The 64301-nt window shown below is 33.1% G+C and overlaps 6 protein-coding genes and 1 long non-coding RNA gene across 23 annotated transcripts; 3 read left to right on the forward strand and 4 right to left on the reverse strand.

Moving 5' to 3' along the window:
• Nucleotides 1–5931: 5931 nt before the first annotated feature.
• LOC103484339 (auxin response factor 6) lies at nucleotides 5932–12449 on the forward strand. 2 transcript variants are annotated; one of them, XM_008441364.3, is made up of 14 exons: nucleotides 5932–7195; nucleotides 7492–7604; nucleotides 8223–8321; nucleotides 8399–8455; nucleotides 8540–8695; nucleotides 8792–8876; nucleotides 8972–9062; nucleotides 9247–9411; nucleotides 9520–9642; nucleotides 9882–9957; nucleotides 10042–10189; nucleotides 10351–11549; nucleotides 11657–11847; nucleotides 11982–12449. In XM_008441364.3, exons 1-14 carry the CDS (start codon nucleotides 7153–7155, stop codon nucleotides 12181–12183), a joined length of 2748 nt encoding a protein of 915 aa, XP_008439586.2. In that variant the 5' UTR covers nucleotides 5932–7152; the 3' UTR covers nucleotides 12184–12449. The 2 variants fall into 2 exon arrangements, with proteins under 2 accessions (XP_008439586.2, XP_050944491.1); XM_051088534.1 differs by lacking the exon at nucleotides 5932–7195 and adding an exon at nucleotides 7367–7397.
• Nucleotides 12450–14088: 1639 nt separating this feature from the next.
• Nucleotides 14089–17584, reverse strand: LOC103484340 (uncharacterized). 2 transcript variants are annotated; one of them, XM_008441368.3, is made up of 6 exons: nucleotides 17150–17584; nucleotides 16533–16710; nucleotides 15641–16318; nucleotides 15059–15521; nucleotides 14827–14908; nucleotides 14089–14650 (listed from the first exon to the last, which is right to left on the reverse strand). In XM_008441368.3, the coding sequence occupies exons 1-6, from the start codon at nucleotides 17177–17179 to the stop codon at nucleotides 14447–14449; spliced, it is 1635 nt and encodes a 544-aa protein (XP_008439590.1). In that variant the 5' UTR covers nucleotides 17180–17584; the 3' UTR covers nucleotides 14089–14446. The 2 variants fall into 2 exon arrangements, with proteins under 2 accessions (XP_008439590.1, XP_008439591.1); XM_008441369.3 differs by having other exon boundaries at nucleotides 15059–15500; nucleotides 17150–17580.
• Nucleotides 17585–22739: 5155 nt separating this feature from the next.
• LOC103484341 (uncharacterized) lies at nucleotides 22740–29062 on the reverse strand. 12 transcript variants are annotated; one of them, XR_001761992.2, is made up of 8 exons: nucleotides 28749–29061; nucleotides 26567–28531; nucleotides 26074–26363; nucleotides 25746–25978; nucleotides 25536–25581; nucleotides 25394–25461; nucleotides 25073–25133; nucleotides 22740–23702 (listed from the first exon to the last, which is right to left on the reverse strand). It is a non-coding gene; the product is annotated as an uncharacterized LOC103484341 (long non-coding RNA). The 12 variants fall into 12 exon arrangements; XR_001761987.2 differs by having other exon boundaries at nucleotides 25536–25978; XR_536721.3 differs by having other exon boundaries at nucleotides 25073–25114; nucleotides 25394–25978; nucleotides 28749–29062.
• Nucleotides 29063–30009: 947 nt separating this feature from the next.
• LOC103484342 (pentatricopeptide repeat-containing protein At1g09900) lies at nucleotides 30010–33193 on the forward strand. Its single transcript, XM_008441370.2, has one exon. It carries the CDS (start codon nucleotides 30211–30213, stop codon nucleotides 32752–32754), a length of 2544 nt encoding a protein of 847 aa, XP_008439592.1. The 5' UTR covers nucleotides 30010–30210; the 3' UTR covers nucleotides 32755–33193.
• An 8827-nt stretch (nucleotides 33194–42020) lies between these two features.
• Nucleotides 42021–45371, forward strand: LOC103484343 (uncharacterized). 3 transcript variants are annotated; one of them, XM_008441371.3, is made up of 7 exons: nucleotides 42028–42598; nucleotides 43160–43677; nucleotides 43769–43836; nucleotides 44250–44303; nucleotides 44546–44635; nucleotides 44731–44907; nucleotides 45036–45371. In XM_008441371.3, the coding sequence occupies exons 1-7, from the start codon at nucleotides 42120–42122 to the stop codon at nucleotides 45075–45077; spliced, it is 1428 nt and encodes a 475-aa protein (XP_008439593.1). In that variant the 5' UTR covers nucleotides 42028–42119; the 3' UTR covers nucleotides 45078–45371. The 3 variants fall into 3 exon arrangements, 2 of the variants coding, with proteins under 2 accessions (XP_050944495.1, XP_008439593.1); XR_007823042.1 differs by lacking the exon at nucleotides 45036–45371 and having other exon boundaries at nucleotides 42021–42598; nucleotides 44521–44635; nucleotides 44731–44880; XM_051088538.1 differs by lacking the exon at nucleotides 44250–44303 and having other exon boundaries at nucleotides 42023–42598.
• A 601-nt stretch (nucleotides 45372–45972) lies between these two features.
• On the reverse strand, nucleotides 45973–54244 carry LOC103484344 (solanesyl diphosphate synthase 3, chloroplastic/mitochondrial). The gene is made up of 12 exons (XM_008441372.3): nucleotides 53825–54244; nucleotides 52679–52771; nucleotides 51658–51738; nucleotides 51447–51518; nucleotides 50362–50493; nucleotides 49753–49839; nucleotides 49452–49523; nucleotides 49260–49345; nucleotides 48565–48697; nucleotides 48098–48187; nucleotides 47342–47440; nucleotides 45973–46395 (listed from the first exon to the last, which is right to left on the reverse strand). Exons 1-12 carry the CDS (start codon nucleotides 53969–53971, stop codon nucleotides 46216–46218), a joined length of 1272 nt encoding a protein of 423 aa, XP_008439594.1. The 5' UTR covers nucleotides 53972–54244; the 3' UTR covers nucleotides 45973–46215.
• Nucleotides 54245–55628: 1384 nt separating this feature from the next.
• Nucleotides 55629–60930, reverse strand: LOC103484345 (CBL-interacting serine/threonine-protein kinase 23). 2 transcript variants are annotated; one of them, XM_008441376.3, is made up of 15 exons: nucleotides 60258–60930; nucleotides 58966–59028; nucleotides 58773–58844; nucleotides 58576–58683; nucleotides 58368–58442; nucleotides 58217–58270; nucleotides 58004–58129; nucleotides 57659–57748; nucleotides 57366–57485; nucleotides 57160–57294; nucleotides 56891–57007; nucleotides 56684–56740; nucleotides 56397–56471; nucleotides 56067–56142; nucleotides 55629–55848 (listed from the first exon to the last, which is right to left on the reverse strand). In XM_008441376.3, the coding sequence occupies exons 1-15, from the start codon at nucleotides 60435–60437 to the stop codon at nucleotides 55835–55837; spliced, it is 1362 nt and encodes a 453-aa protein (XP_008439598.1). In that variant the 5' UTR covers nucleotides 60438–60930; the 3' UTR covers nucleotides 55629–55834. The 2 variants fall into 2 exon arrangements, with proteins under 2 accessions (XP_008439598.1, XP_008439597.1); XM_008441375.3 differs by having other exon boundaries at nucleotides 58362–58442; nucleotides 60258–60929.
• Nucleotides 60931–64301: the final 3371 nt, after the last annotated feature.

Below are 64301 nucleotides of genomic sequence, written 5' to 3' on the forward strand. Positions count from 1 at the left end.
GTATAGCTGTATACTATGACTTTGCTTGCTCTTTTAGTTTTGAACAAAAAAACTTTTTCTAAAAAGGAAATTTGTTATTTTTAGCAAAATCTCTCATATATGGTAAAATAATATATTTTAAAATAGTGGAGGAATATGTTTCCTAACAAAATCTATATTTTAATATTTTGCTATTTTTAAAAATATTTCTATTCACACATTTTATATACAATATTTGTCTATATAATCAAGAGGTTTATTTATCGAGCTAAAAGTTTTTTATTTTCAAAATTAAATTGAGTATAGTTCAATAAATAAACAATATATACGATCTCATGATCGATTCTTTCACTTTACATATTAAAAAAAAATTATTTTTGAAAAAAATCATAAAATCAAACTAGAGATTTTGATCAATAACAACTAAAAGTGCTCCTTTTTGAAAAAAAAAATTGAAAACAAGTGACAAAAAAAAAAAAAAAAAAAAATCCAACCAAGCAATTAGACAAGACAGAAGCAGAATGACGTTCCAAATCACATGGTACTTAAAAGAAAATCGATGGTTAATCAAACTGATTATTGGAAAACGATGTGCAACAATTAAAACAATTAATTAAAGAAGTACGAAAAATATAATTAAATTCGTACGAACAGAAAAAAAAAAAAAAAAAAAGCAAAGCTGGGAGGGTTAGAGAGCTGTCCATTAGGTTTGATTCATGACCAAACAATCATGTTCATGTCCCCAATCCGTACCATGATTCAATAGTTGCCATGCCATGTTACATCCTTTTATTTTATTTTATTTTCAATTTCATAATTAATACTTCTATTGTTTTTAGCCGACAATTCCTACCCTTATTGGGATTAAATTAATCCTACTTTCTCTCCTATGTTTCCCACACATCAAACCTCCTCTTTCAACTCTTCATTTTCCTTTTAGTGTTGGCAAATTTAGTAAGAACATAATTTAATTTAATACTCTAAGAGAATAATATAGTTATCTATATGATCTTCGACCATGAGAAAAATTACAAAATCCCAAATTTTGTACACGTGTGATTAGTCATCATATACATCTTTCTCTCAAAAGTCTTACCCAAAAATATACGATTTACCCTTGAAAGTATTAGAAAGATTGACGTGATGAAGAAGAAAGCGATTGGTGAAGAGGGAAGAACGAGAATAGAAACGGAGATAGTTCATGTGAAAAAACGATTCAATGATTGCAACTTGATAAGTTAATGTAGTCTGGTGCTGGTTCAAAACCCTAAAGTGTAATATTTCAACCCTAGTTGTTAGTAAAAATAATGTAAAGAGGTAAAAGAAGGTGATGGGGATGGAGGGGGGGTGATTGATGTAGGAACGTGGGACAATAATTATTTGTGTCGTTGCTACACAATACATTAAATAACCAACCAATGAAAGAGGTTCCACAGTTTCACATCACGTCTCATCAGATATTTTCTTGGGTCCTATATTCTCTAATCAACGGCTCAGATTTATCCTCTCCTTCTCTCTTCACTTTATTATTCTTTTCACTCTGCAGTCAACTCATACCTAAACACTCTTCATCATAATAATCATCATATGATTCAATCCAACTATAAAATGAGATTTAATAATACTTCTAAAACTATGCATAACTTATTTATTTAGAGATATTTAACTACCCTAGAGATACTTATTTATTTACATTTTATTACACTTACGTAAACTATGTAAACAATAATATATAGATACAATTATGAGGTCCACTTTTTAGACTATTGTTGATGCATTATGTTTTTAGAGAGATATAAACATGAACGTAAGTTAGAGTGAAGAGTTTTTTAATTTGACGATCATTAGATTGAAAATCAAACCATCAACCTTTTAAATAGTAGTCGGTATCTTCCGAATTAACTATATTGCAAACAAATGAAAGCATAAAAGAAATTTACAACTTGTTTAAAATAGTTTAATTAACTTATTATTATATATTTTGGTTACTTTTATTTGTATGTTGTTAGTGTTATTATCGTTAGTCTCTAATCTTTTTTTCTTTTTTTTAACAAAACAAGGGTGAAAATTGATTCTCTTAATTTTATTTTGGGAAACAAAAAAGAAGTTTAGGATTAGGTTTTTAAATTATATATGTATATATAAAAAAAAGTTTTTGAATTGGATATGAAGTGGATATTCAAAAAGCTATCCAATTTTGAGTGTGTTCAATACTATTGTGCTCATTGTCAACAACATACTAGAGATCATTGGGATTTAAAAGAAATATTCCATAAGAAAAAATTAAAAGCAATATTGTACATAGAAATCATGACATTACATTATTATACGTATGTATTTTCTAAAGATATTTTTATACTTTGACTATGAACAATAAAAAAAACAGTATAATTAATTAATAAATTAACATACCAACAAGAACCTAACTCATTTGACATGATTGGAATGTACGTAAAGATCTAAAAATATATGATTCAAACCCTCTACTCGGTGTAAATTAATATCAATTAATCTTTATATTAATTTTAATTAGTTAGTTAAATACGGATATATTATTTACAAAAAAATTAATATTCATTATTCCCAATATTTCGAGATCCAAAAAAGGGACTAAATGATAAGTTTAGATCTCCATTTTATTCCAAAATAATAACAACAACGAAGTATTCTCATTTATTATGTAAAGTTGCATTGGTATTTGTGTTGAAAATGGAAAAAGGAAATTACCAATATCAAAAGAATTTGATAGTAACAAAATAACAATGATGGATTTAAGAAACAGAAGCCTTTTTGGCAGTAGAAAATTGGAAAGAAATAAAATGAAAATACAAAGGGTCATAAGACGATGAGATTGAGTGTCCCATCCCCCACTTTCTCCCTCTGCATTTCAAATTCCTTATTCGTCCCCCATGTCCTTCCATATGTGTAATTATTCACTTTCTTTTATTTTCTTTCTGACCCTAATTATTATAAACCATGATTATAAAATTGAAAATTGGCAACGGGGCGCAAGACGAGCTTAGAGATGCTCTCCCGATCTAGAACATTGCTATGACTTTTAATCTATGTTGTAATTTGGAAAGGAAGTTGTACTGCAAATTACTTCCATTCATGATAAGCCACATCAATGTCTTAAGTTATTGAAGTGAAACCTAGAACGTTTAATAAAGATACCAAATCATGGGAATATTAGAAATGTTCATATTCTCATCTTTGTTCATAGGTTAAAGTATTTGAATAGACAATTTTTCAATTGGTACATTCGAATTTTGTTTATATATTTGAGAAAAATATTATTGAAGGAAACAATAATGGTAAATACTTTTTGAAGGAAAATAGTTAAGTGGTTCCCTTTAAAGCAATTTAAGTGGCTTTTTATCTTTTTCCAAAAATTTTCATCCCACTTTTGACTATTAAATTAAAGCTTGGAAAAACGTTTTTAATTAGTCAAAAAGGAGTTTTTACCACTCTAAAATCTTAACCAAATATTGCCCAATAAAAACAAAACAAAACAACAAAGCACTTTTTAGTCCTCTATAAACATGTTGGTATTACATGCTCAAAACAAATGTTACGAGAATGTAAAAATTGAGACTTCAACCTAACCTAATTTTAAGGAGATTAAATGACTAATTTATTAATAGGTCAACTAATGATAATATTGATGTAATATTCGTTACACATATATAATAACAAATATAAAGTTGAGAGAGTCCGAGTTCCCGCATCTACACTGAAGTTCTAAAGCTTTTCTAATGAAATCTTCACGTTGAACCAACTTATATTAGAATTTCAAGGTGTTAATTAACGTTTCTTTTTTCAAATGATTTGTACTGTTTTGTAATGATCTTTATTTGTATAGGAATCTAAATTGACGAAGGAATACAGAAGTTGAAAGAAAACAAGTGGAGGAGAGGCAAAATTTTCCAACTATCTATATTTCGTGTTTGAATTAATGAATTTTCCAAATCTTTCATCAACAGATGGGGAGAAGAAAGTAAAAAGAAGACAAACCGTATTTTACATTTTTTTCAAATGGACCTTTATTTATTTTATTCAATAAATAAAATAGTAATTATTATTTTATTTAGTTCAAATTGAGAATATAAATTAATTTACTATCATGCTTTATCTTATCTATCATCATGCATATTTTAAAAGTTTTAAAAAATGAGTTGAGTTCATAATATATGAAAATCTATTTTCCTAAATGCTTTATCTTCTTTGTTATAATATACTTCAATAAAATAAGAATATTGTTGTGATGATTTGTATCCTTTATCATTATAATTATCATGATAGTAAAATATTAAAATTATTTAAATAATAATAATAATAAATAAATAAATAAATAAATAAATAAATAAATAAATAGGTTATAAAGAGTTTGAATGGATCGTAAAAATTTATCACTATATTTCTCTATTAAGTATAAATATTTATACTTAATAGAAAAATATAGTGATAAATTTTGTTTTCACAATAATTTGTCAATTTTTTCTTTTATATTTAAAAATCCTCTTTTTAGAATGTCCATTTTTAATATAAAATTTATATTTATAAAACATAGTTTGTATTACCAACAAATTAAACGTTTTAAAGTAAATGATGTAATTTTAACTTATTCATTATCATCTTCATGAATTTGTGTTTCTCTCTCTTCAATGATTTCATTTACCACTGTGTTTCTTATCATCTTAGACTTAGTATTACAAAAACACACAAGTATTTATATGTGTGTATATATATGTATTTACCACAGTAAAAAAAGAAAAGAAAAGAAAAGATAGATAAAAAGGGTGAAAGTAGACAAACAGATTTTACTTTTGGTTAAAACAAAACATACTATGTTGTGACCTATTTATTTTAATTATTATTGTTGTTATTATTAATTTTGTACTCCGAAGTTTTCATTAAATCTCACATAATTATACGATTTAATATTATGTTAGGCATAAAATTCATCAATTTCATATTTAATAAATCATTTTGTAATTTATCTAACCCCAATGTTTTATAATTAGAAAGAAGTTACCTGATTCGATAAAAATGTTCTGTAAAAAATAAATTACTTAACCAAATATTTACGTTTCATTTACAAATTAATATATAATAAAGAGTAAATATTTACGTTTCACGTACAAATTAATATATAATAAATTTTATATTTATTGATTTTATTTTGTGTAAATAGTTTGTCAATTTTTTTTATTTTTTTTGAAAATTTCTATTTAAAACTTTCCTGAATAATTTTAAATTACCATGAATAAAGTTTGATCAAACTATAAAATATTATTTACGAGGTTATCATAGAAATTAGAATTTACTTTTTAAAACCACAACTAAATTCTACATTTTTTCTATACTATGAGACTCATGATTATTTTATTTAACTAATTTTGTTAAAAATGAATTTTAATATCTTAAATTTAAGATTCATCGAAAATATATTAATTTATTTGTGATATTTAAAAGAATATTTTTAAACGATATTTTTAAATGTTACAAAAGGATTAAAATACTTAATGATCTCAAATTGTATAAGACGGTGAACACTATTTCAAAATTTTATATTTTATAATGTACATAGAGTGCTTATAAATTCTATAAAATTATTTTATATTTTATAGAGAAATTTTCATAAATATTTTATATTTATGGTTGCCTAACAGAATCAATTTTTTATTATGGATAGTATTTTTCATTGTGGGTACGTAGACTTTTTTTTCATTTTTAAAATTGTCAAATATTTTATCCTTTTTTATATTTTTGAAAAACCTCATAATTTATAAATATTTCTTTAGAGTGGTTTAAAAGTATAGGATTAAACGACTAAAATAACATTTTAATAGATAATATAATACATAAAGAAAATTTAACCTAACCTATATAAGGCTATATAATATATTATAATTTGGGGGTGAAAAGAATAGAAAGTGTGAAGAAAAAAAAAAGGGAACAACGAAGAAGATGGAAAAACAAGAGTTGATTTTTACAGGGGATTCTATAAAAATCAGAGATTTCTTTCTAGCACTCTCTCATACTCATATTCATAGAGCTCAATCTCTCTCTAGACTGTCCTTTACCTTTTTCCCTAATCTCTCACTCTCCTACACAAAAGACAGCTCCAAATAATATTGGGTTTCGTTTCGTTGATTGATTGTGTGTTTTACAGAGTACCCAACAACAGAACAACACACACAAAGAATTCGAAAGAGAGACACAGAGAAGCTAAAGCCATCCCAACCTTAAAGGGCTTTCTTTGTTCGATAAAAGCTTTCAGTGAAGTCACCCACCATTGGCAACTCCAACTCCACCATTACTATTCACTCTTCTCCTGCAATTTCAGCAGCTTTCCATTTCGTTTTGTCACAACAGCAAACAACCAATCTTGGCTCCACCATTCAGCCCTTTTGTTTCTTCATTGTATACCCAGTTCATTCAATTGAACTTGTGTACGAAAGGAAGGAAGGAGCCCCCATCATTATTTTCTTTTACCTGAAATCATTGTGTTTGTTTCCCCTGATGAGAATGGCCACCAAGCTCTAGCTTCTTCTACTGGGGTTCTACTGTGCTGAGATCTGTCTCTTTCTTTGCTTCTTGCTTTCGGGTTTTGGCGTTTTTGGGGGTTGAGATCTGATTTTTCCCCCTTTTGCATTTCTGGGCTTTGTTTGATTTAACTCTGTTCTTGTTGGGTTATTGAAGGAATTTGATTGAATCGTTGGAATTCTTATCACCTTAAGTTTAGAATTATAGTTTTTTTGTTGTTTAACAGTGGACTTTCGGCTCTTGGTACTGGGTTTTGTTTGTTGAGCTTCGAGGTTGCTGTGGCATGAAGTCTCCGATCGAAAAGTTGTGTATATGGGGGGTTTGGGTCGAGAAAATTAGATGCGGGTGAGGTTGAAATTGATCGTGTTCTTTAGCGAAACCGGCTTCGGCTGAGATTTTGGGCGGTGGGGGTTGGGTTGTGATATTCCCAGATGAGGTTCCACTGTTTGTAGTTTACTTTTTGAAGATTCAGATTGATTTGCTGGTCGATTTATGGTATTTCTGTAGTGATAAGAAAGGTTGTGCAAAAAAAGTTGTTCTGCAGTCGTTGTTGCGTTCTTGGAAGATACTTTGGTGCTTCAAATTTGTGGGTCAATTTCTTTTTGTTTGTTGGATCTCACTGAAATGAGGCTTTCAACTGCTGGTTTTAGTCCTCAGGCTCCGGAAGGTATAAGTTTCTTCTGCCTTATTTTATTTTATTTTATTTTATTTTTTCTTCTTCTTTCTTCTGAAGAATAAGACTACTTTCCATCAACGAGATGCTCATATTCCCTTTTCGTTTCCTGCTTGATTTCTACTCCTTCTCTCTCCTTCTGGTTTCTGGAAGGCTTATCTGGCTCAATTCCCCTGTCAAATGATCCACTCTCTCTGTTGGGTGTTATTTTCTTTGGGAAATTTCTTATGTTTGCTGTTATCTTTTGATGAAATGCTGGGACTCATTGAAACTTGTATCAAAATTTTCAGGGGAGAGGAGAGTTCTTAATTCGGAGCTTTGGCATGCATGTGCTGGCCCACTTGTTTCTCTACCTGCTGTTGGAAGTCGGGTTGTTTATTTTCCACAGGGTCACAGCGAGCAGGTGAGCCTATGAGGTTTATTCTTTTGCTCAAATTGAATTTAGAAACTCCCTCTTCTGATTTGGAATTTGTGTTTGCCTATTGTTGTAATAATATTCATGTTTGTGAGTTCTGAACTTCCCAGCTAAATTTTTATCCTTGTTCATCACTTGTTTTTTCCCCGGGTGAGAGGAGTTATTTCTTTTAATCCAAGAAGATAATCTTGAAGATCTTCAGTTGGTTTAAGCTGTTTATGCTTGTACTTGATGTTGTCTGCACTTGTTCTTGTGTTCTGGCGATTATAAGAGGAACAACTCAATTCATATTTCTTTTTCACGAAAATTTTCTTGTGTCTACCTTCCTTTGGAGTTCTATTTCATTCATATCAATCCCTTTCGGTTGTATCTTTTCGCCAGATCTTTTTACCTGGCCTGCCCAGTTTGCTCCATGTTGAGTTTTTTCAAATATCATTTGAGTGTGATGGAGAAATTAGATTCTATAAAGCTGACATTTCCATTTGTTCTTTTGTATCCTATTGTTGTCTTTAATATTTCCACTATTTAACAAATTGCTTTTACTAAAATTTATCAGTTTGTGAGGAATCAGCTGTTAACATAATAATATTCATTGATTTTGAGTAGGTTGCCATATCGACCAACAGAGAAGTTGATGCCCATATACCAAGTTATCCAAGCTTGCCGCCTCAGCTAATCTGCCAGCTACACAATGTTACAATGCATGTAAGGCTTGTTATTAACTTCTAGCATGGGTTTGTTCGAATTCCAAAGGTTCTAATTGAACGACTTGATGATTGCAGGCAGATATTGAGACAGATGAAGTGTATGCCCAAATGACCTTGCAACCACTCACTGCTGTATGTTACTTTCATTTGATTTGAATAATGTATTTATAGGTCTCCAGAAGAACTTTGCCTGAAAAGGTTTAACGTTTTCTATAGCAAGAGCAAAAGGAGCCTTATCTTCCAGCTGAGTTGGGTGCCCCCAGCAAACAACCAACCAATTATTTTTGTAAAACATTGACAGCAAGTGACACAAGTACACATGGAGGATTTTCTGTTCCTCGTCGTGCTGCTGAGAAAGTGTTTCCTCCATTGGTAATTCTATAAATGCCTTCTGAAACATTGATCATAAGTATTCATTCATGTAGTTAAAACTGTTGCAACTGAGAAATATCATGTTTCGACTTCTAGGACTTCTCTCAGCAGCCTCCTGCTCAGGAGTTAATTGCAAGGGATCTGCATGATAATGAATGGAAATTTAGGCATATCTTTCGTGGTTAGTTTTCCGGAGTTAATGTTTTAAAAAGTTCCTCTACTCTTTCACCTCAACTTCCAAGCAGCTATTATGGTCTAATTACATTTTATTTGCAGGCCAACCCAAAAGGCATCTTCTTACAACTGGATGGAGTGTGTTTGTAAGTGCTAAGAGGCTTGTTGCTGGCGATTCAGTTATCTTTATTTGGTTCGTTTTTATGCTCTTTCTTTTGTGTAGGTTCAATTGGTTAATAGTTCAAAATAGAACTTCGGCATTTGTGTGACTGAAGCTACATGACTGTGCAGAGCATGTGGGCCGGCTGTTCATTCATTTAGACTCCACATTTATTCGTTCGAATTTGTATCATATTTGCAATTTTGGGACTTTTCAGGAATGAAAAGAATCAATTACTGTTGGGGATCCGGCGAGCTAATCGACCACAAACAGTGATGCCCTCGTCGGTTCTGTCTAGTGACAGCATGCACTTGGGGCTTCTTGCTGCTGCAGCACATGCAGCTGCTACAAATAGTCGGTTCACAATATTTTATAACCCAAGGTTTGATTTAGCAAGGGTGGTGCATTGTCTATTTCTAGTTCTTGTGAGTGGTTTTTGATCCCTCTTAATTTTATTGTTGACTCGAAGTCACATTATTTTTTCATTCAGGGCTAGCCCATCAGAGTTCATCATACCTCTGGCCAAGTATGTTAAAGCTGTGTACCATACCCGTGTTTCTGTTGGTATGCGTTTTAGAATGCTATTTGAAACAGAAGAATCAAGCGTTCGTCGGTAGGTTTCCAAACATTTCAGCTGTTTGTGATTTGAGTTAACTGATCAGTATTAATAGCCTCTTGTGGGGTATGCTTTATTCCCTTCGTACACTACTTTCATGTGTAATTGTGCAGCATCAAATTGACTTCACTTCCCAAGTTTCCATTAATTATATGTGTGTGTGTTTTTGGGATCATTCATTGAGAAATTGAACTGTGGAGTCATGGACCTCTAAGAGTTGCGTGTATGTTTTCCAGTTACATGGGCACTATTACTGGCATCAGTGATTTAGATTCTACCCGGTGGCCAAATTCACACTGGCGCTCAGTCAAGGTTGGTTTACGTTACCATTTTACTTTTTAAGATGAATTTGGAGTTCAATTGTCTAAGCAATTACTTAACTTTTGTGTTGTGTAGGTTGGATGGGATGAATCTACAGCTGGGGAGAGACAGCCAAGGGTTTCCTTATGGGAGATCGAGCCACTTACAACCTTCCCAATGTATCCTTCTCCATTTCCTCTCAGGCTCAAGCGCCCCTGGCCAACTGGATTTCCCTCTTTCCATGGTATAATAGTATGGGACTAGCATAATAAATTTTTCTTCCCTTTTATGATTTTGAAGTTTGGTTTATATTTTTCTCTAGTCTTCTATATGCTGTATTTAGCTATTGAGAGAAGTATTCCTCAGTTGTGTCTAATTAACTTGGCTGTGTGCTTCCTGTCTCAGGTCTTAAAGAGGACGATCTGGGATTAAATTCTCAACTAATGTGGCTACGGGGAGATGGTCTAGATCGTGGAATTCAACCTCTGAACTTTCCCGGAATTGGAGTTGCACCATGGATGCAGCCGAGGCTTGATGCTTCTATGGTGGGTCTGCAGCCGGAGATATATCAAGCAATGGCTGCTGCTGCACTGCAGGAGATGAGAACCGTAGATCCTGCTAAGGCGCAAGCTGCTTCACTTCTTCAATTCCAACAAACTCAAAATCTTCCCAACAGGCCTGCTACTTTCATGCCACCTCAGATGTTGCAGCTGCCTCAGCCTCAGCCTCAGCCTCAGCCTCCACAGACCTTTCTTCAAGGTGATGAAAACCAACATCTCTCTCATTCTCAGGCCCAAAGCCAGCCTACTGCTGTTCTTCAGCAGGAGATAAAGCATCAAACATTCAACAACAACCCCCAGCAGCAGCAGCAGCAGCAGCAGCAGCAACAGCAACAACAACAGCAACAACCACAACAGCAAGTGTTTGATCACCATCAAATTCCCAGTCCCATATCTACAATGTCTCAGTTCAGTTCTGCATCCCAATCCCTGCAAACAATTCCTCCATTATGTCGGCAACAGAGTTTTTCTGATTCAAATCCCAACCATGTGACGAGTCCCATCATTTCACCCTTGCACAGCCTGTTAAGTGGTTCATTTTCACAGGATGAATCATCTCAGATACTTAACCTTCCTCGAACCAATCCCATGATACATTCATCTACATGGCCGTCAAAGCGAGCTGCAATCGATCCTCTTCTCACTTCAGGAAATTCTCAGTTTGTTCTTCCCCAAGGCGAAAATATAGGGACAACTCCGGCTAATATCTCTCAGAATGCTATTTCATTGCCGCCTTTTCCTGGGAGAGAGTGTTCATTAGATCAAGGGAATGTCGATCCACAGAGTAATCTTCTCTTCGGTGTCAATATAGAGCCTTCATCTCTTCTAATGCAGAATGGCATGCCAAATCTTAGGGGAATTTGTAGTGACAGTGACTCAACAGCTATACCTTTTTCTTCCAATTATGTGAATACTGCTGGTGCCAACTTCTCTGCCAATCCAACTGGGACAGGGACACCTTCCAATTGCATTGAGGATTCAGGTTTCTTGCAGTCTCCAGAAAACACTGGCCAAGTAAACCCACCAACCAGAACCTTTGTAAAGGTTGCCCTCTTTACCAAACTTGGTTTGATTCATTTCACTTTTGCCTTTTCTGTAGTTTGTGTTTTCCTTGCTCCTGTCTGATGGTTGTATTGTTGGTATTTGAATAGGTTTACAAGTCGGGGTCCTTCGGTAGATCACTGGATATTTCCAAATTCAGTAGCTACCATCAGCTACGCAGTGAGCTTGCTCACATGTTCGGCCTTGAAGGCAAGTTGGAGGACCCTTTGAGATCAGGCTGGCAGCTTGTATTCGTTGACCGGGAAAATGACGTCCTTCTTCTTGGGGACGATCCCTGGCCGTGAGTTGCTTACTTTTTAATTACATCCTTTTAGAATTCCCATTCCCTATATATTTGTTGATATGCTAGCTTTTCATTTTGTCGAAACTTTTAGTTTTTTCTTGATGAGCATGGCATCATCTTTTCTTTGACAGGGAGTTTGTCAACAGCGTGTGGTGTATCAAAATACTTTCACCACAGGAAGTGGAGGACATGGGCAAACGCGGCCTAGAGCTCTTGAACTCTGTCCCTATTCAGAGGCTCTCAAATGGCAGTTGTGATAACTACGCCAACAGACAGGAGTCATCCAGAAATTTGAGTTCTGGGATAACTTCTGTCGGGTCTCTCGAGTACTGAGGCATTTAACCGGTCAACATGCCTTCTCTGTACTATTATTAGCTCTCTCAGTTACTTTTTCTTGAGAATGTAAAAGCAATGTTAGTTTGTTAACTTGAGCTCAGATATGAGCCAAAAACTGTAATTAATTAAGTGGTTCCCTCTCTCCCTTCTGTTTTATCATACATACAGGTATTCAGGACAGCTTTGTATGACTGGAGATAGCTTTTGTTATTTGCTATATATTGCAGTTTTATAAATGAAAGTTCTATTAGAACCGGCTAAAACCTTCTTTTGTCTTGTTTGATTTGGTCCTTTACTTAGGTTTAAATTATATACATTTGTATTTAATAAGCTTCAAAACTATGAAAATGACCATAAAGTTCATTGAAAGCTCTCTGTTTATGCTTTGTCAATTGAACTTTTAATGATTTGGCTAGCTTTATTGGAATTGATTCCAAGGGTGATTTTTTTTTTTTTTGTTTTGAAAACGAAATTGTTCATATTGGCACAACTGGTTTGTGTGTACTAAAAGTGATGGCAAAAAGGTTCTTGAAAACAAACCATTTTAACTTTTAAAAAAGTAATGCATAAATGTTTTTCTAACCATCCACAAAACAAAGAAGCTTTAGTAATGAATACTTGGATGTAACCTAAACTGTATCCTGTTTCTGTCTTTGCTTTTTCTTCTATCACAAAAGAAAATAAATATTAAAAGAACATTTTAGAAACCATAATAATTTGTTGGTACAAAGAAAAAAAAAATATATTAAAGAATATCTTTTTTCTCAAGTATTTTTAGCCATGAGGATGAGAAATAGGAACTAAAATTTACTTGGTTGGGAGTCGTGTGATCATACAACTCCAAAAACTACTTTACTTACAACATGGTAATGGCTCATGGGCCCTTTTGATGTAGATAGGGATGTCTCCTCAATTTTTCTCTCCCCCCAACCAAATGATTCCTTCATTTCTCATTACATGGGAATTGGGAATAGAAGAGAAAAGGCATGAAGAGGGGAAAAAATCATTCAATTATTACTTGAAACAAAAAATCTTTTAGCATTTTCTTTGTCGAAAAGTTCGTCCATCCAAGTAACAAAATAGTTTCGTTTGTGTAGATATCTAGTTAAAGTTACTTATAATTTTTACTCGAAAGTAGATTCTACAACTAATTGAAAAGATTATGTATAAAGAAGTATGAGTGATCCATCTACTTTTATTGATAAGAAATACGAGAGAATTAAGAGTGCAGTAGATTTAGGGTTACTAATGGATTGAGTAAATTGTAAAAATATTAAAGAGAGAAAAAAGGTGTTGAAAAAGAAAAGAAAAAGAAAGATGGTAAAAAGTAGACATAGTACATGAAGGTACTAATTTGTAGGGATGAGAAAAGAGAAGATAGGGCATCAGAACCCCTACTAGGCACAACACAACATCCCAACCCACTCTTTGTTGTTGTGATATTATTATTATTATTATTATTATTATTATTATTATTATATTTTCCTACTTTTTTGCACAACTTTGGAACACTAACCACACCCAAATATCACTCTTCACAAGCCACATCTTCAACCTTCATCTGTTAAAAGTTTGGTGAAGGCAAGAAAAGAAAAAATGAAAGAGGAAGAAACCATATTTACAAAAGATATATATTATTGAATTGCTTAAAAGTTCGTAAATAATTTGATTGACATCTTATTAAAATGAATCGTTTGCTATATCGTTTTCAAATGTAGCAACGATATTTTGCCAAGCACTCAAACATTATTGGCATATTTCTTACATTTTGAGAAAGTTCCATAAACTTACATTTTGATGCTTCTTAACAAAAAGATGCATCAATTTGTGGAAAAAAAGAGTACAGATAAGTTTTTTAAAGATTAGTTATTTTAGGGTGAAACTACGTCCAAATCGAATCTGTATCACTTAAAATTGGCCATGATCTTGGGCACTTTCATTTAACAACAATCTTTGATCGATTCAATTTTCAGTGAAAATCATGCCAAATCCACAAAGGCAAACAATCAAGCTTTCTCACTGTATTAGTTACAAGAAAGGAAAATGGCTCTCTTCCTATTGATATTTTTCATCCAGAAAATGAAGTTACTGCTCTCTGTTTATTCAATATGGACACTCTCTGAGGTAAGGATTTAATTCATCAACTGCAAAATTCTCTACCGGAAACTGAGGCTGCTTGAAAGATCCAAGTTGAGCATCAACATTATATAGATGACTATCTTGAATAATTCATTGTTATTTTCTTCTCTTTTGGGTTCTATCACAGCCAACCACAACAAATGTAAGGGGAGGATGGCATTCGGCCTGTCTGCCGAATGTGTTCTGCCTGTGCTGCTGCTCTTTCTGCTTCTTGCTTCTTCCGGCACTCGGCTGCTGCCCGTTTTTCTTCTGATTTTTGCCTTGTCATGGCAATCTTCTTCATCATCTTCACTTCAGCTTGAGCTCTCATTTGCTCAACTTGGGCCTAATTTGTGTCAAAATATAGATCAGTACTAATATGGTTGCCATATTGACTTTCATTGTCATGATATGGGATCCCTTTTAAATGATAACAATCATTGATTTATAGACCTAGACCTTTAAGTGCAGCCTAAATAAAAAAGATAGGCAGTTGGCTCAATTTAAAGGAAATCTAATTACCTCTACTCTCCGCATTTCAGCCTCTAGCTTTGTTTTCTGCTGATTTTCCCATGCTTGGATTTTGATCTCTTCGCGCTTATATCTGAGCAATGTTAAAATTATCTTATCAAATTAGAATGAATAACTTGTCACTAGATCTCCTAGATCTCAAAACTTAATAACCATAAGCTGGACTAAGGGGTTTCTGGTAACCACATGAGTAATGAAGCATGTGAAACTGTAAGGGGCAAACCTTGCTGTATGCTTAGACTTTTCAACTTCCTCCCATGCAGCAGCACGTTTTTCAAACTCTGCTCGCTCGAGTGCTTCCTTGTCAGCATTTTCAGCATTATGTCTTTTCCTTTCTGGCTCATCCTTACTTGCCCAAGCAGCAATATTTGTCTTGCCAAGCTGCATACCAAGTGCTAGAATCTCTCTTCTTGTCTTGAGCTTCATTTCATCTGCTGATAGTTCCTTTTTGCCATTTTCTGTCATTTGTTGCAACCCGATCGGCGATTGCTCAATAGGAGTTGGAGCTGGTGCATCTCTTCGAGGCGTGGAGGGAATTGAAGACGTTGGGCTGCGAAGTGGAGACGCCCCAACAGGAGTAGCTGTTCTTGAAGGCTCTTGGCTAGGAACTGGGGTCATTTCTGTTCCCATATCTCTCATTGAAACTGCTCTAATTGCAGGGATGCCTGAATAATGAAACGTACAAACTTTTTTTTCGTGAAATTTAAACATTTAAACCTATACATAAGCAAAATAGTATTACAAAAGATCAAAACAAAGAACATAATTGAGATAAGAAAAAATTAAATTAGTGTTCGTTTTATACCTGTAGAATCTTCTTTACTAACTTTCGAGGATGGGTTGTGATCCACTTCTTTCAGGTCCTTAATTTGAGAACATGAATCAATCATCACATTGTCCGCACAGGAATAAACCCCAGCCGGCACAAAAGAGAACTTCTCAGGCCCCATCTGCATTCCAGATTGATAGAAATCAACATGCTTTGCCTCCACAGCTCTACCAGTTGACGAACGAAGCTCAGAGTTTGCAGATTCTGGAGCAACCCTCACCATATTTGTTGCCGCCATTCTATATCCATGGGTTGGTGGGACATTCTTCTTAGAATAGTTGGCAGCCTGTCCATTATTTTGACGACTCATTATCCATTTCTCTGCATCATTCCACTTGGATGGCATCGGTCTCAAGTGGGACCTTGAAATGGAACTGTGTACAGACCTCTCCCCCTTGTGAAACTCGAAACTAGATGAACTTGCATTACTGTCATAATCCAGATTTTCGTCTTCTACTGATTTTGAAGGGTGAACTGTGCTAGAATTACAACCATCACCTTTCAGACATTGTTGCATTCTATTTCGAACGGATTCAACGTGTTCCTTCGGGAGGAACTCTTTTGGCAGGCTAGAAGACCGACCGTTCGGCTTTGGTTCTGAGACTGACTGATTCAAAACCTTTTCAGAGGGATCTTCAAAGCAGGAAGAAGTCACTGCATGACATGTCAGGTCTCTACATCAGTAAAAAAATAGACACAACATATCTTTCACAGAAACAAATGACAAAGAAACAAGTTCAGTTCAAGTTTCACCTTAAGACATAATTTAATGAAATTCTAATTGGTGGCTACAACGATGCTGTAATTTACTCAACAGAGAATAGAAATGAGATGGAAAGGGGAAATAAAAGAGTGTGAGCAGACCGACCTTCGTCTTCAAAGTCACCACTTTCTGTGGCCAATAATAAACTATTTCTAACAAACTCAGAGTCCTCAAGCTTGGAGGGAGAAGTTCTTGAAGAGTTGCTGTTTGATCCATCCTTCTTTTTATGGTGATGAGGTCCCATAAGCTTCATCCTCAGTTTACTTGGAGAAATTATACCTGTCTGAAATAGAGAACAACACCCATAAAGCTCTTCCAATACACAAATAAAAAAAATAAAAAATAAAAAACTACTGAAAAAGAAAGATCACAGAACATTCTATTCTTTCTTAAGTGGTTGAACAGACCCATCGCTCACAGTAAAAATTGATTTCAATACCAAACAAATTAAGAGCAATCAGCAGATTCAATCAGCACAAAACAAACCTCAGATCACTACATGCTCATCTATCAACCTAAACAAGAGTTCTTTTTCTTCTTCCCATACATATTCAAATACAACCTAACAGAAGCCAGAGTAGTTTCAGTAATTAAGTAAAAAAACAGAGTCAAACTTCAGCACAATTAAAACCCAGAAGAACAAGAACAGTCCAGCTAAATTAGCAAAAACGAACTTGGGCATTTCCAGTTTCCTAGCTAAGATGGAAAATAAAAACACCCACCTGAACTTTGTGAATCCTCTCGTACTCCATTAGAGCTCTAACTCTCTCTCTCTCTCCGAAGATGGGACTCTGCAAAATAGCTGAAGAGAGAGAGAGGAGAAGAAATAAAGTGAATGGCCGGTGAAGAAAGAAGAAGAAAGAAGACCCACAAGTCAATGTCAGGGTATATGGAAAAACCGACAAAGAGTGTGGAACAAGAGGGCAGTTTTTTGTTTTCCTACAAGCTCAAGAACAAATCCAACAAAATACAGAAGAACCCATCTCCGATTTTCACCAGAACAGTCGCCGGACCCACCAAAATGAGGTGGCAAGATGAGAAGAAGGCACAGAGAGATTGGTCGGCTATCAAATTGCCATTGACAATGGAGGAAACGGAAGAAAAGAGAGGATGGGTTTTGAAATTAGTAGGTGGGGATTTGAGAAGAAGACAAAAAGGAGGGAAAATTATGGGAAATGATTAAAAGGAACGAAGCATTGAACAATGAACAGTGAAAATGATGGGAAAGGAGAAAGGGGAAATTTCAATTTTCCTCTGCATAGAAACTGTTGTGAAAGTGTAAAGTAATGATCTTCATTCATTCATCCATCAATCAATTTACCAAATAATATTATTAATAATCTCAAAAACTCAATTCTAATTTATGAAACAATTTTTTCTTCTTCCCATCAATTTCTTGGCTTTAAATCTCCATTACAATTCTGGTCGTAACATTTAAATTTTATAGCCTAACAAACAAAATTACACATAAAATCTTGGCACTAAAAAAACAAGTAAATTTGTTTAATCTAATAATTTATATATATATATATATATATATATATATATATATATATATATATATATATATATATAAAGAAAGGTAGTGAATTGGGGGTTGGATTGACCGTACAGCAGAAGAGATGAGAGAGTCAGAAGAGAAGAGAAGAGAAGAGAAGGGAAGGGGTACTTTAGGATGGGAATTTACCAACATTTCCTTTTTTCTTTTTCCCTTGAAACAAAATACATTGAAAAAGTTCCCTTTTTTAAGTTTAAATTCTAACTTTAAAAGAAAAAATCCAAACATATTTGTTGAGTATTGTATGTTTTTGTTTGTACCTTTTTAATTAAGAGTTTTAAATTATTATTTTTAATCAGATCTATTAAATTGGTATATATTTATATTTTTTTAAAAGTATAAAACTTATCAGAAAATTGAAAATTCATCAAAATAAAAAAGGAAAGAGGTTTGGAATTTCCAATAATAACATTGAGCTGAAAAAACCAGATAAGATAGGTTGTGGATAATATGGTAAAATTAAAAACGAGATAAGTTAGCGCTAATCTCGGCACTAATAATGGTTAATTAAACAACAACCGAATTCGGACAAAATGAGAGGGAAGGGGATTTGAAATGAGCGGCGAGGAAATGCCGATTATTAGAAAACGACGTTCTCTTTTTTAAGTGGGGAAAGTTTGGGTAAAGGATGATGAAGTCAGCAGTCAAAGATACTTTCTTTTTTTCTTTTTCTTTTTCTTTTTTTGTTTTTTTTTTTTGAAGGGGGAAAAAAGGCACATTCACCCATGCTCTTAAACCCTTTTCCTTTTTTTCCCCAAAAAGATTTTTTAATTTTATTTTATTGATAATGTGAAAGAATTAACGATGTCAGGAAAAAAATAATTTTTAAAATGAAAAAGAAAAGATGAGGTGTTGGGGTTCAGAATTTTATAATTTGAATCTACCCACTGCCATCCTGACTTTAGGGTTTAGGGTCTATACTCCTTTTAATTCTTTTTTCGAAGATGTAATTATACATTTCATAATATTTTAGAGATGTTTTTAGACAAGTTTCTTGTGATCGTTTATTTTTCCTTGTGGCTAAATCTATTCTTGTTCATCGTATTTAAGTTCAAAAAGTTGTTTGAAAAATCTTCCATGAAATAATAGTTGACCGCAATGGAATTTATTTTAGAGTATGATATTAGTATTGTTGAGCAATGTTGAATAATTTTTGTTTCAAAATGAATGGTTAAAAATGATAGTTTGAAGGATTTGTACTTTGTATAATTGAATGTAATTTTTTATCAAAAAATTTTGAATTTACTTCTTCAAGGTCAATATCTACGAATAAGATGATATTAATAATATTCTTGAAAAAAAATAGTAAATATGTTTTTGTAATTTAGAAAGGGCGGGGAAGCCTATAAACACTAAATGTTCTTGAAAAAGAAGCAATGACTAATAACTTCTAGTAAAAAGAAATTATTGGGGTAATATTCAAGTTCTAAAGCATTTCAATAAAAATGAAACGAAACTCATAGAAACAAATGCAATATTTTGACCTTTGTCTTATAAAAAAACAAGAAAACAAAATATATTTTCTCAACTCTACCAAAAATACGTTAAAGTTGGTATATCACATATAATATCAAATGATATTGTCCAACTTAGACATAAGTCCCACGGATGGAAATACAACATGACTAGGGTATTTTAGATTTTTCTTCTACTTAGCCCATGTAAAATTTTGTTTAATTCTATTAATTTTATCCTTTCAAATTTTGAATATGACAAATTAAAATTGAAAAAGTCGATCCAATAAATAAGGTTGACTAAATGCCTATCAGTATCAACTACCTAAATGCTTTAAAAAATTGTCATTTTTTGTTGGGAGTTTGTAAAGCTAATCCAAACATTTAAAAGAAAAATACGCACATAATTTTCACCTAATTTGATGAAATATAGTGAATATCTTAATTGTCGGTGTTAACCTATTTTTTCGAATGGTCAATATCACCTTCTAAAAAACGATATTTGTTTCTTTAGTATTAATTAGCACTAGCAGGGTAACAAGTCAACTTCATATGAATCTAAGTCAAATTTTTTGGCTAACAGAAAGATTTCGTGAATATAATATGAAAGATATAAATTCATTTTTCAAACAAACTTGCATTAAATTACATCAAATTCAACCCTAAATAAATGAAACATAAATCCAAAACAAATTAGGTGTTATGATACACTTCTCATACATCTAATTCATAATATCACATTCATAGTTATAAAAATATAAAAATAAAAAGGTACAAGCTGAAAGATAAGAGTCACGAGTAAATAATATTCCAATAGGTCATTTTCAAACTAATAATATTCAATTAGGGATTTTGGACGAAAAGAACTATTGTTTTTATTGGAAATGTTGCATTAATTATTTGTTGCTTCTCACATAGGGCTTGTCGCCTAAGTCCCTAAGATTTTAGGATAATTAATTTAGGGGTACCAACCCAAATTTTAGTTTTCCAAAATATTGGGAGAATCAAAATTCCTCTCTAGGGCTCTATCCCAAAATGGTCCATATTATCTCACAAAGTGGATTACCAAAAGGGCAGGTTGATGATTGCCATATTTAGGCGGGAAATCTTCAATTTTGTTCAACTAGAAAATTTTGAATTGACATATATCTTACATCAATTCAATTGATAGAAGATATGTATCAACTAGTACATATATGTACCTGGTTAATTCCTCACCTTTGTTAGTACTTCACGATAAGCTCTTATTCTTAAAACTATCATACCCACATTCTGAATTATGAATATCATCGAGCTTATGTGCCCAATAATGACACTTCAATCAACAGTTAAAAAAATAATAATTTCAGAATTTCAATATGCTTAAAATTTGCATTAAGATTCAATGTTCCTTTTATCTCCACTTAAAACTTTTACGTTACAAGAAAAAGAGAACAAGCAAACGAAAACAATTTCTTTTAGAGCAGAGATATTATTTATTTATTTTTTAAGGGTACACGTGGAGTTAAAAGGAATCCAAAGACCTTACATTAACCCTACTTTATGTCTAGCCATTATAAATAATAAAATGAAATTAAAAAAAAAAGGTTATATCAACCTGATAGTGATATTATGCTTAAGAAAGAAAAAAGGTTGCCTCAAAAACAGGAGCAAAAACAGGGGAATATCAATTAAAAATTTTACTACTGCGCTTATTAAAAAAATATTAAAAATCATTACACAATTTTTCTTAAATTAGTCTACAATATTTTGACATTATTTTTCAATTACCCAACTTTAATTAGTAAGGTTGAAATTGGTGTTGACAGCTTACAAGACTAATGCTTCTTTTCCCCCCTTTTTAAGGAATTCAAAGACATTGTAAACCTAGAGAACATGTTCTATTCAAGTGAAGTCGGTAAAGAAGAAGAATTAAGACATCTATGATTTAAAAAAAAAAAAGTAGACAGAAAATTTGAAATACTTTTTATGGGTAGGTAACTTCTTTTTCTCCCTCCTAAATTATGATAAATGATAAAGTATTAAAAATATAATAATATTTCAAATTCTATCGATGGTTGACATTGAAATATATCTATAGACTTCTATTAGTGGCTATCATGAATAAATTTAAAATGTTGCTATATTTCGTTAATATTTTAGCTCATCTATGTTTCTTTTTCTTTTAAATTCTAAATTCTACCCACTCACCAAGTATGCTATCATATGGTTTATCCAAACAATCTCGAGAAACCCTAATCAATATACTATAAACTCAAAGTCCAAGGTAAAGGTTGGGGTCTGGAATTTGATTAATAATATTTTTGAACAATAACAATAAAGAATAGCTCATATTTTGCGAGAGAATTTGATGGGTGAGGGGGTGAAAGTGTGAAGTCCAAAAACATTCTTTATGGAGAATCAAAGTGAAAAGAAGAGGAAGGGTTGGGTGTAGGTCACGTGCTGTGTTGGGTGGAGGATATGTCTTTTGGTGTGTGTTAGGGCATGAATTACACGTCCTTGTTGATTTTATTTGACCGTTTTGCATCTCTTTGAACAAATACAGACATGATTTGACTCCTTAGCTGCTTTCTTTGACCATACTCTCCCACGTTTTTAGACATTTCCGCCTCCTTTCTATTTTTCTATTATTTCTTTATTTGTTTCCAGGCCCACTTTCTTGTATTATTAATTCCTTATGGACCTGGGATTGTTCACTTAATTTAAATAATAAATACATCCATCCATTGTTCTAACCTTCTTTTCACATTCCCTCAGAAAGCAAAGCCTTGCACGTTCTAATCTCGTCCAATAATTTTTCAAATATTTAAAGTCTTTTTCCTAATTCAAGAACTGGTAGAGGGAAGATTTGAATTCATACACTTCTTCAGTTGAACTACATTCAACAAAGTGTAAGAATACGGATGACGCAATTTGAAACATACATTACCACCATTTTTTTAAAGAAAAAAATTGGACGATATGACAAATACATGTTTATTAGAATATACATTCTATAATTAAAAAATGTTTAAAGTAAATGAACTTGTGCATTTATATGCTTACAAACTTAGTATGGTATATTTCACACTCAAGTGTTTGGCCCATTAAGCAGGATTAATAAGTTTGGAGTTATTAAATTGGAGTTGGTATGGTTGTGTTTCGAGTACAAAGTTGTAAAATTGAGTTGCTTGATAATTGGAAAAGTAGGTTAAGAGGAAAAGATGAAGTTCCTTGTAAATGTGAAAAGTAGAAAAAGATGAAAAGACGAGGTACTCAATAAACGTACAAGCTTCAATAATATTTACTATTGAAGTTGAGTTGCTAAGAAGTTGGTGGGCCAAACGATCCCCTCAATTTATTATCATATATGTAACTTTTTAATCAGCAAGTGTTCTATGCATGTTTAACACATTTGTTGTACTAATAAGTGTATGATACATGTCCAACAAGTGTCGAAGGGTCCAAATGTCCAACACATGCTGATACAAACAAATTAGCCAAACTAAAGTGTCCACGGTTCTTAGCTTGAGGTTAAACAGACATAACCCATTTTACGTCTTCCTCTATAATTGATACTCTTTAACTCCACTTGTACCATGCCTGTGTAAAAGAATGTGCCTTGTTTGGGATTTGTGGTAGAAAAAGGGGGGATGGGTACGAAATGGAGAGGTGGGAAGGTCAAATAACCGGCTATCCAGAGATGTAATGAGGCCAAAATGCAGTAGTAAATCTATCTTCATCACCATTCTTGGGGTAGGCGAACCGGGAATAGGATATTCTTGTGATTAATGAAAAGATCTTAGATGATCAGTAAACGTCCAGGGCATCAAATTTCTCTTCAGATGGGGAGATGATGGATTAAGACAAATTAACCTATATTTATTTCCTTGTGATCTTTGATCAATGTTTTTTCTATGGTTCCCCTTTTCAAGACAACAGGCAGATCACACTTTCCAAAAGTTTTCAATTATTTAAACTAACTCAAAGATCTTTCTCTTCTTTTTATAAACACAAAATGAAACTAACTTTCATTGGAATAACGTAACCTATTAATGAAGTTAATAAAATCCAACTAAGGTTTGGATGAAAAAGTTACCTACCACTGAGGAAGAAGTTGAAATTTCCAAGTACTTTAAGGAGTAAATGTGTAAAGTTCAGAGGGTGTCATGGTATTTAGAAACTTACCTTTTCTCTCAAACTTCTCTATCATAGTACAATGCTTCTGATTCATCCTTCTTGTATTTTGCCCTTGTCTCTTCATGTGCAATTGATATACTTTTCCTTGAAAAGTAGATAAGAAATGTCATATTTATACAATATTCAACTACACGGGCAAATAAGAAATTTCTGTTTGGGCAAAAGGAAAGATAAAACCAAAAATCCTCCAAAGGGAGACAAAAGATAAAAAGAAAGTAAAGATTTAGGCTATAATTCTTCACGATTAGTTCCTTGAGCATTTTTTTGCAACAGATGTTCAGTAATGAGCTCTTCTATAATGTATGTTCCCAATGATGTCTCCAAAAAAATATATATATATATTTGAAAAAGAAAAGTTTTCTATAGCATTATTGTTAAGGGAGAAAAAACAAACAAACAAGAAAGAAACTATTCCAAGCTTTATTTGGATACAGTGTCCTACTTTGCATACCATAATCTCCATATTGTCTCTCTATTAAATTTTAACTTTTCCAGCTTTGCTGTGGAAGATTCCAAAATGAACAGAGAAATTGAGGAAGGAGATCGTGGGATTGTTAAAAGGAATTGTACAATAATGTATCGTCTTTCCAAAGGGGTCCCATGATTCATCATTCAGTTTGCTAATTTTCCTTCCAGTTTCAAAGTTTTGACGGTTTAGTTTAAAGTTTCTTCTCTACTTTTCTGTTTGGTGTGTTTAGTTTGAATTTTTCAGTGTTTGATGGTTTGAATATTTTCCCCTTGCACTCGTTTTACCTACTTAAATAAAGATAACCATACTACTCTTTTGTCACAATAAAATTCCAGCCAGCTCCAGCTCAGATAAGCTATTCAAATTTCATATCAACTCTATTCTTATTTTTCCTTCCAACATCAGTAGGACATAAACTCGATGTTGTTTGACTCTAAAACTCAATGTTGTAGCGCTCAGGTACAATAATATGATAGAAACCAAAAAATATATCTTGAATATAAAAACATTAAATAGCTTCAAAATTAATCAAGTAATTTGAGGAATTAGGAAAATCCCTCTCTCGAAAACAATCAGACCTAAATGATATTAACCAATGTCTATCTTCCTCCTTTTTCACTTCCTCTATTTATAACTAAAGTACCATAGCAACTTTCCTAACTAATTGTCAATACTCCTTGGTACCACTCCTATCATTATGCATTTATGCTTCATTAAGATGTATCGTCCTCCAACAACACATCCACCAATGGGGTGTTTGTTGAATGCTTGGTTTACTTTCTTCACTTGTTTGATCCAAAGGAACAGCACCCCGGTTACAGTTGTTTTTTCTTAAACGGAGACAAGCTTCTTTATTGATAGAATCTCAAAGTACAAGAGAATTATACAATGGGAATAATATAGTTACTACAATTAAGGATATTTTACGAAGAAGCTAATGGTAATCGTGACTCCCTGTTAAAGGAGCTGAATGAACAAACATTACCTCATCATAGGTCAAGGAGATTCAAAGACCATCATGAGCAATCTGCAGTGGAATTCCTTTTCTAAATGAGCACGATGATAAGACAGAAAGATCAGTACTAAAAATCCCCTCCATGTAAAGCAAACAGTACAAGGTGAATTTCATTGGCATCAGTCAAACAAAAAGTTTCTCCTACGAACACTTCTAATAATGTCGAAAATTGATCTAAAAAACTTCCAAATTCGAATTAAGACAGAAACAAAGATTAAATAAAAAGATCAAGACAACTTTTGCAATCTCTTATTTAGAAATTGCCAATAGAGAAAATTAGAACATAAATACCAGAGGTTAGGTAGACTGTTGTTTGGTTCTGTTATTTGGTTGTTCTTCAACTTCGTGTAGTTGAACCACTGTTAGCCATCAAATAAAGTTAGAAAGTTGGTACATTTACAATCCCTTAGGTAATATATTGCCAAGGATAAACCTCTGATGGAGATGGTGGTGCAAATACTTGAACAACTCATATGCACCTACATAGCCGGATAACTTTATTTAAACAATCAAGCATTGCCCACCTCACATTTCGAATTGAACAATAGGCAGCAGTATTTCCCATGCACATGATGAACTTTAACATTTACTACAACACATGTGCATATGTATATCAAGATATAAATTGAGGTCTTGTGCATACCTTACAATGTCTAATCCATTAAATGACCCGTATGAAGTGCCAACAAAATAAAATGGTTCAAACCGAAGTAGAGGGAGTAAGTAATCACTCAAAATATACAGGTAAAAGACATGAGGTGAAGAAGTTGGAAAGCCAAGAAACACACGGACAAAACTTTCAAATAATACAGCATGCGAGCTCGTTGGCTTCAATACCAATGTGTGAATTAAGCATGATTCTTCTCATATGCATCCCTGAAAACACCCGACATATTGCCATCATAGACATGAAAGTTTAAGCATCACGAAGAACTTCACAGAATAAATTCCTTCAGATTTGTGTCACTAACCCTTTGTGGTGCACCCAAGACGAGAAGAACGAAAAGACCAGCTTCACCTTTTGAAATTGATGACTACAGCACGAAAAGTATAGCATGGAAACCTAAAATAAAGTTTAGAAATATTCTCCTGACTCCTTTTTAAATGGCATGACACGTAGATCCTTAGCCCTTGTCTTTTGGTTCTAGCTCTTAGTGCCTTTTGCCCATGGGCAAGGAAACAGATGTAGAGAAGTACCAAAATCACCAAGATTATGATGACATCCAATCTTTTCGGAGCAACTAGTCTCTGAAGCTTTCAGCTGGACAAAATAAGAAAAGCAGTAAACTCGACAAACTGGTATGGGCTACTCAAGGTCAATTAAAGTAAATTCATCCCGCATAAAGCTTAAACTCAGAAATAATAAACCCGTATGACTAATATTTTTATTCCAAGAATAGGCGTCCAAGACAGGGTTCTCCCAAATTTTAGTTCTGAACATGGAACCATTTCAGATTTACTAACCTTAGTCAAGATTTCTGGAGAATCTGTTTTTGTACGTGGGCACTCCAGGTACCTACCGTACCATATTATGCACAAGGGCTCTTATAGGACGTCAACAAACTTTATCAATTGATCTTTGTGCTTTCACAATATCATGGAAAATTCAAAAGTGAAGGGTAAGATAGAAACATAAACATATTCTAATAGAAGATTGAATGAAACAAAACTGATCACGTTTTGTGCTTGGAGGAAATCTTGAGACATCAGATATATATAGGAACCTTTATATTTTTTTCCCTAAGAGGAGACATCTTCTCTATGCATAACCTGAACTTGAACAATTATAGTTAAGAAGGATAATCGAGGAAATATTTATATACATTATATTAACAAACTCATAAAGGAACAAAAAGTAAGGCTGATGCAGTAAATGGTTCCTCGTCATAGTTCTCAATGATTCACCAGTCAAACCTCAAGCTGTGCTACTCTTCTCACACTTCCTGGCCTCTCTAACTCCTTTTGCACCTAGTATAGGAACCTCATAACCGCACCGTGCCAAAAAAAAAAAAAAACAGAAATGGCTAGTGCACGATAAACTACAGCTCAATTTGCAATTTACATGAGGAAAACGCAAAATGAGAGATGAAAGTAAAAAATTTATGACATGAGAGAGCTTCCTTGCACTCGCAATTTACACCACTGCAAAACAAATACAGTAGTCTCTCGTGTTTTTTGTGCCCATGATATGTAATATTGAGGTGCAAGAAAATTAAGTACTTAATTCAAGTTCCCAACTTACCGACTGACAAATCGCTCTTAAAAGTCATGCGAACAAGAGTTAACTCAAACTGTTGAAGATGTAAAATTACACATGAGATCCACAGTATGAATAAAATTTGCTTCTAAGTCTGATAGTGAACAGTCAGGAAGAAAATATTAACTGCGTAGAGGTATACGTGTTACAAGGAACCTTTTCAGAGGTATTCGATGGCAAGGACCAAGAAAGAGTGTTCACCATTTAAAGGAAAATCGTGCTGGCTTTCATTTATTGTTATGCATTCAGTTACTATCTCAAATCGTCCGAAAAGCAAAATAACCCCGCTTTGAAGAAAAAAAATTATTAGAGAAAAAAATAGAAGTCAGAAGCCTTCACATCTTTGTGCCAAATAGGACTTATTCCACCATCAGAGTTTTCGTGTATCTAATCAAATATTTTTGAACAAGTAGATTGCTCAACATTTACGACAAAAGCAAGGAACTCCATGGCCAATTAATTATGAGGTATGATGCTACAGAAAATAATCTAGAGAAAAGGTAGCCACATATACCTCTTCGTCATACTTGAATCTTGTGCTAGATAAACATGCATCAAGTTAATTTCATGTGTGGGACTAAAAGGTTGCACGGTATGTATATAATCCAAACCAAGAATCAGAGTCAAAATAATCTTTAGAATTTTGAAAGAAAAAGAAACGAGCCGTGGAAATTAAGAGTCGAATTTATTGCAAAGAAAATGCTCTTTAACTAAAACTAAAAGGATAGTGAAATTTCATTAAAAAATGACGCAAAGTAAAAATAACGAACAAACAAAAATTGCTTCTGAAAGCAATAACAGGTGGCAGAAAGAAATACCGTCCTGATCGTAATTATCTATGCGTTTTATTTTGAAATTTTGCAACAGACTATACATCAGTTACATAAAAACATAAAAAACAAGTGAAAGTGACTCACAGTATCCACTCCATAAATTTTATGGCGTGTAAACCATTTTAGAACATGCGCCCTAAAAACGGCCTCCCATCGATCAATATGTACTTGTGCTCACCGTTGTTTGGCAATAATCATGAGTACTGATTTGTTGCATCTGAAATTATACAAAACTTGGCTTAGCATCTACGCCGTAGCCACTCGTACATAACGGACAACACGAGGACAATAAACTGCAAGCAACTGCGCCGAACCGCCGGTAATTATATACCTTACAACCTAAATATCGCAGTAAATAAATTTCAGCAACTAAGTCAGAGAACCAAAGTTTCAAGCGAAATAGGAGCTTCTCTTTCTTCATTTATGCTATCATGAAGTTGAATGTACTGCCTCGGACCATTGTTCTAAAGGCGAAGAAGAAAACAAACGACGCAGTGTAATTTAGATGCAACGAAGTAAAAAATCCATGCGATCACAAACCTAGAAGCAGAAATACCTATTCCGCAAAATAGCCTCGAAGTAGCGTTGGAAACAAGCAATCTGATGTAATAACGCCTGTAATTTGGGTTAAGGCTCGGAAGAAATCGTCAGTGCCTAAGAGCAATCACGGTGGGGGGAGCATGAGGCCGTGCTCGAGAAGATGAGCGACGATTCATTGCCGTCGTTCCCGCCGATTCTGATTATCAACATTTACCCGGGAGAATCTGCGCGGCTACATGAATGATTCTGAGTCCCCTTCAACGGACAGGAGTTGGAGGGATGTTTGGGATGGGACGTGGGTTATTATAGTTTGATTTGTAATACGTGTTTAGAGTGATGAGTATTATAAAAGTGTTATGTCGTGTTTATTTATTTATTTATTTTGGCAATTTTTTTGAAAATATTGAATCGTATCACTTTTATGATTTAATTAAATTTTGTTAATTAGATTATTTATCTAATAAATTTAAATACAATTTTTATATACAACTATTAACATGTCGATAAAATAATTTTACATGAAAAAGCATAAGAAAATATATTTTAAAAATATTACTATAGTTAAACTAAAAGTGTATTCATAATGATTTAATAAAAAAAAATCAAAAGTTCATTTTTATTTAAATTTTTACAAATATTTGTCTGACGGTTGTCAAAGTTGGTTGTTGAAAGTTTGCTGGTAGAGTCATATGAGGTGGTCATGAGAGATTGTTCCGTGACGATAATCGAAGCTGGTGCCCAAAGTAATAATGGCCTATGGATTATTTTAAAACTAAACCTTATCCAAACAAAGAGTGAACTATTATAACTCTCAAATACTTCTATGATAATTAATTATAAATTAAATTTAGACTCAATGATAATTAATTATTTTAGATTTAGACTCAATTAATTATTAGTTTTTTTAGGTAAATTTTTATAAATATAATAAATTACTAAAATATTTACGATTATATTTTTCTTCTCTCTTCCATCTTTTCTAATCTTGAAAAATATCGTTTAAATATACGTATCTTCTTGATCGGGTATTTTTTATATTTTTCATGGTGGATTTGTGGTATGTGAGTTTTTTGTGTTTTTAGAATCGTTAATATTTTGCTTATATTTGTTAAAAGACAATTATTTATTTATTTATTTTAAATTAAAAAAGATATAAATGTGATCAATTAAAATATATAGAGGGACAAAACTGTTTTAAAAAGTTTTCTTTTTTATTCCGTCTTTTTATATATTATACATGATATTATTTATTTGATAATAATAACAATAATCTAATTTTCGTTTTATATCGTAAATTGATATTGACTTGCTTACCCTTGCGATGCCCTGTTTCGCCGCGAAGTTGAAGAACGACAACGGAGCGGCCAGATACTGGTTAATATTTCATCTTCAGAGCGGCAGTAAAGAGCGCCTATTGGACGAATTCGATATTAACTAGTTCGTCAATTTCTTCACTCTTGTTCCTGCATTATTGTGATATGTTCTTCATTCTCAATTTCTATTTTAAAATTGGAAGAAGGCAAATCAGATTCCATGAACTGAATTATCCGAATAAGTTTAAAAAAGGTGGTGCTAATTCTGATTTTGTTCTGAATGGAGTTGTTTACCAGTGCTTCGGCCATTTTTGTTTACACCCTTTAGCATGTACTGAACTTGGTGCATTTTTTTCGTCTTCATCTTGGAGAGATTCGAGTTTTGATCGTAGCTTAAGAACTTACTGCACTGATATTTATGGGAGAAATAATGCGTCTGATGCTGCAAATGACGAATTTCAGAAAACGGATTTGGAGGATACCGGAGACTCGAGTTTATTTGGAAATCCCAGTGAGGAACATGGAAAGGAACGGCACTTTAAGTTCGGTGATGATATAGAGGCTGAAGAGTCCAATGACGAAGAAGAGGAAGATGGGGATCTCGGTGATGCTGCGGATCTTTTGGGGTCTAATTTGTCTAATAGAAATCATGGACGAGGAAATGATTTCAAAAAAGTTGAAATTGGTGAAGACGTATTAAGACATTCCTTAGTGAGAGATACTTGTAAATTGATCCAGCTAAGTACCTCTTGGAATCGAAAGTTTGAAGGGGAATTGAGGTATTTAGTAAGAAGCCTAAATCCGCTGCAGGTTTGTGCTGTTTTGCTCTCTCAGGAAGACGAAAGAATTGCTTTGCGGTTCTTCTATTGGGCAGATAGATTGTGGCGGTATAGACATGATTCATCCGTGTACTTAGTTATGCTTGAGATACTCAGTAAGACCAAATTATGTCAAGGTGCTAAACGTGTTCTCCGGCTTATGACTCGTAGAGGAATTCAGCTTTGTCCTGAAGCTTTTGGTTTCGTAATGGTGTCATATAGCCGGGCAGGAAGATTAAGGGATGCAATGAAGGTCTTGACCTTGATGCAGAAGGCAGGTGTTGAACCTAATTTGTCTATTTGTAACACTGCAATCCATATTTTGGTCATGGGAAATGAATTAAAGAAGGCGTTAAGGTTTGCAGAACGTATGGTTCTTATTGGCATTGCTCCAAATGTTGTGACTTATAACTGTTTGATCAAGGGCTATTGTAATGTGCATCAGGTTGACCAAGCCATGGAACTAATTGATCAAATGCCATCTAATGGATGTTCTCCTGATAAAGTTAGTTACTATTCTGTCATGGGATTCCTCTGTAGAGATAAGAGGCTGAATGAAATTAGGGAGTTGATGAAGAAAATGCATAAGGACAGTAACTTAGTACCAGATCACGTTACTTACAATTCTCTAATCCAGATGCTTTCAAAGCATAGCCACGGTGATGAGGCTCTGGAGATTATGCGGGAAGCGGAAAAATTGCGATTTAAGGTTGACAAGGTTGAGTATAGTGCAATAGTTCATGCATACTGCAAGGAAGGAAAGATTCAGAAGGCAAAAGAGCTTGTTAGTGAAATGTTCTCCAAGGGCTGTGATCCAGATGTTGTAACATACACCTCTGTCCTTGATGGGTTTTGTCGCATAGGGAAACTTGATCAAGCAAAAAAGATGATGCAACAGATGTACAAGCATCACTGCAAACCTAATGCTGTAACATATACAACACTGCTAAATGGTCTTTGCCGCAACGGGAAATCTTTAGAAGCTAGGAAGATGATGAATATGAGTGAGGAAGAGTGGTGGACACCTAATGCCATTACTTATAGTGTTGTAGTTCATGGGTTGCGCCGTGAAGGGAAATTGAACGAAGCTTGTGATGTAGTCAGGGAGATGATTGGAAAAGGTTTCTTTCCAAATCCAGTTGAAATTAACTTATTGGTACATTCTCTTTGCCGGGATGGGAAACCATATGAAGCTAATCAGTTACTGAAGGAGTGCATGAACAAGGGTTGTGCTGTTAATGTAGTTAATTTCACCACTGTCATTCATGGATTTTGTCAGAAAGATGATTTGGAAGCTGCACTGTCATTGCTGGATGATATGTACCTTTGTAACAAGCACCCTGATACCGTGACATACACGACATTAATTGATGCACTGGGAAAGACTGACCGTATAGAAGAAGCCACTGAACTTACAATGAAGATGCTGAGGCAAGGATTGGTTCCTTCTCCTGTTACATACAGGTCTGTCATCCACCAGTATTGTCGAAAGGGTAGAGTGGAAGATTTGTTGAAATTACTGAAGAAGATGCTTTTGAAAAGCAGATTTCAAACAGCATATAATTTAGTTATTGAGAAATTATGTAAATTTGGATACCTCGAGGAGGCCAATAGCCTTTTAGGTGAGGTTTTGCGGACGGCTTCAAGAACCGATGCTAAAACTTGTCATGTACTCATGGAGAGTTATTTAAATGTTGGAATTCCTATGTCAGCATATAAAGTTGCTTGTAGAATGTTCAATAGAAATCTAATTCCCGATTTAAAGTTATGTGAGAAGGTCAGCAAGAGGCTTGTGTTAGAAGGAAAATTGGAGGAGGCCGACAGGCTTGTCTTACGGTTTGTTGAGCGTGGTCATGTTTCGGCTCAAGAATCAAAACACTTGCACAACTAAGATTTCTAATAAATTATCGTGGTTGACTTCATATGAAAACAATCACTCTATGCTGTGCGTTGGATAAATCTACTTCCAGGCTTCAGATTCTTATCAGTTGCTTTGTGGGTTCTTTCTGATATTCTGTTTTGCATTGTGTTATCACAGATGAATATGCAGAGTTGTTGGATCCATCATGTATTTCTTTTGTAATCTTGATTGCGGATGCCAGCTGTTATAATCACCGTGCTTGGCTCCAGAGAACAGTTGCACACACATAATTCTTTAGTTTTGAAAATCTCTGTAGTTGTTCCCTAGAATATCCTATAGGATTTTTACCATGCTCTACTACAGAGCTAGCTAGTAGCACTGTGGAATTTATCAAGAGCTGATCCGGTCCAATTTATCCTAATACACGTATGACTAATAACAAATGAAGAAACAAAGTTTGAAATGAAGATATCAGCTGCTTTATGGGTTTCAGTATCAATAGTGTAATAGTTGTCGTACCTTACATTTCTTTTTCCTTTTGCCTCTGAGGTCGAGTATTAGGAACTCAAAGCGTGGTATTCTATTCTTTTCCAAAATTTAAGATTCGCAAACCAATGACAAAAGTTTCTATCCCTCCTCAAGGTCTCAATGTGCTAAAATAAATTAGGTGTCTATGCAGATGAGAATTGCATGTACAAAATCCACTTGCTAAAAGTTGGCTGGATAATAGATGATACGGGCTACTCAGTCCTGATATTTCCTTGTTGTAGCTGCTTGCGATAGGGTTTGGGTCGGAATGTACTCGGTAAAATTATTTGTTTCTTTTGTTTTATGATAAACTTTGCCACAAAGTTTGCAGTTCGAATCTTGTGCTGTTTCTCCTTTGTTGCTTCTGCTACAGGCTGGAAAGAAGATTTTTTGCACATTTTTGTTGGCTCTTTTCTGGGTCCCTGTCACCCACTGCCCACATCTCTCCTGAATGAAGTGGTTGGTCCAATAGGATCAACTTTGTCTTTTGATTCAATTGCTTTTGGTAATTCAAATCAAAAAAGGGGGAAAAAAAAAAAAAAAGATCATAAATGCTATGACTACTTACTGTTGCGACTGTTATAAGTACGGCTTTACGTAGCTTAAACGTTACCTGCTGTAGTACTTCTTTTTCAATGACTTATTCCTAGCTCTAAGTGCTAGGTTGGGTACTAGAATGCTCTTTTGAAAGATCCTGAATGTTTGTTGGGGGCCATGAGATTATTGGTAATGGGTGAGGAGCTTACCCTTTCTAATGTAATCAGACAGTATGACCACTGGGGCGTGGGGCCACAAATTTGGTTCATATCAAGGCAGCCCAGTGCCTCACATATATTTAATCTTTGGAGCTGGATTACAAAGTTGTAAGAAAGTGATTGAATATAACTTTGGAGGTGGTCTCTGTCTTTACCTCTAATTCCAAATTTAATGGTTCAAGCCCTCTAGTTAGCGCTAAACTGGATTACAACAGAAAATCCTCGAGTAAATACATCTTGGCATCTTGCTTGTTGTAGGAAGGTCCATTGATAGTTTCTTTGGCAGATGAGAATTTCAACATGATTTCAGTTCACAAGAGCAAATAGAACTATTGGTTATTAGTTGTACCTTTCCGCTCGTCTCCCATGTCAGTGTTATACCTCTATGCAAACAAAATTACATTATCATAGTCACAAAGTTCTCTCTATGCAATCAATTTTTAGTTTCTAATTCTACAAGGTGAATTGGTGGGTATGCCATGGATGGCTTAATACGATTGTGAGACTACAACAAAAGAAATGCCAGCGTATGACGTAACTTTTTAAGGAAAGTGTAAGATCATTTGAGTTAATGCGGTTGAATTAATATCTTGGATTCTTTGCTTGGAGAGAAACTATCAAAATTTACATTAACAGGGAAGAACGTCGGAGATTATGCCTTAAACCAAATGCATATGGTTTGATGATTTATTCTTCTCAATGTACACTATTATTCTTAGCAATTAATTTCTATAGGAGTTTTTTCTGGAACTCCCAAGAGGGACTGTAATTTTTGCATTTAGCCTTTCAATATATCTATGAAAAGCATCTCTGCCTTTCATTTGGAAAGAGAAAAAAGAAAACAGAGAAATTTGCTCTTGCCTGCCCTGATTTGTGCTGTGGAGTTTAGTTTGCATTTTTATACTTTTTGATTGGTCTTCATTGATCAGAGTTCGATCTTAGACTACATCACTTTATAGTTCATCATCATTTTTTAAAGAAAACTAAGTTTATTGTTATTTTTTATTTATTTCATTATGCTTAGACTCTTGGAAGGTCTATGATACTGTAATTAGGCTTACTTTTCTTTACATCAAGTACAACATAAAAAATGCCCTGCTCTCCTGGTGCTCATTTTCCAACAAACAAGCCAAATTTCATACTCCAGAAAGCATATGGAGCAAGGTAAGTCATCAAAGCCAATGGTATGGCTGTCATTTTTGCTTATACTCTACGAAGTATCTGAAACTTGCAAGCATACAAGAGGCTTTACAATCCTGAAACTTCTTCTGAGTGTATTATACTTCTCTTTTTATTATTATGAAATGAATCCTTTCACTCCTTTTTATTTGTATGCATTTGCATGTAAAATTGATGTAGTTGTCTTTAAAACTGAACTGAGTTCAACAGAATTCTCTTTTACTGGTTTTTTTGAATGCAGTATCATTATTGCAGAGGACAAGAGGAAAAGCGGTTCCTCTTGTGGAGGGGAAATTGTAAGTCTATGAATTATGAATGATAGTCTATTGTTACTAGGTTTGGAATGTCTATTAGTTAAGGGCCAAGGCACATCTGAAAATGTCTTTATTGACTTTGTTAGGTTATTTCTGTTACATGTTTGATTCCTTTTTGAAAAGGCCGAGGCTTATGACAAATGTCTGCCAAATGGGTAGGCCAGAATTAATTATTATTTCCTCTAGGGGCTTCTTTTAATGTATTATTTTTTGCCCCCTTTCTATTTTTCTTGTATTATGAGGAATTCAAGTGCTGCAACAACCGGAATGGAAGGACAAGTTCCAGGCATTCAAGGTATCAAAATCAAAGTCAAATCTAATGTCAAAAAGAAAGATATATAAATCAAGTCAAGTCCAACTGTCAAAATAAAAAGTCAAATCCAATCTCAATTATGCCGTGTTTTTTTCTTTCTTTTTTCTCCAATCGAGGTCGAAACAAATCATTCATGAATAGTTAGGAGCATCTAATAATGGATTTGTAATATAACGTAGTACAATATCCATGTTTTGATTGAAGGTTCGATTTATAATACTGAACTTATTTCGTTTTTATAGTTTTCAATTTTACCATCTTTTTTACCGTTTCATAATTTATGATCTCATTTTTATTTCATTTTCAATTCCTTATGCATTTCAACCATTTTTAAATTTTCAGTAACCTTGTTTACATTTTAGCTCCCCAAATAGCCTGAACTTGAAATTACTAATTTTTAACCTCCCTCTCTATATATAAAACATTGTTCTCCTTTTTTTCTTCTCGTTTCTTAGTTTCTTTTCTATTTTTTATCATAGAAAAAGCAAGACATGTTTCAATATTATATGCTTGGTTTGGCTTGTATCATCTTGTATTTCTCCCACATGGTGTTGATAGGAAACTGAAAACTTGGCCATTTTTACACCCCAAAAGCTGACTAGAGGGGAAAAAAGAAGAAAGATTTTGTTCAAAGCAACTGATTCTATTTGCTCCCTTGAAATTAAAAAAAAAATAGACTTGAGTGAGGGCCATACAAACAGCCCATAAAGATTTGTTGTCTTTTGCTACATGATTACCATTTGAATTTAGCAAGTATTTTTATTAACACATTGTTCCCTCTTCCCACTGCAGTTCTAGACCCATCACAGATATCAAGACCCTGTTTGGTTGCTAGTTGGATTAAACTTTAAAGTAATGCTTAGTTTATTCACAATATCCTAATCTTTTATTAACCATGTGCTTCTCTTTTCTTGTTTGTAACACACAGCCACAAACTCATATATCATATGTCACAACATTAACTTTTTCAACAGCAAAGAAGGAAAGAAAACTTTTATCAGGCTGTGAAAATGAGAGCCACAAAATCCAAAGTTCAGGGCTTTTCTAAATTCCATATGGCGCTGCTTGTTGTAATAATGTTTAGATGCTTTTTAGATATAATCATCCTTCTTTCTTTTTTCTTTTTTAAATATAGAGAGAGAATCTGTATTGACAATGACAACTTAGGCTGGCTAGTCCTCAAATTTTGTCTTTAAACTTTTTTTTTTTTTTTTTTTTTTGTAATCTTGGGTTAAAAAAGTATTTTTATGAGGTATCTCGTCAGCATTTGAGAGCATTTGTAACAGATATTTTTCCCTCTTTCTTTTTTATCTTCTTAGTTTTTAGATTTTTATCAAGTTTTTATTCACTGTAAGTCTTAAGATGTTACTATTTAGTAAGATTTTAAATTTTGTTTCAAAATTTCAAAATTTTATCTTCAATTATTGAGTTTTCTTTCAATTTGGTACTCAAATTCTGAAATTTATAATTTTTAACACCAACTTTAAAAACTTATCTGTATTTTATAAAAATATATATAATATAAAAAGGTTAAATCTTGAAAAATATATAAACAAAATTTAAATCTTAGAAATTAAAAAAAAAAATGAAGCCAAACTAAAAACTTAAACATATAACATTTTTTAAACCTAAGAATCAAATAAAAGTTTAAGGATCAAAAAGATTTGTTGTCCTTTTTTAGCTAGTAGAAATCGATCTTGGTAGATTGGTCAAAGTAAAGAAAAACACATAGTCAGGTTAGGAATAATAGGAAGAATTGAATAGTTTTGAAAGATATTATTTGTAGTTATGAGTAATGCATAGAGATTCAAAGAGAGAGTTGAGAAGAATGATTATGATTTGTTGTAAAGTTTATAAGAAAAGTGTTTCTTTTAGGCAAATGAATGTATTAAAAGCAAGCAATGTCTGCTAAGAAGGTATCAAGAGCAAACACCCTTGTTCTCATCTCACCCTCCCACTTATAACATCTTTTCACTATTTCCAACCACTCCTTCCATAAATAGCTCCAATCATTCATATTATCACTATATATCAACCTTCTAATTTTGCATTATAATTACCGTAATAATAATAATAATAATAATAATAATAATAATAATAATAATAATAATAATAATAATAATAATAATAATAATAAAACCCACTCTCGATAGCACTATATTATCCACTAAATTAGACACGTGATATAAAATATCAATTTCAACGAAAATATCGAAGTCTTTTGTAAAATTTCAATAAGTTTTTCTACCGGAAAAAAATATTGATTTTGATGGATATTTTATATATATATATGATTAGACTTCAAATCTCACGCTCATAAATAAATTGAATGGGTAAACAGTATTTTAATATTTTATTTATTTATATGAGTTTATAACCAAAATGTTAAGAAATTTGGAGCACAAAATTAGAATGTTTATATTCACCAAGTTATATATAGCTCAACTTATTTGTTATAAAATACTAATTAATTCATTTACTTGTTTGTTATACAATTTTGGATTTATGCTATAAAATGGGAGAATATATTAGGAAAAATGATTTGTATATGATAATTAATTTATAATAAATAAACAATAGCACATGGTGTCACGTTTTCACAAAAATGGTATTGTTTTCATATGTTTATTTCCCAAGAAAAATGAAAGAGGTTATTGCAATGGATTGGCTTTTTCAATATTGTGTTAATGAGAGAACAATTGGAAATTGCTGATTAGATGAAAGAATAGATTTTTGTGATTTTATTTGTATGTTATTAGCATATTCAAATTAGTCGATTTAGTGATCCATTGATTTTTATCGATACATACTTCTCGAGTCATAACCTACTTTATACTATACTTTATAAAATAATATAGGTACATAGAAGCGATTTTGTTTATTTGAATTAAATATTTATACGTCTACTATATATGATTTAAACCGTCTTCCGTTGATATAGAAATGAGATAAATTATTTTATGGTTGAAAATAATCTCTTAATGATAACGTGTATGTACTACATTTTTCATCGACATTGAGATGGCTTTTGGACTATAAAATATAAAATCTATCATGCTAATTAGGTGACTTGTATCCTTCTTTTTATGTGACAGAGACCTTCCAATAATGTACAAATTTAACAGAGATTTAGAAAGATTTTACAGCTAAAAATAAAGTCTTTCTAATAATAAGCAATTTAGTACTCTTTTGTCCATGTGATTTAAACTCTTCACTAACTTACAAAAATTTATAGGATATAGAGAACTTGTTACACACCGCCATCATTTTCGCAACCACGAGATGCTTATTTCTATCAATCCAGCAAATGGAAAACAAAAACTCGATAATCTCTACAAATATATTGTCGTTGAACTATGCTCGTGTTCAGGTAACTATTTGATACATAAAGGAGTTTACAAGACACTTTTTGACTATGACTATGAACTTTCAATACAATCGAGATAATGTCAATTGCAATGTGACAATCTCATTGAATATTATTTTGATTTTGGTTTTGATAATTAAACGACAAAACAATTTTGGAAGTATTCAACATGATATATGTCATTTGAACCACCGTGAGAATTGGGATTGTCTTCCCAAGGACAGTAGGGTCCTAACCAAATGAAGTGTCCTCAAGCAGTTGGCTGCCCACCTTTGTTGCTTTCATATATGTCCCAATTCTCTTGTTTCCTTCTTCATTTACAACTTTTTCTCCCATTTTTATGGCCTAATATCTCTCTCCCTTACAACTTCATCAACCTCATAAATATTTGGGTTTTGCCACTTCTTTCTTTCCACTTGTTTATTACCCAACTTAGAATGTGATACGTAAGAATAAGACCATCGACAAATAAAAATATTTAACAATATACATGAGAGAATATTAGTTTGACGACTTCACATCTTCTCCTTAAAGACAAATTTACTCACTCTAGTATCTAAGTTTCATGAGTAGTTGTCACCTAGAATGGAACAAACTATCTTTCTTATGGAAATAGCATTTCTTCGTCCACATGATCTAATGAACCATATTTTGTGAAAATAACTGAAACTTTTCAAAAACTCTGCAAAAAGGGAGAAAAATGTTTTTGAAAATTGTTCTGAAATGCAATTTGAAGAGACATATTTATAAACCATTCATGACATTTGGAAAGTCGTAACTCTTCTTCGTCAAGTCGGTTATTTTAGAAAAGACATGTTCATCGTGAAACAATGTATATGCAACTCTACATAAATAATCATCACATGCCACATTTATTCTGACAACATGTTAGATTCCATAATGTGTATATTTTAACAAATTGATTGAAAATGTCTTCTTTTAAATTAATAGTTTTTGTACTCTATCGATGTTGTTTTGTTTTGGTTTTTAGTTTAGTAACCAAAATTCGAACTTGTAAACGGCAAATTAATTAGGGGAGGTAAAATGTGTTGTCATTTGGCATAGTCAAATGAAACATCGGCATGCCCTTCACTTGTTTTTATTCTCAATTTTCTTTATCAAACATTTGATTTACTTAAATTTGTGTAATGTCATTGTCGTCGTCGTTGTTGACATTGTCTTCGTTGTCCTCATTGATATGTTGTTGACTGTTGTTAGAGTTATTGTCATTGTCATTTTGGCATCATCCTTAATGAGTGCAATGACTTTAAGCAATTTGGAATCTTTTAAGAATTAATTAACAAAAGTACCTTCAACAAAAGTTATTCAATGCGATTGTCTATTAATAATCATACGATATAGATTTGACATTTGTATGATCATAGTATATAGTCATTGGATATACGTATCTAATCTAACGATTCAAAACTATCAGACATATATTAACCAGTATCATTACATTCTCGAAACATTCTTTAACTTCATCGAAACAACGTTATCATATATTGAAGAGCATATACAAGTAAAAACGATGATAACCATATAAGTATATATACTCAAAATATCGAACGTCGTCGAAAGTATATAATATATGTTTTTTCTTGAACTCCACAGCATGTGATTTCTTCTCATAAACTTTTGATTCTTTCTATATCCTTACAAAAGGATAAATGAATGAAGGCATTGAAAAGGAATGGACTAATCTTGTAAAGCTTATATAATGTAATTGTAATGTTTATGAAATAACATAACATAAACTAAACATGAGGGGTTTTACCAACAATCAACAAAAGTGGGACAAGCATTTATAAGATTTCAAGAAGATAGATGTTAAATGGATAATGTTAAAGGTTGCATTTTTTGTGTGTTGTATTTGTGTATTGCCCCCACTAACATAGAGATATTTACTTAAATTGGGATTGAGATAGGAAACATGATAAAATATGTTTCCTCTATTAGAGTTTTTTAGGGTGGGGATTTATTCATGTATATACCTAAATATACAAATAAAAAAAATGTATATATATACTTATATACACTTTATTTATAAATATAACAAAATATTCATATCTATTGCTAATGGTTATCAACGATAAGTAAACAACATATTACTATATTTAAAAATATTTTATGTTTTTCTTTTAAACTTCTGTATTTGTGACTAATAGAACAATAAAAAAGAATTATTAGTTCCACTAATTTTTTATTTTATATTTAATATAATACTGAGTTAAAAATATGGAACAAAGTTATTAGCTTTTGATTTTATGTTTAATAGATTTTTTTTAATTAAAGATTCTCCTTTATTTTAAAAGAAATAATAAAAATAAATTAAAAATCAAATTTTGGTTAATAATCATAAAAATTTCAATTCTATTGTCATTTTATAAAAATATTAAAGACCTAAACGTGAAACTAAATTTATAAATTCAATAAATACTATTTAAAAAATTATCTAGATTTTTAATTTAATGTAATAAATAAGATACTAATACATTTATATATTAATTAAGCTAGATTCATCGAGTAAAGTTTTAAAAGGTTAGTTTTAATCGATTAAATTTATTTTTATAATATCGATAGTTCTTTTTTATTAAAAAAATATTGAATGAATAGATGATGATAGGATGATAGAAATGTTAAGTGAGGTTTGTTGGCATAAAATTGATGGTTAATCATAGATTAATATTATTATGTAATTATTTATTGAACCAACATAATAATTTTGTAATTTAGTTTTGGTTATTTAAAAATGGAAATGGAAATTAGAATTCCATAATTTAACTAATTATAAAAACTGAATGTTGCATAAAGAAGTGGAAATGATCACTTTTTTAAAAAGCTCCTTTTTTTTTTCATCTCTTTATATATTATTAACTTAATACACTTTCTCGGCGCAGTATAAATTCCGGCGACTAACTTTCCTTCTCGCCGGTGAAATGGACGAGTCTTGGAGAATGAGGATGGGGATGCCGGAACTTCCTCGCCGGCGATCGGCTGAGGGGTCGTCGATTCGGTCCTTCTCCAAAGGCGCCCAACCTCTGAACCAAGAAGACTTCTCCGACGTCTTTGGTGGTCCGCCGCAGAGTGTTCTCTCGCGGCAATTCTCCGGCGAACTCGGACACAAGCAGTTCGACTTCTTCTACGAAGAAATGTTCCGACCGCCGGAATTTTTCTCTTCAACAAAGAATGCTGGTCGAAGCTTACCAGTTTTCAGGATTCCGGCGGGAGGTGAGGGGTTTTACAACGACATATTCGGATCCGATCATGAACGGCGATCGAGAGATAGGTCAAGGCAGAACTCGAAGGGAAAGTCGAAATCCAACTCCTCGTCGTTGTTGAGCTCCGAGGAGGCGAGCCCTTTCCGGCATGTAAACGGTGACGACGTCGTGTTATCCTCCTTCGCCGCGAAGCTCAGGTACGTAGCGTCTAGTACCGACTTGGTATAGGTTTTTCCAATCCAACTACATCAATTAATTTGACGAATTTGCCCCTATCAGTATACCTTGGTTTTAGCGTGTTTATGGAGTATGGACAAATTACTCGTCGTCTTCTTGTGTATCAAAAAGTTCCTCTGAAACTGATTGCTATTTTGTCTGGAGGTTGCAGACTTCTATTTGATTATGAAAAGCTTATGCTGTTTACATTTGTGGTTAGGAATGTATGATCGGTTCTTTATCCAGCTGAAACTCAGACCCAATTTCAGCATGTAGTTGGAAATTTTTGCTATCTGGGTTAGATATTGAATTTCCACTTAAACAAAATTAACCTTGGAAACCCACGTGGATTGAATTTGCTAAAATGTTTTGTTTGTCTGATTATTATCCTTTTGTTGTGATTTTTTTCTTCAGTTGAAATTGGCGCCAATTTCAGTCATCATTTAAAGCTTTGCAACTTAGTTTGAATGTTTTTTTGTTATGAATTTAGGAAAATCAAGCTACTGTTAATTTCTAGCTTTCATTGTTATTGGTTGTATCAGGCCTATCAATATCCCAACAAAATGGAACTCATCAAAGATGAAGTCAGAGGAGCATCAAAAGAAACAAGGGATGTCGTTCTTTCCATTCAACCGTTCTGCTCCAATGGAAAACCAGTACGTCGATAATGAGGTTAAGGAGCCTTTCAGGAGCTCCTATTCTGGGTTCCCTCGGCATGTGTCGTCTCCAGAAACTATTAGCATTGAACCAACTTCATACAGGAGCATGAAAGTATCGATGGATGATTTTGAACCTAATTCCCCATCGTCTGCTATCTCTTCATTGTGTCAGGGGTCAGGGGCCAATCCTGATATTCAAATAAATGTGTTGGCAGAAGAAGATGATGAAGTAATGAGCTCTTATGTAATTGAAATTGGTTCTGATAACAGAGAGGGGACAAACGAAGCAGTTGCACTTGATGAAGTGATTGCTTGGGCTAAAGAAAAGTTTAACACACAAACTCCTGAGACAGATTTAAGTGCAAGACTGCATGATAGTGAACAATTTGTTGAGACGGAAGGTACTACAACCATTTCTTTGTTTGATTTAACAATTGTTTTATATTGGAGCTCAACGCGTAAACTTTTTTTTTCTTCGATAATACTGTGCAGGAGGATCTGCTTCATGTGAAATTCCTGGTGAACAATTAGGGGTTCATGACATAACACAATCTGCAGAGGTAAGCCCTTGCTTTCTCAAATTTTATCATTCTAATGCTAATAGAAAACTTTTGTTTAGACCATCGAAAAGCACTAAATTGATGAAATCGGGCTCGTATAAAAGCAGCTCATTCCAATCTAGATTGGCCGACAATCCATTCTACATAAAACGTGTTTGTCCTACACCCAATTCCAAAGTCTGTTTTTGGCACTAATCGACAGTAATAATACGCAACAACGTTCTTTGATTAAGATAAAGTGCAGTACCCTATACAAACATTGAACCAATTTAAACGACTTTCAGTTTTTCACTATTTTGTACTTTCAATAAGTGAATCCCTTCCTGCAAAAGGAAGGGAAATTTTCGTTTCATTTCCTAATAAGTTTACTAGTTCCCCTCTTTTGATATTCCTTAAATTATGTTTCTTTAAAGGTAGAAGAAAGAATTTGGTCAGCTGAAGAGGAAAAGGCAGAGTCCGAAAAAGATGTAAGCTTCTGGTATAAATGAAAGTAAAATCAATATTTGCTTTGGGTACAAAAAGGTTCACGGCCTTGACACAATTTTAATTCTAATATGAAACAAGCCATAATTTAAATGAAATGTTGATGTTCAGTTTCTATGATTTCGAACCATCTACATCTTATTGGTTCGACATTTCTGCCACTCCATCAGTCTCTTTGCTAAGGGAAAATATTTTGATTAGGAACAATGTTGTGAAAATTTTTCAGATGGAAATGGAGGATATAGATGAAGATATAAAGTTATGGTCGTCTGGCAAGGAAACCAACATCCGGCTGCTGCTTTCTACACTCCATCATGTAAGAATTTTGAATTGTCATCGGAACTTCTCCAAAATGTATTCTCATCCTGCACAATATGCCGATTGACATAGTTTTGCTTAAAAATGATTCAGATTCTATGGCCCAGGAGTGGCTGGCATGTAACACCACTTACAAGCCTTATGGAGGGTTCACAAGTGAAGAAAGCTTATCAGAAAGCAAGATTATGCCTCCACCCGGACAAGCTGCAACAGAGAGGGGCAACAGACATGCAAAAATATGTAGCTGAAAAGGCTTTTACTATTCTCCAGGTAACTCTTTCTTTGAACCATCTATATAAATTTAGGAAAACCAATATGAATCTAGATTCAGACGATAAGGCATTGCAACAGAGTCGTTAGTTCTGAAGACAAACTTATTTTGTTTGCGACAACCACAGGAAGCGTGGACAGCCTTCATATCTCAAGATGCTTTCTTTTGACAAATGGACAACTGGGAACCTTCAAAATTCAGTTTACTGCTAAGTTAAAACTAGGAAGGAGCAGATCTGGATAATCAAATGCTGAAATGCCGATGCTTGGCTCCAAGCATCGGATTTGAGTGTGAGTATACAGAAAGTCCATAGACCCGGTTTGCTTGCAAGATTCCTACAAGCATCGGATTAAAGCATACGAGATGAGAATATCAGGGACAATTACTTCTTCTTCGTGTAATATCTGTATCTGTATGTATGTAAATTTTGAGGATGGAATATAATTTTTTGTTCTTTATTTTATTCTCGCTGTAACTTGGAAATTTAAGAATGATGCTGTTTGTGAAACAAAGGCCAATATAGCAACTTTTTGTATCCCCGTAGAAAAAAGAGCCAACAAGGCCGATCTTGGTACGAATTTGATCCTATTGTTTTTTTAAAAAAAAAAACATTGATCGTTATAAATTATAATTAGAATTTAATTTTGATAAATCTCATAAATTGTTCTTATTAAATAATTCTTTATCAAACCAAAAGAACGATTTAAATGGTTTTATTAAACTCTTCAAACTATAGAGAACAAATTCGTAAGAGCTGTAATAACAGCAGAAGTTCAAACCATTTCCTAGTAATCAAGTAAATTTCATGAAAGGGTAACTAACTCTTAACAATATTGGTTTTAAATTTGTAATAAACTTAGATAACAAATGTTAAGCAAGAATTTTCTTTTAAAAAAAAAAATGAAGTTGGTACCTAAATATTTATACGAACAATAACTTTTTGATAATGAAACAGTTTCTTCATTCATGAAGGAAAAATGAATTACAAAAGTCAAGGTAAACAGTCAAAGGTGTTAGAAAATTTAAATTTTTCTAGAAAATGACGTGTGGGGAATTTTCAAAGATAAAAACCAAGGGGCACAGTGGGGTGCATCAGTATGGAATTACAAAACAAAATTCTGGGTCGGTTCATGCTCCACAGTTTAATTTACACAAAAGGGGAGGTTTAATGACGAATTATTGAAATGAAAAGCAGATAAATTAAAAGAATATTGATGGTGAGAAAAAAAATGAGGGAAATTTGTCCCTCCGAAAATGGAAAAGATAAAAGTTCTATCTATGGTGGTGGTATACACTAATCTGATTTCTCATTTTGTTCTTGTAATGACTCTTTGGGTGAGATCTACAAGCGCCCTTCTCGACTTTCTTACATCTTCATCATTGTTCTCGGGCAGAGAATCGATGGCTTCTGCAGCTAGATTGGCATGCATTGCTGCTAACTCTCTCGCACGTTGAATTCCACGACTCTTGCCAAGGTACTCCATTGCCTGCATTTTTAACATATCCAATCAGCTTCCAATAGATACTCCTCAATCCCTTCTAGTAAATGAAGACTATAGCATAGTGCTTTAAATGTATTGGAGTATGGGCATTTAACGGTGCGTGAGAAAGGCGAGGTGATTCTCTGGGCTTAGGCTCTCCATAGCCCATAGCTTCTACTTCTAGAGCGCAGACTCTAGGACCTTAAAAGAAATGTAGCCCACACACAACCAGGAACTGATAATATTATTGTATTATGATATTAATCAAACCTTTAGAAACTCAAGAATGTTGAACCTATAGAACAGATCTTGTTCAAGTAAAGTCATTAGAATATTAGTCAAATCCCCAGAAGAGCCTAAGTAAGATAGGACAAATTCCATATGGAGTCTGACTTTGACAAAGAAGCTTCTGAGAACTCAGTATTGCTAACAAGGAAACCTCTATCAAGCAGTTAAACTTCTAGTTGTTTAAGGAATAACAAGGATAGGGGATCGAACCTTCAACCTCTAGGGAAGAAGGTCATGCTAATTATCATTGAGCAAAGCTCACTTTTGTGCACTTGCAACAAATCCAAGGTTCTTCACAGTCAACAGCCTATCAGTCTCTCAAAGAATCCAAATATCAAACTAGTCCCCCATATGTAAGATTGATAGTAATGGGTATAAGATAAACTTGTGGAAAAGTTTGGACGGAAAAGTTTGGACGGAAAATTTTGGACACAGTGAAGAAAGGATTCCGAGCTGTATGATGTGTACCACTACAATTGTAAGGAGATGAAGATAGAATGTATTCCGTACTTATCACAAGTCAAAGTCAAAAGAATTTATGAAGTGTATGGAAAGGTGGTCATTTATGTTATCAGAGACCACTAAAAACAGGTGGGGAGAAAAAGTAAATAAGAAATGGAACGGAGATCATGTATGTTACATGATTAATTTATAAATAACTTACAATATTAACGTTTTCAGGATTGTCAAAACCACGTTCCACAACTGTACGCAGCTGGGGAAACTCTTCCATGGCAAATAATAACGGAGCTGTGATGATTCCCTGTACAAAATTTCCGGGTAGTTCAAGATTAAGTAATGCATCATGAAGCATCAAAATCTTGCATTTAGAAATCATAAAGTTCAAAGCATTCTTTTTTATTTATCTATTTATGGGTGGGCTGGAATGGAGGGTGGTAAGGAAGTGTAACATATTTTATAGATCATCTCTCCCTAGATGTGATGTACACTACACCTTTCTCTGATAACAAAAACCACCTACATCTTCTCTATCTCCATTTCGTTTTATTATAAATCGATGTCCTCAGAAGATTGTTGGAACAAGAAAGGGTGTTCTTTTCCTTTTGATGGAATTAACCTAAATATTTGGGCTCAAACGAAAAATGACATGTTTTCTCAAAATAAGTTTTCCTTGCTCTTGCCACCAAATCCTTTCTCGTATTGTTTTTATTTTTCTTCACTTTCCCACTCCCTCCCTCCCCCCCCCCCCCCCCCCAAATCTCACTCCCTCTTTTAATGCTTCGATACATGTGTTTGTTTGATACGAATCCTACACTTTCTTCAAAAGCAAAGTTTTTCCATCAATTTTATTGAAACAAAATCATCAATTAAGAAGTTAGACCTTTGTATATTTAATGTAACAGTTGCACTATTGTGTAATAAATTTCGAATGCAAAAATAATCAACTCAAATGGATTACATGGTGTATATCAGACAAAGAGCCCTTCCCAAGTGAAGCAGAAGTCCCAGTGAAGTCAAGAACATCATCAATCAGTTGGTATGCTAACCCCTGAGAGAAAGAGAGAGATTAAACATACGAAAGAAACAACATAACTTCAAAACTCTGCCAAATGAGAAGGCAGGAGCATCTTATGTTACGCATCCTCTATATGTTATAATGCACCTTCCGTGCAATGTAGGAATGCTACCACTTCAAACCTTTAAATGAAGGTGTCCTTGTAGTAATCATTTCAGTAATCAGTACTAGTGATTAAAAAAACAAAACCCTTAAAGAGAGGGAAAAAAAAAACCTTGACGAGGAAAGAATAGGGTTAATTGGGTAATATTCTAGGTTAATTTTCCTTTTACCCCACCTAACAAGACAAGGATCTAGGGGAGGAGATTAGATTGAGAACTAGAAACCAAAGAATTTAAGCAATCATATACCAGATTTTTTCCATATTCATAAGCCAACATCGCAACTTCAGCTGTTTGCCCGGCAAGAAGGGCTACAGATTTGCAACTGTTGGAAATAAGTGATGCAGTCTTGTAATACGTCTTCTGCATGTAATATTCCATACTGCAATTAAGAATTATTCAAAGTCAAAACACAAATCGCAATAAGCAATGAAATGATTTATGCTATATAAAAGTTTAAAAGTTTTCAATTCCACATCTAAAAGAAATGATAAGACGCTAAAGCACTCAGAGATTTTTCCCATGAACTTCACGGACATCAAGTTTAATACTGCAAATTTGCTGCGCTATGAAGTCCTTCGTTCAAGGCTGTCAAAAACTTATTGTTCTTGTGTCAGGACCATCGAAATATTATCTAGAAGGTTTCTTTACCTGTTGTACATTGGTTTAATGAGGATCGACTACTCTCAACCTTCTCATCACTACTATTGCGCTCCTTTTCCCTAGGCTAAATCAAAACTATCTGGTCATCTGCCGTTCATTACATATATTTTTTAGATTCAGAATATTACAACTACATAGCTATCACGTACGTATCCACAGAAAATGCACTACTGTTCATTTAAAATGCGAGAAATGTAGAAAAGCAGTACATTATCATGATTTGATATCCATTTTCCACAACAAGAAATTCAAACCTTCAGAACCAAAAGGTGAAAACATACCTATAACGTTGATCAGATGTAGTGGTCATTTGCATAGTTTCACCAGTCACTAGATGTTCAACAACTTGTGCTATTAATGATACCACCTAAAGGGAAAAAAAGGGTAATGTAGAAGAGACTTAACAAGGCCGTACAGATGCCAGAATCCAAGTAAATACTGATCGGTCTACAACCATGCAAGTAAATGCATACCTCAGTGTTCTTCAAAGAGGCAAGTGCAACACACGCTCGAGAAAGCAAAAAGTCTCCAGCTAAAACTGATATCTACAATAGAAAACATGATTAAAAAGAATGCTAGAATCTTCAGCAAGCAAAAGAATTCTGTAGACAACTGTGATGAAATAGAGAGCCTAGTTGTGATGAAGAAGGAGAAAAAAATCCAACTCAATAAACACGGTATGCCTCTCATGCGGAGTGACTATTAATTTCGTTATGCTCATCCAAGTGTCTCAGCATTAGCATCAACTCATAGTTCATGTTCATTGAAAACTACCTTATTTCCCATCACAAAATTTAATGAACCAATGCCACGTCTTGTGTCTGCATCATCCAATACATCGTCATGTAGAAGGCTGGCCACCTTGCAAGTATAAAAATATTCTCAATAAATAAATTCTGTAGGAAAATGAGAAATATAATTATATAAATAATTTTTTTAAAAAAATTACCCACGCACACATTAGAAACTTTAAATGTATGTAAATATTTTGATTTATGTCAATGAACTTTGCACTAGAAACTTTATATAACAGGGGAAAACAGAATAAAGATAACATTTAATTGACTTAGTGATTTTTTTTTTTTTTTATCTTCTTGATAATATGTGCCCTATCAGAAAAGGAAAATGGAAATATACAAACATCTACTTCGCAAAATTTGATCTGCAGATCAAATTGCAAACACCAAAGATCCCTTTTCAGCTAGTAAAAAATGACACATCAATCACCTCTAAAATGCACTTCATTTATATAAATATTCTCATAGGATATAATATACACAAACATATTTTTATTTGCTCCCTATTTTTTGAACTCTTGCTCAAGCAAGCAATTCTATAGAAGACATTTCATGAAAGAAAAATTAAGCATAGCAAAGAACTAACATGAATCATTTCTGTTATTTCGGCTACACATTGTTGCCTTGTGCGTAGATCCATTGTCAAATTATCTTCTACTAAATGAGGAAGAGGTTTAGGAATTGGCACATTTAAAGCCGTTGCCATTAGCAATAAAACCTGCACATAGAAATGCACCAATTGTTAAGACCACCTCCAGTTACATAGAATAACACATACAGATTCCGCAGTGTCAAATACACTTATCAGTTATACTCCCTTTTGTTTTAACAAGCTATGCAAAGAAGTAAATTGCCATCTTGGTTTCCCAAAATATGGCTTCAGTTTCAACTAGGGTTCAAGAACTTACTGCAATAGCAGCAGACATACTGTTTTTTCTTAATGAAAACACTGAACTTCCATTGGATTAAAAATGAAAGAATACAAAAATACAGAAAGAAAAGCCTGAAGAGGAACAGAAAATCTAACAAAGTCCCAAACATCCTTAGAAAAACACTCTCTTCCATGAAGATTTCAATGTTTCTCTTGCCACATACTCCACAGAATGGCATACACCCTAACATGCCCCGAAAACAACCCACTCTCAAAAAGGGGTTGGGAGAGGAACTTTAGACTCTGTGTTCAGAAAATGTCACAACTATAGAGCGTGCACTCGAGACTTTGAGGGGGGTGCTTGGCCCCCCAACTTGAAGTTGTTGCATTGGGCTATAATAGCCTACAGTATGTCAGGGACTCCAAATTTCATAGTAGTGCCTACACCTATTTATAACCTAAAATTGTATACCATATCACTAGTTCAAATCCCTTATTCTTACAATATTTACTATTTCCTACTTATTCTGTTTTCCCCTCTTTATAACATTGTTTATTATTTTCTACCCAAACTAAAATAGTCTGCATCCTAAACACAAACTAATCTGAACCATAAGCATAAACTATTATAACCACTAACTATAATAACCAACTCAGCATCCTAAACTCCCCCTTATTATTTTTTTTGTCCTCGCAAACTTTACATTGAATTAAAATATAAATATTGGCAAAAATAAGCAGCAACTCCAAAAAGTGTTGTTCCCAACAAGAAAAAAAAAAGATAGAAAACAAACAAATACCGTTGGACGAAATCTCTTCCCTTCAACGCCCAATTTGAAGAAATATTCAGCAGCAGAAGCAAGTTTTGGAACCTATATGGGATAGGTTGTAAACATTATTGTATGAGAAAAATCCAACTATGGTTAGAAACTTATTTAAGAATACCACTACAAGTGTTGCTTAGTAGATGTCAATATTGTAAAAGAAACCAAAGAACAAAGAATCAGATACCTCCGCAACTACCATTGCCCGGAGTCTATTGGCAAGAAGCGATAGCTCATCTGCAACTAGTGAGAATGGATCAAGCTGTTCCTGAAATTTTCATCGTGATATAATGAGTAGACTATGGAATGGGTCAAGAAAAATACTAGTAATAAACCAAGTTCCATAGCCTGAATCAAACTGGAATGCAAAATAAAGTGATTGATGCTCACTATATAAATGAAAGAAAAACATAGGTTGGGCCGTTGGGGGCTGTTTTCTACATCATTTTAATTGAAGGATGGGGTTTCAGATATAGTACAAGAGTGAAAAATTATTCGACCATGAAAAGATGAATATGAAGAAAACAAAAAAGAACAGCACAAGGACGTTGTAACTCTTCAAAAAGCAACCTTTTTAAGGACAGCGTATATGTGCAATAGATGGAATTCCAAAATGTCAGATTTTTTGGATGACCTCCCTAAATCAACCAATTCATTCAAAGTGAGCCATGAGTAAATAAACACTTTTAGAAATAACAAATAGCAGTTGCATTTAATCAGCTAAAGCCATTTGGTTTTGAATTTTTTATTGTACTTACTTTTGCTGAAGGATATATTGAATTGCCGTGCTTGCAATATGTATCAGTTATGGTACAAAAATTTGAGGATAAGGATTATACAGTACTGGTCGATTGCAGCTGGCATGACATCTTATGAGGTAGCCTATATCTTAAAGACTAGAGTTGTTTTATTTTTAGGATCCTGTTTGTATTTTCCAGATTATTGGATTTGTTGGTAGTTAGTTAAAAACTAGTGTACATACTAGTTCCTTTTCTCCACAAGTACTTAATAAACAGATAAAGATATCTAACTTCCATTTGCTTTGCACAATTTTATTTATGGGCTTAGCCTCAAGCTTCATCGGCTTCTCCCACTTTTCTATATAAGCTTGAGACTAAGCCCAAAACAGACAGACTTGCATAATCTGTATCTTGAACCTTATAAAAGAACATATACAAAAAGAGAAACCTGACAAAAATGAAACCTACCTCAACTAAAGAGCTGCTTTGATGATGAATTTGATGTCCCAAACCATGAAAAGCGGGAGAAGCCAAGTACATGATTTCTCTGCATCCTAGAGCCTATCAATTGCCCGTATAGTAACCATTAAATGTTTGGATGAGCAAGTAGGTACATACTCAACTTCTGAAATTCATAATGTATAATGGACTATATCTAACCAATAAACATAAAATATGTCATCGGATCATGATTCATGATCAACACAACATAATATTTCAAGCAGGGTATTTCGTTGTGGCTGTCTTCAGATGCAAGTGATACTAAAATTAGAGAAAAACGCAATATACTCCAAACAGCAGAAATTATGAAATGTGATCTAGGACATTAGTCGTCATCACCTGACAAGTGTTTAGTGAACAGGTTGAATTTGCAAATTAAATAATTAATTTGGGTACAGACTTTCTCCAAACCTAACCCAAACCCAAACCAATCTACGAATTCCCCCAAGATCTATTAGCAGTGTTGTCAACAGAACGAAGTCATTATGATAAAGAGTACATCCAAACCAACAGAAAGCTAAATTAGAGTGGTTAAAAAGAAATCCAACTGTTAGTATAAAAACAGAGAAAATCCCCAAAAGGTCATGATACACGTCGTAATACCTAAATAAGGGATAGAGTCCTGTTTCCTTACCAAACGTATCAAACTAGTTGACAAGAATAAATGGAATTCAATTAGATATTTCATCAGATGTACTATAGCATTTATCAACTCAACATGGCAACATTGACTGAAAACTCGAGTATAACATCCAGGTTAGTACGGCAATTTAAGTAGATAATGCTTCACGTTAGTGCATGACAAAATTGGTTAAACCCATTACAAGCCTCGAGCACATCCAAGTTAGATTTTAAGTTTCTGACTAGAGATGAAGAGAATGGATGATCCCCGCAAAGTAGCCAACAAACTAATCCCACGTTTCAATGTCCCGTTACAACCACCAGTTCGGATCTTCATTCAAACACACAAAACACCTTACTCTTTTAGTTTTCGTATCAACTGGACTGATAAAACCAAAAACACAAAGCTCAAATTTTGTAATCACCCATCACAAAGGAACTGCTTTCCTAAGTAACCAAAAAAACAAAATAGAAAAAGCAAGTAGCATTTACCTGGAGATCAGATTCCGAAGGATGCAAAGATGGAAAGTTAGGTATAAGAACTGGACGAGTATCTGATCGATGAGACAGAAACCACCGACAAGAGGAGCTGTTTCTGGGAATCCTCGAAATCCGGGAAAGTCCACGATAAAACAACATCCTGCACCTCCCAAAAAGCTTATAACAGAGAAGAAGATGGTGTTTCTTCAGAGATGAAAAAAATACAGAGGAGAGGAATAAGAGAAGGGTTAGAGAGAGAATAACAAAAAACTGGGTTTGATACAAAAGAGAGCGCCGCCGCTGAAGGCTTTTTGATGACGACGGCGAAGCATAGCCATACACTTAGCGGTGTAAAACTCAAAAGAGAAAACGCTCTTTCCTACCAGCTACCTCCTCAAGCTTTGCCCTTTTATATTTTTTCATAGTTTCTCTTGGAAATTCATTGACATTTGTTTTTGTTTCTCTTTTACACGTTTTTATAAAATTGAAATTGAATTATTTCTTCCACTTCCAATTATTAGGGAACTAACCTTCACACCTTTTTTTAAAATCTATATTTGTGTATTTGTTTTGGTGTTTAGTTGAAGGGTAATTAATATGTTAAAAAAAAAAAAAGAGGTGAAAGAAAAAAAAAAGTTTTGAGCAATTTCATGTTTAAAGTATGTATTATTAATCTTAATGTCACAGTTTTTATCCCTCATACATAGCAAAAATGATTTAAGTCAATAATTTCTCTAAATTTACATCAAATGACCAAAATAAATTAGAAAAAAAAAATAACCCATAACACTTTTTCTTTTTAATATTGCAAATATGAAAAACATGACAAATAATTAAATATACCATATGTTTATCAAACTACTATCCGATTTTAAATTTACTATTTTTACAATTTAGAAAATGTAATGACATATCGTAATTTTTTTTCTATTTTTGCAAATGTCTCATACTATTTTTCCCATATATTATTTAATTATATTTATTTTATTGTGCAGTGTAGAATATTTGAACCATGTATCAAAATTATAAATTGCTATAACCATAGGTAAAGTCGATGAATGGGCTTGAACGTATGGATGTCTTTGTAAATAAAAATTCAACATCTACGTCCTGAAATTAGTTATTATGTTTAAATTCTTGCTGAAAATTTGAAATTTAATGAAACAGACCTTTTTTTTTTTTTTTCTATTTCTTGAAATGCACCCTATCAAACCATTACAAGAAGTTTAAGTTTTCATTGATAAAAAAGATCAAGGATAATAAAATAACCAAGGCTAATGATTTCAAAATTGTGTAATCGTACGAATTGCTGTCTGTCCCATAAATCAATTAATTGTATACAATTTATAAAAATAACAGTGAACTTAGTTATTAATTTTAAATTTGTAATTCTAAATATTAATGTATAAAAATAACAGTGAACTTAGTTATTAATTTGAAATTTGAAAGTGTACCAACATACACCCTCAATTTTACAATCACGTTTACAAAGTTGACGATTGTATAAAATTTCAATATTTAAATCGATGTATTTAGAAATGTTTAAGATATAAATTGGTATAACTATTAGTTTAAAATTAATATTGATACAACTTACAAAATTTGAAGGTATAAATTGATATTTGATTTTGTATTTCTTAGAACAAATCACAAAAAATTTATTATATTACATGTACTAAATTTTGCTTCAACTAAAAAACAAACAAAAACCAAGCATCATTGTTTGTTTCTGATTTTGTTAAAAAGAACTAAAATAATTATCAAACCTAATTATAATTTCAGTTCTCCTAAAATAAATTTTAAAAAATATATTCAATTATAAAACAAAAAAATCATTTATTCATTTAAAAAAATGCATAATAATGGCCAAGTCATTTCATCTTATCATACTATTAAAAATCTCCAAATTTCACAACATGAACATAGTTTTTCTCTCCTCTCTCCCTTTTTTTTTTTTTTTTTTTTGGGGGGGGGGGGGTTGCATATTTGAACATTCACTCCAAAGAAGCAATTACCGAACTTTCAACAATTTGCACCTGCAGAATCCAATGCAAAATCACGTTAGTTACATATATCTTGTACTAAGAGGTTATTCATTTCAAGGGGTCCTGAAACTTTTTGGATTCAGCCAAAACTGAGCTATGTTTAGTATTGGAAACTATAGTTTTGCTCAATTTGTTTTTAAGCTTTTCATTTTGTACTTATCCAACCGCATTCTTTCAGTCATATCAACAAAAACGACATGCTTGCTTACCCTTACTTTCCTGCTCCACCTCGTCTCCGTATCTCCATACAATATCTTTCAGTCCAGTTGAGAGGTTATTATAGAACTACAATGTTATAACATATAATCCAGTTAGAATTTTGGACTTAACTAATGGTTGTTTCGAGTCAAGTATGGCATGAGCATGATATAACGATAATGAGAGAATAATAGTTACGTTAATTATATATGGAAAGGTTAAAAAACAAACGCAAGATTAATGGGAGAACTAAATGGACATGATATAGAACAATGTCACTCTCAAATTTGTGTTTGAATTGGCATGTTTGCTAGGCCTTTTAAGTGTGCAAGTGCGCATACCTTTTGGAATTCTAAAGTGTCGCCTCCCGCTTTGCGAAGCTCCACCAGATGCAGTGAAGGAGCAACCTGAAAGATCTGGAGAGGAGAATTTTTTGAGCTTAGAAATATATAGGAGTGGGAGTTCAAAGCTCTGAACTCTTGGTCGATGTTAGATAGTTTGTCAGTTGAGTTGTTGGGTAGGGAAGAGAATTTTTAAGACAACTATGTACTTCCCCATTTTTTGTAAATCTATCATTAGAAATGTCAGGCATTTAAAAGAAATGCAAGGTCAAAGTGAAGAAAAGCACCTCTGTTGCAACCGATAAATGACCTTTGCGTCCAGTTTTTTCCCCTTGGAGCTTCATCTGTAATAGGCAAGATGGATATTTTAAGTCCAAAATGGGTTTACTAAGCTACTGACGAATCTACAAAGATATTGATTTTTCAACCAAAGCTTTGAGACCTTGGTCAAATAGCTAACCATACCGTCATAGATTTTAACACGAAAAACCAACCTTGAAGTTATTAATCTTCACATCAAAACCCAAAGGAACAGCTGTGTTTTTTATCTTCGAAATGATTTCATCTGCTGGACAATTGGATGTGAATCTTGTTTCACGTTTAATTATGCCCTGCTCACCATAAAACTCGATCAAATCAGCACATGTATTAAGTTTGCATTCATAAATTATCTCAACATGGAAAAGACATCAGATGGATCGTCCCAGGGAAGTGTCAATGTTACAACTTAAGATGTTTGGGCCAAGGAAAGACCATAACCTACCATTTGCTTCTCAAAGAGAGTGGCAAGGTCGAGGCCCCGAGACTTAGAGATGAGCTCGAATGCATTCATGGTGACAGGTGATGCAAGTGATGCAGATTTATCTTCTCTCCTCTCAACAACAAGGTTATCAGTGCCCTGCAACATAAGAAAGGTCATGTCTACTAGCCTCAACACGAGTAAAAAAATGCCGACAGAATTTGTGTTACCCCTGATTCATTAAAGATGTCATCAATGTTATCAAGACTGATTTCGTCATTTTCGAAACTGGGTGCCTTGTATCCTTTCTTAAACCAATCATTCTCAAGGATTTCAGCAATTGTAATTCTCTGTTTCAAAGAAATCCAGATAATGTTAAATCCTCAGCTGAAAAGAGGTTAACCATATAAAGATTACATAATAAACTATGCAGGATATCCTTGACAAAATGAATGAAGCTTTCCACAGTCCAACTAGAAGAGCATGCAAAAGTAAGTAAGTATTCAAATAAACAAAGGCATACAGTTAATGGATTCGGATCCAGGATCCTCTTGATTAATTTCTTGGCACTAGAGGAGAACCATGGAGGACATGTGAAGTCCGCCTTGAATATCTGCAATCAGAAAAATAAATAAATTCTATGGTTTGAGGTTGTAGAAGTAATTTATAGAGATGAAAGGGGAAAGAAAGGGGGGGAAAAAGAAAAGAAATTAAGAAAAGGCCAGTGTGTTTTCCTCAGTTGGACTTCACACTTCTTCACACATCTTAAAGAATAGCACAATAGCACAGGTTGCACAGAAACTAGGAATGCTATAACTAATAAGAACGCTGAACCAATGAGAAAATAAATGCGTACATGTAGAAATACCTTTTTATACAGTTGCATGAGATTGGACTCTTCAAATGGCAAGTAGCCTGCCATGAGAACAAAAAGGATAACCCCACATGACCAAAGGTCAGCCTTTGCTCCAAAGTACCCTTTATTGTCGATAACCTATTATGTACAATTGTACATATTCAATCACAAATGTAAGTTTAAGAGAGCAAAATAATAAATAGTTGAAGTCAAAATCCAATATACCTCTGGAGCAACATAATTGGGTGTTCCACAAGTTGTGTGAAGTAATCCATCGTCCTGATAAGAGAGATAAGAATTATTCATGAATCCATCAATTCAAAACCAGGCAACCTTTCATAGCAGAAGTAAATATCCAAAGCATACTCACTCGTACTTGTTGAGGTAGAGCACTCAATCCAAAATCTGAAATTTTTAGAACACCACTAGCATCCAGTAATAAATTCTCTGGCTGAAGCTCATAAACAAAAACCTTTTAGTAACTATTCACTGCCTCCATTTTTACGACAAAGACCAAAATTGTAGTTTAACAAGATAAAATTAACAACAATGACAATGGAATGGTATCTTTTATAATTTGCTACCTTTAGGTCTCGATGACAAACACCTCTGCTATGACAATAATCCACTGCATTTATTAACTGCTGAAAATACTTTCTTGCTTCATCTTCTTTCAGTCTTCCCTTACATGACTGGATCAAAGATAAAGAATAAATTTTTGTTCAACTACCAGTTATAATTGCATCATGGAAATGAGATAGAACCAGTCACAGTATCTCACAATTTTGTCAAACAGTTCTCCACCCGTTACAAATTCCAAGACAATATATATCTTGGTCTTGCTAGCCATCACCTGCACCAAGAAGATAATTAATGTCAGATAAAATAGTCGAGGAAACAAGATAAATTCACAGATGCGAATTTAAAATAATAAGGAATTTAAATTCATAGATGGAAAGTGAACTTTATCTAACCTCATACATGCGAATGACATTTGGATGTCTAATGAGTTTCATAGTGGATATTTCACGTTTAATCTGCATATATACAAAATAATAATAATAATAAAGTCAGTGCTTAAATCATATAGACTTTTTGTTTAAATTAAAAGAATTGATTATGAAATAAAACTTGGATTTCTTTGATAAATATTCAGCAAAAAAGTTGACAGCCCAAGGGGAATGAAGGATGGTGTTTTAATTGCCTAATCGAGGATTGAATTTTCTTACATACCCAAAAGAAAAGACGTGTTTCTCATCTCAATAATTAATTTTCCACCCTTTACCTTAGTAAACCACAAATATCATATCTTCACTCTTGATATGCATAAATCTAATATCCATCCCACTTGAGTGTATTCGGTACTTTTTTTTTTCAAAAGAGCGTATTTGGGACTGCGGTCTCTATAGATGGTTCTTAAATACACAAACAGAATCATACTACTCATAATAAACTACGTCTTAGTTTCCTCGTGTGCATTTTTAAGGCACTTAATATGCATTAATCAAACATTTATTCTTGCTTGAATGGACTTAGGAGGTGTGGGCATCTCTAAATGATTTTTAGATTGCTTCCAGAGGATCATAATACTTACAAGTAATTTAAACCGATTTTACAGTAAGAACACTTAAAAGAAATATTACTCTCGAAATTCAACTTAAAGTCTTTTACAAAAAAGAATTAGCAGTTGCAGCTTTGACTCGCTTACTGAGGAACTTCCTCACATAAACGAATTATACCAATCACTCATTACAACCAACGAGGACTGGGTGGGAGAATCAATGACCATAATAATCCCCCGTGTTGGGGAAAATCATAACAACACACATCCGTCCGCCATAGGTATTGAGAAATAATTGCTCGAAACCAATAATAATCAAGACTCTAGACCTTAAAAATACCGAATTCACAAATGATACTCCATAGCTCTCTTTTCATTGAACGATGACTTCGGATTCAGAGAACCGTAATTCATCATGAATAGACCAAAAGTCAAAACCAAAACCAAACAATGTACAACTAATCTCCAGTCAATCTCCATTAACTACCGCTGTTTATGGTCTCTGAAGGGAAAACTAATAAATCCTCCGTTGTCCTTTAGCCAATAAGTGTCGACTGATTCCTAGCCTCTTGCTATTATGATCTAATGAATACAGAACAAAATAATAACCCCCAAAGTCTAAATCACCACGCACGATGGGGATATTAATCGGGAAAATAACAAAATTAGTGAATGTTTGAATTGGTAGTGGAATCTAAATTATACCTGCCCGATCATCTTGTGTTTGAGAATGTTCTCTTTGTCCAGAATTTTGATGGCTACATTCTCCCCTGTCTCGCAGTTCCGAGCAAACTTAACCTTGGCGAAGCTGCCCTCTCCAAGGGTTCGTCCCAGCTCGTATCTCCCGACCCGCGCTTTGTTATGACCGCTGGACCTGGAAGCCATATCCGTCTCCAATTCTAAACTCTTTCACCCCTTCCTCCCTACAAATTCCCCCGATCAAGATCTCTTCTTCTTACACGGTTGCCATACCTGAGACTTGACCACATTCATCTTCCCCCCTTCAATCCGGAAAACTAAACGACAATGATGAAACCAACGAACAAACACGAACTACTCTTTCTCAGAATCAATCTCAAATTGAGGATTTCTCAAAAGCTAAAGACGGGCGAGAGGATGATTCTAGGACGACGATCAAAAGCCGAGCACATGGGGCGTGGTAATTCAATTAAACAAGCATGGTATGACGACGAATCGAGAGTTGGAACGTGGAACGAGGAAGTTATACATGTGACGGCGCATTAAACAATCGCGATGGTCGGTGGAGACTGGAATCTACGGAAAGAATCTGGGAATTTTGGCGCTGGAATGATCGAAGAACGGAGCAAGTGGGAACTGTCCTTCGAATTCAAAGCATGTGAATTCCGCTGAAGGCGAGGCGCCTTAATCTCTGTATTTATATGGTGAGCAGTGGGGAATATGCCATGAATTTTCCTTTTTTTTTTTAGCAAAAGGGTTTTCTTTTTTTATACATTATAAAAATGCATTTTAGGGTTTTTCTTTTTTTTTTTTTTATTCTTTCAAACTACATCTTAGGTTAAATAAATATTTGAAGAATGAAATCACTTCAAATATTTAAATACTTATAAATATAATAAAATATTACCGTATGAATATGAATTATTCATGATGATCATCGCAAATAATACATCATAATAGGTAGACTATAATATTATACTATAATTTATAAATATTTTTATTATTTTACTATATTTAAAAATAGCTGTATTTGGAAGTCTTCTTGTGTGGTTGACAGGTATAAGTTAGAAGTTTAGTTACACATTTAGTACGTTATAGTTTTCTTTTTTTTTTTCTTTTAAAATGTTAGTTATTAAACTGCTTTTGGAATTTCTAAAAAATGTTTAAGACTTCATAAAAGTTGTGAAAATGTAATTGGTGGTTTTTTAATGATTATGTCCTAATCGTACCAAATAAAAGAGGTGTTACACAAATCATCATATTGAAGTGGTAATGGTGTTTCTTACATGTGTTAATCTATGAAGTGACATAAATCAAATATGTTTGTAATCTCCATGGATCAAGTTGTTACGTATGATCACGAATTACGATTAATTTTGATGAAATTTCCTAGTTAATGATTTCACTAGTTTTACACGTTTGGTTCGTGAGTTAAGTGTTGCAAGTTTGATACTATATGAACTAATTTGAAATCTATATATCCTTGCATAATTAATACAATAACAATAATAAATTATTTATAAAATGTAACAAAAAAAATTAAGTAATTTTAATATTGTGTTGTTTTTAAGATGTCCAACCAAACTATCTCCATCTTCTATTCAAGTTGAGAGAAAAATAAATAAATATTTTATACTACGTAAATCCAAAAGTTTTCTTTTGGAAAAATAAGACTCTATAAATAGTTAAATTAAATATTTGATCTATTTATCAATCCGTAATTTCTCTCCAATTCCATATATTTAAGATTTTTCAATTTTTGTTTTTGGTAACCTTTCAAGAAAGATAGAAATAAAACGCAAAGAAATGTATCAATGTCGACATAATTTAAAGGTTGGCATATAAAGACACGACTCGTTATTGATCATTTTGTAAATACACACCGGTGACTTTCAAACAATTTTATTATCTTTTCCTCCTTTGTTTTAAATACGAAAATCAAATATTTTAAATGTAATCTAAAATCTTTATTTTATAAATATTTCCAGCCAATGGTTTCATTTAAAAAAAATTACAAATTCATTTCAAAATTAATTTTGTAATCTCCACTATTTTTTTTTTCAAACTCTTCATTCATCATAAATAAAAGTCATGTATTATTAAATTTTCACCATTCACTTTTCCTTGCACGTAACAACAAACTAGTTTAGTTAAAATTATGAAGTTGTGAAACTATATATATACTTATATATTTGAAACAGTGGGGCTATAGATATAGACAGCTAACCCTAAACCCTAAATATTATTTACACATAGACACGCACGTCCTATATTCCTTTTTTTTTTTAATGTCACACCTTAAACCAATTTAATTGGCAGTTGTAAGTTTTCTCAATATAAAAATGAATTATTGAATCCAATCATATAATATAATATATTAGACGACCTTTCACTAAATGGTATCGTAACAATATTTTTTGTTTCTTGTCTTCTTATGAAATGCACTCGCTGCCTTAACAGGCAACACGTGGCCGTATACATACATTCGAGGTACTGTACGACCTTTTATCGATAAATAAACAAGTCCAATCTTTTAAATTAAAAAAACATATTAAAGTAAATTTTCAATATAAAAAAAATGAATCAAGGTATATATATATATATATATAAAACGTTAATTTAAAAAGTGTGTTTCAAATGTTAAGATACAACATTATCTATTTGAGAGAAATTTGGTACAAAATTCAAAGTTCAATTGAGTTATTGAATTTGTACGATCAATTTTTTAGTTTTAAAATTTAATTTTTTGCGAGTCCACTCCATGTATAGTCAACGAAAACAAAAAGATCAATTGAGTTATTGAATTTATACTATGAGTTTCGAGTTTTGAGATCCAATAATTAACGAACGGATAATTTAAAAATGTTAGGAAATTTTTTTTAAAGCTTCTAAAATCTATAGACATCAAATTACGATTTAGATTTTTTTTTAATATTTTTAAATTTAAGTAACATTATCTTAGGTTTGAATTATGAGTTAGCACGACCTAATAAATAAATAACAATGATGTATTTATTTTTCATCTTATACTATTCAATTATTGAATCTGACTTCATTCCACAATTAAAAAATAATATGTGCTTATATATATATACACACACAAATAATTTGTGCTTTACTTGAATAAGACTTCATACTTCTATTTTATTGTTGTTGTTGTTTACTTATTTATTTTTTTAAGGAAACAGATTAGAACTTTGGTACTTAAATTTTTATTTTTTTAAAATACAAAAACTTGTACTTTTCGATATTCAAAGGTTGCCATTTAAATTATTCTCACATAATCCAAAAACATATGTAATGACGATTCATGTCTTTGAATATGAAGGTTGATTGCGATGTTTTTTATATTATTTTCTTATGGTTTCATATATTTTATGGGAAGATGCTAATATCCGTCATTGAAGAGGACGAATCATTAGGCACGTCAAAATGTTAATTATGCACCTATATTTTAATGTTTTTGGCATATTCGATTCCCAAGGATGCTGTTATATTATAATTTAGATGGATATAACTTATAAGAAATATCAATCTTTTAAATATATGTATTTCTTGAGTAATTATTTCAACTTTTAAGTCAATTATATATATATATATATATATTTCGAGAAAGAGTTTGTTGTAATTGTCATTTGAATATGTCAAAAGTTATAAAAGTTCTTGCTCTATAATATATCTCTAGGGTCCCTTCATTATTCGATATGATTAAACTTAATTATATTTATAGATTAGATAATAAAATGGATAACTAGAGACAAACCTAAGCCATAGATTGAGATTTTATTTAATATAAACAATTAAAATTAGTCTAGGCTGTTATGCACTTATTATTTTGAATTAAAAATAATTTATATCCTAAATTCGGCAAATTTGTAGCAGGTTGGAAAATTATATGGAATGTTGATGATTATTGTTGATAGATACGGATAGAAAACTAAGTTGTTTATGGATCATTTTAGATATATATCTTTTAATTTTGTAACTAATTGGACTTTTGAACTTCCAAATTGAGTTACGTAGAGTCTGTTATGATGGTCAACTCAGTGT

The sequence above is a fragment of the Cucumis melo genome, chromosome 8, assembly GCF_025177605.1.
Source record: "Cucumis melo cultivar AY chromosome 8, USDA_Cmelo_AY_1.0, whole genome shotgun sequence".
Taxonomy (NCBI): Eukaryota; Viridiplantae; Streptophyta; class Magnoliopsida; order Cucurbitales; family Cucurbitaceae; genus Cucumis; species Cucumis melo.

Excerpts from the sequence above, each read along its gene's own strand:
- LOC103484339 (XM_008441364.3), top strand. The coding sequence starts at position 7,153 with ATGAGGCTTTCAACTGCTGGTTTTAGTCCTCAGGCTCCGGAAG. Across the intron at positions 7,605-8,222 it reads CACAGGGTCACAGCGAGCAG|GTTGCCATATCGACCAACAG; the intron begins GTGAGCCTATGA and ends GATTTTGAGTAG. Across the intron at positions 10,190-10,350 it reads TGGATTTCCCTCTTTCCATG|GTCTTAAAGAGGACGATCTG; the intron begins GTATAATAGTAT and ends TTCCTGTCTCAG.
- LOC103484340 (XM_008441368.3), bottom strand. The coding sequence starts at position 17,179 with ATGGAGTACGAGAGGATTCACAAAGTTCAG. Across the intron at positions 14,909-15,058 it reads AAGTCTAAGCATACAGCAAG|ATATAAGCGCGAAGAGATCA; the intron begins GTTTGCCCCTTA and ends AACATTGCTCAG. Across the intron at positions 14,651-14,826 it reads CTGAAATGCGGAGAGTAGAG|GCCCAAGTTGAGCAAATGAG; the intron begins GTAATTAGATTT and ends GACACAAATTAG.
- LOC103484344 (XM_008441372.3), bottom strand. The coding sequence starts at position 53,971 with ATGTTGTTTTATCGTGGACTTTCCCGGATTTCGAGGATTCCCAGAAAC. Across the intron at positions 51,739-52,678 it reads AAAGCAGCTCTTTAGTTGAG|GAACAGCTTGATCCATTCTC; the intron begins GTAGGTTTCATT and ends TGAAAATTTCAG. Across the intron at positions 50,494-51,446 it reads GGAAGAGATTTCGTCCAACG|GTTTTATTGCTAATGGCAAC; the intron begins GTATTTGTTTGT and ends TTCTATGTGCAG.
- LOC103484343 (XM_008441371.3), top strand. The coding sequence starts at position 42,120 with ATGGACGAGTCTTGGAGAATGAGGATGGGGATGCCGGAACTTCCTCGC. Across the intron at positions 42,599-43,159 it reads TCCTTCGCCGCGAAGCTCAG|GCCTATCAATATCCCAACAA; the intron begins GTACGTAGCGTC and ends TGGTTGTATCAG. Across the intron at positions 44,636-44,730 it reads TGCTTTCTACACTCCATCAT|ATTCTATGGCCCAGGAGTGG; the intron begins GTAAGAATTTTG and ends AAAATGATTCAG.
- LOC103484342 (XM_008441370.2), top strand. The coding sequence starts at position 30,211 with ATGTTCTTCATTCTCAATTTCTATTTTAAAATTGGAAGAAGGCAAATC.
- LOC103484345 (XM_008441375.3), bottom strand. The coding sequence starts at position 60,437 with ATGGCTTCCAGGTCCAGCGGTCATAACAAAGCGCGGGTCGGGAGATAC. Across the intron at positions 58,130-58,216 it reads CCAATTATGTTGCTCCAGAG|GTTATCGACAATAAAGGGTA; the intron begins GTATATTGGATT and ends TGTACATAATAG. Across the intron at positions 57,749-58,003 it reads TCATGCAACTGTATAAAAAG|ATATTCAAGGCGGACTTCAC; the intron begins GTATTTCTACAT and ends TTCTGATTGCAG.